This window comes from Schistocerca serialis, chromosome 9 (assembly GCF_023864345.2).
Source record: "Schistocerca serialis cubense isolate TAMUIC-IGC-003099 chromosome 9, iqSchSeri2.2, whole genome shotgun sequence".
NCBI classification, from domain to species: Eukaryota; Metazoa; Arthropoda; class Insecta; order Orthoptera; family Acrididae; genus Schistocerca; species Schistocerca serialis.
The window spans coordinates 486,802,249-486,874,337 of record NC_064646.1 but is presented as its reverse complement, the minus strand read 5'-3'; positions in this window follow the sequence as shown (position 1 = coordinate 486,874,337).

Genomic DNA, 72,089 nt, shown 5'->3' with positions numbered 1-72,089 from the left:
TCGCATGGAATCCCTGATGCGCTGATGCAGCCCTGGAGAATGGCGTATTGTATCACAGCCGTCCACAATACGAGCACGAAGAATCTCTACATTTGGTACCGGGGTTGCGTAGACAAGAGCTTTCAAATGCCGCCATAAATGAAAGTCAAGAGGTTCGAGGTCAGGAGAGCGTGGAGGCCATGGAATAGGTCCGCCTCTATCAATCCATCGGTCACCGAATCTGTTGTTGAGAAGCGTACGAACACTTCGACTGAAATGTGTAGGAGCTCCATCGTGCATGAACCACATGTTGTGTCGTACTTGTAAAGGCACATGTTCTAGCAGCACAGGTAGAGTATCCCGTATGAAATCATGATAACGTGCTCCATTGAGCGTAGGTGGAAGAACATGGGGCCCAATCAAGACATCACCAACAATGCCTGCCCAAACGTTCACAGAAAATATGTGTTGATGACGTGATTGCACAACTGCGTGCGGATTCTCGTCAGCCCACACATGCTGATTGTGAAAATTTACAATTTGATCACGTTGGAATGAAGTCTCATCCGTAAAGAGAACATTTACACTGAAATGAGGATTGACACATTGTCGGATGAACCATTCGCAGAAGTGTACCCGTGGAGGCCAATCAGCTGCTGATAGTGCCTGCACACGCTGTACATGGTACGGAAACAACTGGTTCTCCCGTAGCACTCTCCACACAGTGACGTGGTCAACGTTACCTTGTACAGCAGCAACTTCTCTGACGCTGACATTAGGGTTATCGTGAACTGCACGAAGAATTGCCTCGTGCATTGCAGGTGTCCTCGTCGTTCTAGGTCTTCCCCAGTCGCGAGTCATAGGCTGGAATGTTCCGTGCTCCCTAAGACGCCGATCAATTGCTTCGAACGTCTTCCTGTCGGGACACCTTCGTTCTGGAAATCTGTCTCGATACAAACGTACCACGCCACGGCTATTGCCCCGTGCTAATCCATACATCAAATGGGTATCTGCCAACTCCGCATTTGTAAACATTGCACCGACTGAAAAGCCACGTTCGTGATAAACACTAACCAGTTGATGCTACGTACTGACGTGCTTGATGCTAGTACTGCAGAGCAATGAGTCGCATGTCACCACAAGCACCGAAATCAACATTACCTTCCTACAATTGGGCCAACTGGCGGTGAATCGAGGAAGTACAGTACATACTGACGAAACTAAAATGCGCTCTAACATGGAAATTAAGCGTTTCCGGACACATGTCCACATAACATCTTTTATTTATTTGTGTGTGAGGAATGTCTCCTGAAAGTTTGGCCGTACCTTTTTGTAACACTCTGTATAATAACAGGCAGCAGGTCTTTACTAGAGAAATAAATAAATAAGAAAATAAAAAATCTCATTGTGGGTTGGATGAAACGCGCGGCGGATGTGGGTAGGGAACTGGGGGGGATTACGCGGGTTGTCGGGTAGTCTCTGGTATACGGACGGGATGAACGCTCCTACCACGTTTGTCCGGACGACACTTTTGTGTATAACAGGCGGGGCGGCGGCGGCGCCAGCAGATGGTCGCTTGCGCTCGCCCGGCGTCCCACGGGAGGCGCTGCGTCCCGGCGCCCCGGCGTCCCCTGGGCGGCAGCCCGGTTAGCGCACGTGATGCATGGCCGCATCAATTGTGGCTGAGCGGCGGCTCCGCGGGGAGTTGCTGCGCGCTGCGGGCTGCTGCGGGGGGCCCGTCTAGCGCCTGGTCCTCAGGGCCGCTCAGCGGGCCTGGCCTGTCAGCGGCGGCGGCACGCGACACGACGCGCAGCGCCGCTCAGCCGCGCTGCACGCTGGCGCCGCCCGCAGCCGGCGGGGTGCGCGGCAGGTAGCCCGCGTGACGTCACCAAGCTACTTCCGTCACGGGCCGCGTCCCGACTGTAATCCCTTTCTAACCTCGCATATTACGTGCGTTGCGACCGAGCTGCACAGCGTCCGGCAAAGTATGTCGCTGTGCCCCGAGCAGGTACGGAATACAGCAATACGTAGAAGAGCTGCGAGTTGCCTAGTATTCAGGCGCAACTGCCCTCGAAGTGAGGGCCGCACGCAGCAAGAGCTGCCTCATACTTGCGCCTTACGTCACCCAAACGGTTCGCAAGTGGACTCCATCCAGTAAATGCGGTACAAGCCGACACGCAGATCCATTCAGAAAGTATCAACATAGAATCAACAGTACCTCAATATAGCACAGGACACAACTACAGATGACGCCAACGAGAGTCAAACTGGACCATCTGCAAGTCATCGTCGTCTTCGTTCACTGGATTCAGTCCTCTACCGGAGCTATAGACAGATAGGTGCAAATGAACAGTGAACTAATGCCTTGTCTTCATATTACGCTTAACTATTACAAAATTTTCTAATAGTAAATTCTTGTACAGGGTGATTCAAAAATAATACCACAACTTTAAAAATGTGTATTTAATGAAAGAAACATAATATAACCCTCTGTTATACATCATTACAAAGAGTATTTAAAAAGGTTTTTTTCACTCAAAAACAAGTTCAGAGGTGTTCAATATGGCCCCCTCCAGACACTCGAGCAATATCAACCCGATACTCCAACTCGTTCCACACTCTCTGTAGCATATCAGGCGTAACAGTTTGGATAGCTGCTGTTATTTCTCGTTTCAACTCATCAATGGTGGCTGGGAGAGGTGGCCGAAACACCATATCCTCAACATACCCCCATAAGAAAAAATCGCAGGGGGTAAGATCAGGGCTTCTTGGAGGCCAGTGATGAAGTGCTCTGTCACGGGCTGCCTGGCAGCCGATCCATCGCCTCGGGTAGTTGACGTTCAGGTTTCATAACTAACCTTTTTCGTAGGACTCTCCATACAGTTGATTGTGGAATTTGCAGCTCTCTGCTAGCTCTGCGAGTCGATTTTCCTGGGCTGCGAACAAATGCTTGCTGGATGCGTGCTACATTTTCATCACTCGTTCTCGGCCGTCCAGAACTTTTCCCTTTGCACAAACACCCATTCTCTGTAAACTGTTTATACCAACGTTTAATACACCACCTATCAGGAGGTTTAACACCATACTTCGTTCGAAATGCACGCTGAACAACTGTCGTCGATTCACTTCTGCCGTACTCAATAACACAAAAAGCTTTCTGTTGAGCGGTCGCCATCTTAGCATCAACTGACGCTGACGCTGACGCCTAGTCAACAGCGCCTCAAGCGAACAAATGTACAACTAAATGAAACTTTATAGCTCCCTTAATTCGCCGACAGATAGTGCTTAGCTCTGCCTTTTGTCTTTGCAGAGTTTTAAATTCCTAAAGTTGTGGTATTCTTTTTGAATCACCCTGTATATTGTTGCTGTGGTGTGCGTACTGTAAGACCTTCGGTACACACACCATCAGATTATTTGACTTGTCGCTCTGACGAAGTAGGCGATTGTCAGCAATATGTCTCGTGGTCTTATTGTGGCGTGTTTATCTGCTGCTGTTAGGTCAGACGATAGAAATGCCACTTGCACGCTTAGAGTAGCAGATTGACGGTGACCAACTTTAAACAGAACTTGATTAATTTTCACACACATTTATTAAAATAATAAAAAGCATAGACATTATGTAACTTGATTCTGGATACTGTTTACAATTGACAATTGAAGTTCCTTTGGTCTTGGTACGTTAATCTTATTCTCACATATCTCTGATACTTGACAAAGTGTCTATTCATTTATCTTCATGGTTATGTACAGGAATATGGTAATCTTATTAGGCGCAGACTGAAACTTGACTATAGACTGGTACAGACTAATGCAGACTGGTACAGACTGGTGCAAACAAATGCAGACTAATGCAGACTGATGCAGACTAATGCAGACTGACTATTCATAGGTCTGTACACTCGTTATAACACCTTGTGCATTTAGGTATCACTGCACGAGTGTGATCCGTGAGGAGAAAAGGTTCTACGTTGGCAGCAATCTCATTGGCTGCGTTACATATTAATATGCGGTTCGGCGGAAGCAGAATTTGGTCCGTCTCGAAGGCAGCGCCATCTCGTAATGGAGAGACGGACGAGCGCTGCGCCTGCGCTGTTGTGCTTAGTGGGAAAGTTGTGTACGCGCTGACTACGCGGAACTATGTACACAACAGTTGCTAATTTGTGTTGTCATCAGTTTGCTAATCCTCTGCAGCCACGTTGCCAAGGTTGTTTCAATTACACTACAGTTGCTCTTACATATTCTCCATACAGTCTCGATTTCTCCCCATGTGATTTCCATGTTTTTGGGGCCCTGAAGAATGACATTTGTGACTGTTCATTTAATTCGCCTGAAGAGGTGCATGTGTGGTACAACCAAAGGCAACAGCAAACATTTTTTCATGAAGGTATTGACCGTCTTGTGTTATATTAATAGTTTTGGGCATTATTTATAAAATAATAAACACTGTTTTTCCCGTCTGTCTCGTTGTATCCATGTCGGAAGGGACATGGCATCATTCTTGTTAACAACACAAGAATTGCAACGTCGCATTAATCAGCCGATGCGGGGCAGCGATTTTCAGTTAAAATGTCCTCTCTGTACGGAAATTATAGTACGTGTATACGAATACAGCTTGTGAGACACAAATGGGCACAAATTTTCAGTGTCGTCATTCCTTTATACAGTTGATGGTGGTTGTCTGTATTCGCAGCTGCGAATACATTTCATGTATAAATAATATGTCTGTAAATTTGTAAACTCTCTCTCTCTCTCTCTCTCTCTCTCTCTCTCTCTCTCTCTCTCTCTCTCTATATATATATATATATATATATATATATATATATAATTTGTATTTCGTAAGTGATGTACACTCCTGGAAATTGAAATAAGAACACCGTGAATTCATTGTCCCAGGAAGGGGAAACTTTATTGACACATTCCTGGGGTCAGATACATCACATGATCACACTGACAGAACCACAGGCACATAGACACAGGCAACAGAGCATGCACAATGTCGGCACTAGTATAGTGTATATCCACCTTTCGCAGCAATGCAGGCTGCTATTCTCCCATGGAGACGATCATAGAGATGCTGGATGTAGTCCTGTGGAACGGCTTGCCATGCCATTTCCACCTGGCGCCTCAGTTGGACCAGCGTTCGTGCTGGACGTGCAGACCGCGTGAGACGACGCTTCATCCAGTCCCAAACATGCTCAATGGGGGACAGATCCGGAGATCTTGCTGGCCAGGGTAGTTGACTTACACCTTCTAGAGCACGTTGGGTGGCACGGGATACATGCGGACGTGCATTGTCCTGTTGGAACAGCAAGTTCCCTTGCCGGTCTAGGAATGGTAGAACGATGGGTTCGATGACGGTTTGGATGTACCGTGCACTATTCAGTGTCCCCTCGACGATCACCAGTGGTGTACGGCCAGTGTAGGAGATCGCTCCCCACACCATGATGCCGGGTGTTGGCCCTGTGTGCCTCGGTCGTATGCAGTCCTGATTGTGGCGCTCACCTGCACGGCGCCAAACACGCATACGACCATCATTGGCACCAAGGCAGAAGCGACTCTCATCGCTGAAGACGACACGTCTCCATTCGTCCCTCCATTCACGCCTGTCGCGACACCACTGGAGGCGGGCTGCACGATGTTGGGGCGTGAGCAGAAGACGGCCTAACTTTGTGCGGGACCGTAGCCCAGCTTCATGGAGACGGTTGCGAATGGTCCTCGCCGATACCCCAGGAGCAACAGTGTCCCTAATTTGCTGGAAAGTGGCGGTGCGGTCCCCTACGGCACTGCGTAGGATCCTACGGTCTTGGCGTGCATCTGTGCGTCGCTGCGGTCCGGTCCCAGGTCGACGGGCACGTGCACCTTCCGCCGACCACTGGCGACAACATCGATGTACTGTGGAGACCTCACGCCCCACGTGTTGAGCAATTCGGCGGTACGTCCACCCGGCCTCCCGCATGCCCACTATACGCCCTCGCTCAAAGTCCGTCAACTGCACATACGGTTCACGTCCACGCTGTCGCGGCATGCTACCAGTGTTAAAGACTGCGATGGAGCTCCGTATGCCACGGCAAACTGGCTGACACTGACGGCGGCGGTGCACAAATGCTGCGCAGCTAGCGCCATTCGACGGCCAACACCGCGGTTCCTGGTGTGTCCGCTGTGCCGTGAGTGTGATCATTGCTTGTACAGCCCTCTCGCAGTGTCCGGAGCAAGTATGGTGGGTCTGACACACCGGTGTCAATGTGTTCTTTTTTCCATTTCCAGGAGTGTATAACTGTCATGTGATTGATAATAATAAAAGAATTAGAGTACTTAGTTTAGAGTTGACAATCATGTTTCACTCACTAACTTGACGAAAGTCTATGGAAAACAACACTGTCATACTTGACATAGACAGAGTACTTGTTTGCTATGCAGATGTGTTTTCGCAGACATTTTAGACTTGAAAATAACATTCTGGTATTTTGACAAGTATCAAACTCTGAGGAATAATTAATTTAATGTGTCTTAAACCAAGAGTGATACTCAGATCAAACTATGTCTCTGGTGGTGATGATAAGCAACAAGGGATTTAACAAGTGAATGATTTTATTTCGTATTTTTGAAGTTATACAGAATAATATTTGAAGTTAAACTCGTCTTCAACAACTACGTATTACTAGTCCGTTAACTACATTACACAATCTAATATTGTTTTTTTTTTTTAACTCTTTATGGAGGATATGTTTATACTCGTCCTTATTTTATGTTACTTAAGCAAACACTGCTTGTTAATTATTTATACTGCCTATGTTAGCCTATATACTATTCCAAGAGATGTTTACCGGTTTGTTTAGCAGGCCACATTTGTTTAGGAGCGAAAATAGCATCCCAGTACCTAGTTTACAGTTCACAACCATACTTTTGACAGCAATTTGACGTAAATATTGCACTATTTTACGCTGTAGATACGTTTTTGCAGACATGGAAACAATATTGTGACATTGGACAAGTATCGGAGATGTGGTGAACAGGTATTTTGAGACTATGTTGTGTCTGAAACCAAGTGTGGCACTTAGACTGAGCGCTGCGTGTTTCACCAGTGCAGCCATCTGTTGGTGGAGACAAGCAACGGGAGCATGGAAGCAGAAGTCGATTTTATTTCACATTTTTTAAAGTTTTTCAGAATAGTATTCGAAGTAAAACAAATATATAACTAATTTGTTAATTACATAGGGTAAACAAATGTTTGTAACTATTTATAGAGAGTTTGTTATATACCTGTTCCAACATTCCATGCGTATGATATACAGCTTCCAACGACATTTGCTGAGATGACTGGTAAGCCAGTACATACGAATTTTTGAAGTTAGTAATGAAAGTATAGTTGACATCATTTGCGTCATTTTACGCTATTCAGTTACTTTTTGAAGTGCATTACATTATTTTTGATAAATAATGCAGCTAAAAAGAAGCACAGCACAGATGCGTCTACATTGTAATTGGCTCTTCCGTTTTAGTGGCGAGTAAAATACTAGCGTTTAATCGGACGCAAGGGGAGGCGCTGGTACGTTATGCAACGCGCTCGTGTTTGTGTTTTGTGTGTGTGTGTGTGTGTGTGTGTGTGTGTGTGTGTGTGTGTGTGTGTATGTGTCTTTTGTGATTGTTTGAAAAAATTTACAACATTTTAGAGAGACTGAGCAGGTGTACAAAGGACAACTGGGAAATTAAGGATTTTTAAAAATGTTTTTAATTTTTGTACTATGTTGCGTGTTTGAATTTCGCATCAGCACCATGTTGAATTTATTGATTTTTCCCGCCATCTTACCATTGTCCCTGCATGTAGGAAAACCCGTGTTCTTACGTATAGGCAGCCCATAGGGCAAAGATCAAAATGCGCGAGGGCCATCATAGTCATGCCACTTATCTCAATGTTTATGATTTCATGTTTTCTGAACTATGTGCTCTACAATGATATAGTTTTGGAGGCGTATTCAGTGATATCTGAGGACGCTGTCTGCAAAAATCTTGCGATTAGCGTTGCAGCAAAGAAGTAAGAAATTAGTATATCATGCGTGATGCAGTAGTTTTTCTGTACACACAGCGAGAATGCAGCAAAGACGTACTGTCACGAGACGTGAAAGCGTTTATGGACGAGGAGCTGGTCGAGTTTCGTAACGTCACGGCGTAGAATTTCACACTTCACGTTCCAGTATATTGAGAAATGTGGGAGGATGGCGTGGAAGGGTGCAGTCAGATTTTAGCTTCAAGGAGAGGAACGTGGCTATGGAGATGCAATATCGGTTTTACGTCACAAGCAGAACTTGGGATATGCTATACTGGGTTATGTCATACGGAGTCGAACTCTGTATTTGATAGTTTTTATGCTATAGCGCATTTGCTGTGAATATAAGGTGCTTTAAGGCGCCGGCACATTCAGGGTCTCTCTAAAACGCTTCGTTTGTGGTGCGATTCGTTATAATAAAACAGCAGGGAACTACAAAAATGCTTCAAATGGCTCTGAGCACTAAGGGACTTAACAGTTGAGGTCATCAGTCCCCTAGAACTTACAACTACTTAAACCTAACTAACCTAAGGACATCACACACATCCATGCCCGAGGCAGGATTCGAACCTGCGACCGTAGCTATCGTGCGGTTCCAAACTGAAGTGCCTAGAACCGATCGGCCACCCCAGCACGGCAAGGAACTACACGTCGCTAGTTTACTGCTTATAGTAGTTCATTCTTTGCTTATTATAACTTGTGTGCTATTAAAGTATAAGTCTCAGTGCTTCCGTGCGTTGCTTATCACTGACCAAAAGTAAGTCTTTTTGGTACAGTTTCTTACCGTTACATATCAAATAGCGGAGTCTGTGGTTAGAGCCTTAGACATTTTTAGAAATTATATTCTATAATTTAGCCCTTGCAACGATGTTGGAGCTGTAGCGTTATTGATAGAGTCGTTAGCTATAAACGCGAGTTTGCGTACAGCAATGTGCATACTTTCGATGTTTTCGAAAAGATTCTGAGAGTTTTTTTATTAACTTAATACAAGTATGATCTGCAGTACCCGATGGCACGTGTCATGATTAAGAGTCCTCTCCATCCTAGACAGAGTTTGTTTGATTTTGTGGATGTATCAGGGAACGTGGAGCAGTGAAGTGCAAGACCACAGTGTACGTCAGTGGCTGGTTCCCTCGCTGTTCAGTACAGTTTATCGTACAAAGAGAACAGCACGGACTGGCGTGTGGTCGCGGTACTAGATGGGTGCCTTACAAGGGGGAGGCCACGACGTGGGCACCGCGAGTTTACTGCGGACTTTATACACCTTCAGTAGGCCCTTAAAACAACACAATGTGCAAATAGTAAGGTGCACTTCTTTGGCAATTTCGAGAAAATTGCAAGAGACGTTTTACGCGGCTATTATGTCACTGATTTATCTGTGGGAAGGGACTGGCTGTAAGAAGTCACTGTGATGGAGTGCTTGGCGTTTGCGCTTATCGAGAGGGTCGTGGACGAGGCGACGGCTCGAATTCTGCTAGCTCTTATTTTTTAATCTTTATTTGTAGAAGCCGACCTCGGGGAAGATCAGTTTGGATTCCGTAGAAATATTGGAACACGTGAGGCAACACTGACCCTACGACTTATCTTAGATAATAGATTAAGCAAAGGCAAACCTACGTTTTTAGCATTTGTAGACTTAGAGAAAGCTTTTGACAATATTGACTGGAATACCCTCTTTCAAATCCAGAAGGTGGCAGGGGTAAAATACAGGGAGCGAAAGGCTATTTACAATTTGTACAGAAACCAGATGGCAGTTATAAGAGTCGAGGGACATGAAAAGGAAGCAGCGGTTGGGAAGGGAGTGAGACAGGGTTGTAGCCTGTCCCCGATGTTATTCAACCTTTATATGAGTAAGCAGTAAAAGAAACAAAAGAAAAATTCGGAGTAGCTATTAAAATCCATGGAGAAGAAATAAAAACTTTGAGGTTCGCCGATGACATTGTAATTCTGTCAGAGACAGCAAAGGACTTGGAAGAGCAGTTGAACGGAATGGACAGTGTCTTGAAAGGAGGATATAAGATGAACATCAACAAAAGCAAAACTAGGATAGTGGAATGTAGTCGAATTCAGTCGGGCGATACTGAGGGAATTAGATTAGGAATAGAGAAACTTACAGTAGTAAAGCAGTTTTGCTATTTGGGGGGCCAAATAACTGATGATGGTCGAAGTAGAGAGGATATAAAATGTAAATTGGCAACGGAAAGAGAGGCGTTTCTGAAGAAGAGAACTTTGTTAACATCGAGTATAGATTTAAGTGTCAGGATGTCGTTTCTGAAAGTATATGTATGGAGTGTAGCCATGTATGGGAGTGAAACATGGACAATAAATAGTTTGGACAAGAAGAGAATAGAAGCTTTCAAAAAGTGGCGCTACAGAAGAATTCTGAAAATTAGATGGGTAGATCACATAACTAATGAGGAGGTATTGAATAGAATTGGAGGGAAGAGGAGTTTGTGGCACAACTTGACTAGAAGAAGGGATAGGTTGCTTGGACACGTTCTGAAGCTTCAAGGGATCGCTAATTTAGTATTGGAAGCCAGCGTGGAGGGTAAAAATCATAGAGGGAGACCAAGAGATGAGTACACTAATGAGATTCAGAGGGATGTAGGTTGCAGTAGGTACTGGGAGATGAAGAAGATTGCACAGGATAGAGTAGCGTGGAGAGCTGTATCAAACCAGTCTCAGGAGTGAAGACCACAACAACAACAACATTTGTTTTATCACTGATCACATTATTTAATTTATATGACATTTGGGAGGTATATAATGAAAAAACCGCTCGTGAATTTGTAGTAAATTTCATATGCTATTTGACTATTTACTACTTTTAATTACATTTTCAACGACGAGGGAGAAGCTTGAAAAACCCCAAGTCAAACCTCGATAAATAATGACGTTATTCAGTAATATAGTAAGTCACAATGTTCGCGACCACAAGAGTACTGTACAGTTATTCGTCGGACGTGCTGTCGACATCACACGTTGCAGGACGGTATTTTTCATACAAGCATGAGAAACGTAAGTTGAAACGACATCTAGTACACCGAATGAATACAGATTTCTCGCATTTACGGGGAATGTTCAGTTTATGAGGGAAAACACACCTCCTTGACATTTTTGGAAAATTTCACTTTCTTCCAAGAGTATAGATCACAAAATAAGTTTGAGTGGGAGCCGAACCGTTGCCTGATAAACTTTTGTCTTACGAAGCTCGAATGACAATCAGCTAACCAACACGAACTCTGACCTCCGCCACCTACTCACAGATATGTCACTAACATAATAGATGCGTAAAACTTCTCTCGCGATTTTTTCGGAATTGCGAGAGTAGTGCGCTTTACTACCTGCACATTATGTTGTTTTAATGGCCTACTAAAGGTGCACAAAATTAGAAGTAAATCTGTGATTCCAACGTCGCGGCGTCCCCTTGTTAGTAGACTCAATCAAGCAGGAAGAGTACTTATACAACTTTGAATATAAGGGTTGTCACAAAAAAATGTTGTCGAAAAAAATGGCTCTGAGCACTATGGGACTTAACTTCTGAGGTCATCAGTCCTCTAGAACTTAGAACTACTTAAACCTAACTAACCTAAGGACATCACACACATCCATGCCCGAGGCAGGATTCGAACCTGCGACCGTAGCGGTTGCGCGGTTCCAGACTGTAGCGCCTAGAAACGCTCGGCCACTCCGGCCGGCCAAAATGTTGTCGAGCTGAAGCACTATATCGCGTGTTTGACAAAGCGAAATGAGTCCGGTCGGACCCACTGACTTGAAAGGAATTCCAGACATAATTTTTAAATGTGTAGAACATGTACAGCGTGAAATGTAGAAAAATGAGAGAGATCAATAGAGATCGAACTTTTGTAGTTCACGTGTTTAGTTTTTGGTTTCCTTTATTGAATTTCGATTCCCCCCGAAGTGGGTTGGCTGGCAGCAGCTTAGCACGCTGCTCTTCAGTCTACAGAATTTTGAAAACATAAGAAGATAAGAAACAATAAAATCAGGCGATAAAATGGTGACTTACATTGTAAAACGGCGGAAAATTGTGAAAGTTAAAACATGAAACAAAGGGTTGGCGATGCTAATAAAATACACAGGAAGCAGACAGGTAAAATAGTAGACAGACAACTAAAAAACACGGCGACAGTCTGTTTTCTGTTTTCAAGAGATATAAAAATCACACCCACCTGCAGTTTGATGTCTATTTGCAACATTTTAGAAAAGACGCACAACACTCAACAAACACTGGAAACACTGCACTAAAAAGTTGGGATGAAGATGACACACTACAGCCAAGGACAGATGGGTTGGGGGGACCTGCGCGGATGAGGGGAAAAAAAGGGGGAGGAGAGGAAAAACGAAAGGGGCAGGGGACCGACGGAGAGAGAAGACTCATAAGGGGGAGGGGGCAGGGCAGATGCGAGAGGGAATGGGGAAAGGCGGAGGAGGGAAGTGCAAAAGGACTTGGGAGAGAGAAGGGTAGCAGAGAGAGGGGAGGCAGGGAAATATCAGGATGGAAGGGGGAAGAGGGAGCTCAGGAAAAGGACAGAGGAAGGGAGGAGGAGGTGAGGATCAGAGTTGATAGGAGGGATAAATGGAGGGAGAGACGGCAAATTCCACGAGGGGGAGTTGACGGAAGCCACCTTGGGAAAGGAGATGAAGGGTGTAGAGATGGAGGGTAGGGTGGACACAACACTGAAGGTGCGGTTGAGGGCGGGGGTTGGTGACGACAGGAGCAACCAGGGGGTGAGGGGTATCAAGGCGGCGGGAGGTGTAGAGTATGTGGATATGTTCAAGGAATAGGAGCAGATGGGGGAAAGGAATCAGGTAATAGAGAATCCGCTTGGGGGACGTGAGGCATATACAGAAGACGAGGCGGAGTGCACAGCACTCAAGGATCTGGACGGACTTATAGAGTTTGGGGAGGGGGGGGCGGATATCCAGGCGGGACTGGCATAACAGAGGATGGGATGGATTAAGGATCTGTAGGTGTGGAGGATGGTAGAGGGGTTCAGCCCTCACTGTCTGGCCAGAGAGGAGTTTGAGGAGTCGGAGGTGGTTGTGGGCTTTGGATTGGATAGAGCAGAGATGAGGGATCCAGGTGAGGTGACGGTCAATGGTGAAGCCGAGGTAGGTGAGGGTGGGTGAGAGGTGGACAGGACGGGAGCAGATGGTAAGGGAGAAATCAAGGCGCCAGAAGGAGCTAGTGGTACGATCTACGATGACTGCCTGGGTCTTGGAAGGATTGATTTTCAGGAGCCACTGGTACACCATGTGGCAAAATGGTCAAGGTGATTCTAGAGAAGGCGTTGGGGCCGTTGGAGGGTAGGAGCGAGAGTAAGGAATACGGTGTCATCGGCATACTGCAGGAAGTGTACTGGAGTGGCGTTGGGCCACATGTGCCGTGTACAGGAGGTAGAGGAGAGAGGAGAGGACAGAGCCCTGGGGCACACCTGCAGAGGGGTAGAAGATGCAGAAAACGGCGTTATGAATGGTAACATAGGAGGGGTGGCGGGAGAGGAAGGAGGCAATCAGACGGACGTAGTTGACAGGAAGGGCGTAGGTCTGGAGTTTTAAACAGAAGACCGGGAACGTATTTAAGCATTAGATGGGTATTTTATAATTTTTGCCGAAAGTGATTTGTAGTACATTTTGTACGCTATTGTCAAGTGCAGCAGATGTAGTCATCTACTAACATTTGGGTGATCAAGCTGTACACAAATCCAGAATCTCATTGCTCTTCTGCCACCATCATTAACAGAGTTAACAGGAATATTTTACGCGCATCCTTTATCGTGAACATGCTGCGTGATTTGCGTCCGCATGCAGCCAACAACTGCCGCCGGAGAGCGCTGGAAGTCGCTGAGCGCTGTGGGGAGCACGTGACGTCCCGTGAGGTGTAGCAGAGTGCGCAGCAGCCACGACGGTCGCCACGTCTGGCGTGCTCCGCGGTGAGAAACACGTCTCATGTGAGGCAGGTGAACTATTTTGCTTTCATTATTTTGTGGAGGTCGTCATTCAAGAAAAGTTTCGAAAAGACTTGCAATTATTTTTAAAGTTTGTTGAACGTCGCTATGTTCTCTCAGTCTCAAATATTCTATGAATATAATTTGGGAAATGTGGGAGCAGTCAATCCCGCTGCCTCAACGCATAAACACAGTTTCTAATATTAATACTTGACTTATTGTGTTAAGCCTTTAACGTAAGCTTGTGCATCCTAGTGAGCAGATTGTGACAGCATTTAAAACTTTTAAACTCGACCAATAACTGTACGAAATGTTGTTATTGTTTTGGTCTTCAGTCCTGAGACTGGTTTGATGCAGCTCTCCATGCTACTCTATTCTGTGCAAGCTTCTTCATCTCCCAGTACCTACTGCAGCCTACATCCTTCTGAATCTGCTTAGTGTATTCATCTCTTGGTTTGCCTCTACGATTTTTACCCTCCACGCTGCCCTCCAATACTAAATTGGTGATCCCTTGATGCCTCAGAACATGTCCTACCAACCGATTCCTGCTTCTAGTCTTCTGAGAAGCTTCTCAGTTTTGGTTATTGATAACTTGATACCAGTGTCTGAGTTTAATTTGTACAGCACTGAAGATGATCACTATGTGATCGAAAATCGATTCTGCTATCAATAAAACATCAATATTACGGCCAACGCTGACCTTCCTTTTAACTTCTATTCTCTTCTTGTCCAAACTATTTCTGGTCTATGTTTCACTTCCATACATGGTTACACTCCATACAAATACTTTCAGAAAAGACTTCCTGACACTTAAATCTATACTCGATGTTAACAAATTTCTCTTCTTCAGAAACGCTTTCCGTGCCATTGTCAATCTACATTTTATTTCCTCTCTACTTCGACCATCATCAGTTCTTTTGCTCCACAAACAGCAAAACTCCTTTAGAACTTTAAGTGTCTCATTTCCTAATCTAATTCCCTCAGAATCACCCGACTTAATTCGACTACATTCCATTATCCTAGTTTTGCTTTTGTTGATCTTCATCTTATACCCTCCTTTCAAGACACTGTCCATTCCGTTCAACTGCTCTTCCAGGTCCTTTGCTGTCTCTAACAGAATTACAATGTCATCGACGAACCTCAAAGTTTTTATTTCTTCTCCATGGATTTTAATACCTACTTCGAATTTTTCTTTCGTTTCCTTTACTGCTTGCTCAATATACAGATTGAATAACATTGGGGAGAGGCTACAACCCTGTCTCACTCCCTTCCCAACCACTGCTTCCCTTTCATGTCCTTCGACTCTTATAACTGCCATCTGGTTTCTGTACAGATTGTCAGGCGAACGGTCTACCCGACTGGAGGCCCTAACCACACGACATTTCATAGCCTTTCGCTCCCTGTGTTTTACCTCTGCCACCTTCAGACTGTACGAAATAGTAAATATCAAATATTTGTTCCCCTGGAAACTGGTAACTGGGCAGCCCGCTACCAGGACTGGGTGAGCGTGTTAGCCGTTTGCCGATGTTCAACAGAGAACACCGTCACTCGTCCAGCAGTGCAGTTTCCTCACGCTGGTTTTCCTGGACTGTGAATGTTTAAAACGTGGAAGGGTCGGGACTTGACTTCTGGACGCGCTTTTGCTGAGTTATAATAATATTTGCCACGCGGAATAGACGCGTGGTTTCAGGCGCCTTGTCACGGTTAGCGCGGTGCCTCCCCCCCCCCCCCCCCCCCCTCCGTCGGAGTTTCTAGTCCTCCCTCGGGTATGGGTGTGCGTGTTGTCCTTAGCATAAGTTAGATTATGTAGTGTGTAAGCCTAGCGACCGATGACGTCAGCAATTTGGTCCCATAGGAACTTACCATAAATTTCCATAAAAAGTAACATTTTACATCCTCCAGTCACGTTATTGTGACCACCTGTCAAAAGCCTGAATAACCACCTCTTGCCGCGCGGACGGCTGCGAGACGTGCAGGAGAGGCGTCTTCCGGAGACCCCCGACTGGAGTCTGGAACCACGCTGTCTCCAGTGCGCCGACACCCGAGAAATCCAGCTGCGCTGGATTTATCGGGTGAAGATCTGTCGAGCCAACAGCCCGATTGAAGTGCTCCCGTAGAGTCCCGGCTGGCCATAGATCTAGAGAGTTTGGTGGCCAGGGGAATACAGTAAACTGATCCTTGTGCTCTTCGAACCACGCACATACACTGCGACCTGTGTGAAACGTTGCATTGTCTTGCTGGCAGATACCATAGCGCCGAGTAAAAATAAAATGTAGGGGTGGACATCGTCCCCAACGATAGATGCACACTCGCGTTGATTCCTGAATGTCGAGGTCACCAAGGGAATGGCATAAAAACTTTTCCCACATCATAACGCTCCCTCCTGCAGCCTGAACCCTTTGCTTTCGGATGTTTCATGCCATACAGGCCAACGGCCATGTGTCCAATAGCGCATAAAACGTTAATTATCTGAAATAGCCAACTGTAACCAGTCAATGGATATCCAGTCGCGGAACTGCCAAGAAAAATCCTGTCTTCGCCGCCGAGGAACGGCAGATAGCATGGGTGAATGAACCAGGCACTTGCTGTGGAGACCGTTCGCTGAACGGTCGTTGAGGAGACGGTGGCCCCTTGCTTCATCTGGGAAGATCGATTCCTCAACATTTGCACGTCTATTCACTCATACACATTTCCACAGCCCTCGTTCACACCTGCCATGTGTGGCCCGTAGTGCGCCACAGTTACCTCAGCTGTGGTTTCGGATACCGCCTTTGCACCATGCTCGATACACTTTAACCATGGCGCCAAGCGAAAAGTTTACATACTTAGCTGTTTCGGAAATGTTTTCACCCTTGGCCCTGAAAGCCAATGATCATGTCCTTCTTAGTGTCAGATAAACTGCTCCAGTTCTGCATTACGGCAGGTATTCTACTGTTTGCAGCGTCGCTCCCTCCCCCCCCCCCCCCCGAACATAGTGTGACTGTACCATGAAAAGTATCCTCTTTTATCAGTCCAATAGTTACACTATGTGATCAAAAGTATCCAGACACCTGGCTGAAAATGACTTACAAGTTCGTGGCGACCTCCACCGGTAATGCTGGAATTCAGTATTGTGCCGGCTCACCCTTAGCCTTGTTGACAGCATCCATTCTCGCAGGCATACGTACAGTTAGGTGCTGGAAGGTTTCTTGGGGTATGGTAGCACATTCTTCACGGAGTGCTGCACTGAGGAGAGGTATCGATGTCGGTCGGTGAGGCCTGACACGAAGTCGGCGTTCTATAGGATTCAGGCCAGAAGTGATATGGAGTACCTGGCAGCAGGTGGCGGCAAAATACAGCTAATATGAAAGACGTATGTTTTTGGGGGTGTCCGGATACTTTCGATCAAATGGTGTATCTCCACTCAAACTGAGCATCAGGTGTTTCAGAGTGCTGATGCATGACGGGTCTACAGCAAGCAGCTGTGCTACAAGAGTGGACGATAAGGACACGAAGATCACGACAGTCTGACCGACATTTTCAGCTGACAGAACAAGATATACACTCCTGGAAATTGAAATAAGAACACCGTGAATTCATTGTCCTAGGAAGGGGAAACGTTATTGACACATTCCTGGGGTCAGATACATCACATGATCACACTGACAGAACCACAGGCACATAGACACAGGCAACAGAGCATGCACAATGTCGGCACTAGTATAGTGTATATCCACCTTTCGCAGCAATGCAGGCTGCTATTCTCCCATGGAGACGATCGTAGAGATGCTGGATGTAGTCCTGTGGAACGGCTTGCCATGCCATTTCCACCTGGCGCCTCAGTTGGACCAGCGTTCGTGCTGGACGTGCAGACCGCGTGAGACGACGCTTCATCCAGTCCCAAACATGCTCAATGGGGGACAGATCCGGAGATCTTGCTGGCCAGGGTAGTTGACTTACACCTTCTAGAGCACGTTGGGTGGCACGGGATACATGCGGACGTGCATTGTCCTGTTGGAACAGCAAGTTCCCTTGCCGGTCTAGGAATGGTAGAACGATGGGTTCGATGACGGTTTGGATGTACCGTGCACTATTCAGTGTCCCCTCGACGATCACCAGTGGTGTACGGCCAGTTTAGGAGATCGCTCCCCACACCATGATGCCGGGTGTTGGCCCTGTGTGCCTCGGTCGTATGCAGTCCTGATTGTGGCGCTCACCTGCACGGCGCCAAACACGCATACGACCATCATTGGCATCAAGGCAGAAGCGACTCTCATCGCTGAAGACGACACGTCTCCATTCGTCCCTCCATTCACGCCTGTCGCGACACCACTGGAGGCGGGCTGCACGATGTTGGGGCGTGAGCAGAAGACGGCCTAACTTTGTGCGGGACCGTAGCCCAGCTTCATGGAGACGGTTGCGAATGGTCCTCGCCGATACCCCAGGAGCAACAGTGTCCCTAATTTGCTGGAAAGTGGCGGTGCGGTCCCCTACGCCACTGCGTAGGATCCTACGGTCTTGGCGTGCATCCGTGCGTCGCTGCGGTCCGGTCCCAGGTCGACGGGCACGTGCACCTTCCGCCGACCACTGGCGACAACATCGATGTACTGTGGAGACCTCACGCCCCACGTGTTGAGCAATTCGGCGGTACGTCCACCCGGCCTCCCGCATGCCCACTATACGCCCTCGCTCAAAGTCCGTCAACTGCACATACGGTTCACGTCCACGCTGTCGCGGCATGCTACCAGTTTTGAAGACTGGGATGGAGCTCCGTATGCCACGGCAAACTGGCTGACACTGACGGCGGCGGTGCACAAATGCTGCGCAGCTAGCGCCATTCGACGGCCAACACCGCGGTTCCTGGTGTGTCCGCTTTGCCGTGCGTGTGATCATTGCTTGTACAGCCCTCTCACAGTGTCCGGAGCAAGTATGGTGGGTCTGACACACCGGTGTCAATGTGTTCTTTTTTCCATTTCCAGGAGTGTATAATGAGTAGTGTAACAATGACAAGTGAGTAATGAGAAGAAGCAGAAATGAGAATAGCGACAAACTTAACATCAGAATTGATGATCACGAAGTAGATGAAGTTAAGGAATAAGCAATGACGAACAGAGCGAGAAGGATATAAAAAGTTGATTAACACTGGACAACACAAGTCTACTAGTATAAACATAGGTCTTAATTTGAGGAAGGAATTTCTGAGAATGTTGGATCACAGCATTGTATGGCAGTGAGACATGGACTGTGGCTAAATCGAGACAGAAGAACTGGAAGCATTTGAGATGTTGTGCTACAGAAGAATGTTAAAAATTAGTTTTGTTGGTTGGTTGGTTTAAAAGGTGGGGGGGAGGGACCAAACTGCTAACTCATCGGTCCCTCGTTCCGATTACAATAATTCCAGAACGGTGGGAGTAAAACAAGCGAGACACACAAAACAAAGCTGGAAGAAAGGAAAAACCACAAGAACGACAGAAGGGCAACAAACACTAAAATGGACAACACTGGACAAGAAAACCACAGAGGGTCGCAAGAAACAGATAGAAGGGATAAAAACAAAAGAGTAGATGTCCTTAGCTGGCCGACCACGAGAATAATAGGGATAAGCCAGCCACTCTGTGACACATTAAAACATCCACCCTAAAAGCACTAGGGTGGAGAACACAAAATGACAAAGGACATGCGCTAAAGCTTAGATGGAATGATAAAACCCATCCTCACTTATAAAACGTAAAAGTAAATTACAAGATGAGGCGTTGTCATTTAAAATTAATGGTAACGAGTTCGGTAACTGAAGATTCCATCTTAGGGCAGCCAAAGAAGGACAGCTGACCAAGATATGGGCCACTGTCAGCCGGTCGGCGCACCGACACTGAGGTGGGTCATCACTGCGCAGTAGAGAGCCGTGGGTCCCCCAAGCGCGGCCAATGCAGAGCCGATAGAGAACCACACAGTCCCTGCGAGCGGCCCGCATCGAGGTCTTCCACACATTCGTAGTCTCCTTAATGGCACACAGTTTGTTGCGCACACTGACGTTATGCCATTCCGTCTCCCAAAGCCGAAAAATTTTGCGGCGTAATGCTGAACGCAGGTCGGTTTCACAGATGCCGATCTCCATAAGCAGTTTCCGTGTAGCCTGTTTGGCCAGCCTGTCGGCTAGTTCGTTGCCTGGGATTCCGACGTGACCTGGGGTCCAGACAAACATCACTGAATGACTGGACCGTTCCAGGTAATAGGTGGACTTATGGATGGTCGCTATCAAAGGATGACGAGGGTAGCACTAGCCTATAGCTTGTAGGCTGCTGAAGGAGTCAGTACACTGAAGAAACTTCTCCCCAGGGCATGAACGGATGTCCTCAAGAGCGCGAGATACAGCCACCAGCTCTGCAATGAAAACACTTCAGCCATCGAGCAAGCAGTGCTGTTCACTATGTCCCCCTTGCACATACGCGAAGCCAACGTGAACATCAGCCATCGAGCTGTCGGTGTAAACCATTTCAAGGCCTCGGTACATGTCAAGAACCGAGAGGAAGTGACAGCGGAGAGCCGCGGGGTTAACCGAGTCCTTAGGGCCACGTGAAAGGTCGAGGCAAAGCCGCGACCTAGGTTTACACCATGGAGGTGTTTATTTATTTATTTATTGTTCCGTGGGACCACATTTAGGAGAAGTCTCCATGGTCATGGAACGAGTCAATACATGAAATTATAACACGATTGTAGAAACAGATAAAATGAAATATAAGAAACATATTCAGGCGACAAGTCGTTAGTTTAAATAAAGAAAATCAACAATGTAACACTGGAATTTGCTTAATTTTTTAGCTCTTCCAGGAGCTCCTCGACAGAATAGAAGGAGTGAGCCATGAGGAAACTCTTCAGTTTAAACTTAAAAGTGTTTGGTCTACTGCTAAGATTTTTGAGTTCTTGTGGTAGCTTATTGAAAATGGATGCAGCAGAATACTGCACTCCTTTCTGCACAAGAGTCAAGGAAGTGCATTCCACATGCAGATTTGATTTCTGCCTAGTATTAACTGAGTGAAAGCTGCTAACTCTTGGGAATAAGCTAATATTGCTAACAACAAACGACATTAAAGAAAATACATACTGTGAGGGCAATGTCAAAATTCCCAGACTATTGAACATGGGTCGACAAGAGGTTTTCGAACTTACACCATACATAGCTCGAACAGCCCGTTTTTGAGCCAAAAATACCCTTTTTGAATCAGAAGAATTACCCCAAAAAATAATACCATATGACATAAGCGTATGAAAATATGCGAAGTATACTACTTTTCGTGTTGAAATGTCACTTATTTCAGATACTGTTCTAATGGTAAATAAAGCGGCATTTAGTTTCTGAACAAGATCCTGAACATGGGCTTTCCACAACAGCTTACTACCTATCTGTACGCCTAGGAACGAACTGTTCCGTCTGGCTTATAACATGCCCATTCTGTCTGATTAAAATGTCAGTTCTTGTTGAATTATGGGTTAGAAACTGTAAAAACTGAGTCTTACTGTGATTTAGCATCAAATTATTTTCCACAAGCCACGAACTTATATCATGAACTACATTATTTGATAATGTTTCAATATTACACACAAGATCCTTCACTACCAAGGTGGTGTCATCAGCAAACAGAAATATTTTTGAGTCACCTGTAATATTAGGAGGCATATCATTTACATAAATAAGAAACAGCAGTGGCCCCAGCACCGACCCTTGGGGAACACCCCATTTAACAGTGCCCCATTGGGACTGAACATCATTACCACTCTCAATATTGCGGAGGATTACCTTCTGCTTTCTGTTCTTAAAGTAGGAGGCGAACCAATTGTAAGCTACTCCCCTTACTCCATAATGTTCCAACTTCTGCAGTAATATTTTGTGGTCAACACAGTCAAAAGCCTTCGTTAAATCAAAGAAAACACCTAACGTTCGCAACCTTTTATTTAATCCGTCCAAAAACTCACAGAGAAAAGAGACTATAGCATTTTCAGTTGTTAAGCCATTTCTAAAACCAATCTGTTCATTTGACAGCAAATTATGTGAATTTAAATGCTGCAGTAACCTTGTATATACAACCCTCTCGATAACTTTAGCAAACACCGATGGCATAGAAATAGGTCTATAATTGTCAACATTATCCCTGTCTCCCTTTTTATAAAGTGGCTTCACTACCGAGTACTTTAATCGGTCAGGAAACCGACCACTCCTAAAGGAAAAGTTACAGATATGGCTAAGTACTGAGCTAACATACGTGGAACAATACTTCAGTATTCTGCTAGATACTCCGTCATATCCATGAGAGTTCTTGGTCTTTAGTGATTTAATTATTAACTCAATCTCCCTCTTGTCAGTATCATGGAGGAGCATTTCAGGTAACAGTCTCGGAACACTTTTTTCTAAGAGCGCTATATGGATCTCGAGTATAGGTAATAAAGACAAGGACCCCAATTCGGATAGAATGGATCGGATGCGAACGGCAATTGTAAGCCCTGACCTGGGCTGCTGATGTGGGAGATGAACTGCCGTGGGTGGGAAAAGGAGAAAGTAATGCGGATTAAGGAGTCAGTACACTGAGGAAACTACTCCCCAGGGCATGAACGGATGTCCTCAAGAGCGCGAGATACAGCCACCAGCTCTGCAGTGAAAACACTTCAGCCATCGAGCAAGCAATGCTGTTCACTATGTCCCCCTTGGACATACGCGAAGCCAACGTGACCATCAGCCATCTAGCTGTCGGAGGAGAACAACGAACATGTGTAACATAACTGGCAAGCAGTTGTGCACGCCTAACCTTCAATGGAGGGACTCCAGCCTCCACCAGGACGCTGGTCACTGGACTCATCCTAAAAGCTCCCGTCGCTAGTCGAACGCCACAGTGGTGCAATGGGCCGAGTAAATGCAACGCTGAGGGCGCCGCCGAACCATAAACCAGACTCCCATAGTCAAGGCGGCATTGAACAAGGGCAGCAGCAGCGTAGAGCGATCTGCACCCCAGTTGGTGTTGCTCAGGCATCAGAGGGCATCGAGGTGCTGCCAGCACTTCCGCTTAATCTGACGAAGGTGAGGAAGCTAAGTCAATCGGGCGTCGAAAACCAGTCCTAAGAATCGATATGTCTCCGCTACAGTGAGTGGATCGTCATTAAGGTAAAGTTCTGGTTTCGGATGAGTGGTACGACACCGACGGAAGTGGATAACACGCGACTTTCCAGCTGAAAACTGGAAGCCGTGGGTTAGAGCCCACGACTGCGCATGGTGGGCGACGCTCAGCAACACCAGTACTGGAGCAGCAGTACGAAATGCAGAAGCCATCTGCATACAGAGAAGGTGAGATGGACAGCCCTACAGCTGCTGCTAGGCCGTTAATGGCCACTAAAAATAGAGATGCACACAATACAGAGCCCTGAGGACTCCATTCTTCTGGATATGGGGGGAACTATGGGCGGCACCAACCTGGACACGGAAAGTACGAAGCGACAGTAAATTTTGGATAAAAATCGGGAGCGGGTCTCGGAGACCCCACTGAGCCGTGTTGCGGCTCACGTTGGTGCTGTTGGTAGGTTGCCATCGTGTAGTAGGGATAGTGACGTCTCGTTTTCTTCTTGTGTTTACTGGCGCTACTACGTCTGCTAGCATTGACTGTCCACGAGTGGCAGCAGCAACGGATATCGATATTTAGTATGGTGGTACTATCTTTGGAGGGACGTCAAGTGTTTTCCGGGTCGGAGTGTGTTGGCGAGTTTGGTTGGGACGGAGCAGCAGTGAGGTCCGGCAGAGCAGGAACATGCCGGGACCACTGGCGACACACAGGCACTGCCGGATAGAGGGGCTGCAGTGGCGAGGGCCACAGACTCGTTGTCCACGTTTGAGTTGAGCGAACGTTATCCCAGTAGTGAAGCCTCCACTATTTTGAGATCACGCCATTTGTTCGCTCACTGCTGCTCGCAGGGTCGCTGAGACGAAGAGCAACGAGTGGAGTGTTTGGAATTGGTGACATTAATTATCTGTCCTCCACTTCTTATTATTAGTCATTCACTTCCTTGTGTTATTATTGGTGAAGTTCAACAAACGGTATTTTTCTGCCTAGTGGCCGCTGACGCCCCAGTTACCTGCCCTGGAGGTTAGCGTATTTTCGCGCCACTGTTCCTCTCCTCACCTTGCCGCTGCTGTCCGGTAAGGCGTGCAGTTCGACAGCCTCCTTGATTGTGGTTCGGATATTTTGTTTCTTTTGGACTACTTTGGTCGTTGTGGTTAATTCTGCTTCTAGATATTCTAAACACTGGATTCTGAAGACACATTGTTGTTCGAGGGTTCCGCCTTGCCTGGGTTATTCCATCGTTATATTGGTTATCAGGCGTTAGGTAGATTTTGCGAGAGTGTTGGTCTGCGTTTAAACTGTCACTAGTTTGTGTTGCCATCCGGTTAAGCGAATACAACTCTTGGCTGCCTGTCTCATCGTTTACGAAGTTGAGCGACTTTACCCAGGACGATCCTTGGAGCACTGCCTGAGGCCCACTTCCATTTTGAGTTGGTCAGATTGTGATGATTCTTTGTTTTTTTAAAAATTGCTTTTGAATTATTATTGTTTGGGGTTTCAGCCGACAAAGGGTTTGAATTTCTTGTTAATAAGGCTTTCAGCCGTGAGTGTAATTTGTCTTCAGAAGTTTTAATTAGACAAAATATCTTAACATTGAAATGTTGATGATTGTTCTTTAAATATCTCTGAAAGATGTTTAATTGCTTCTCAAAAATTTGCTATCAAGGTCTTCAGCCATCCGATTGTTTTTGAGTTATTACTATTAGGACCTTCAGCCGACAAATAATTTGAATTTCTGCACAATAAGGCCTTCAGCCGTGGGTGCAACTTGCTTAAGGGTTTTTTAAATTAGAAATTGTGTCCTAACAGTCAAATTTGATAATTGTTCCTAATTGTCAACTGTTTTTGCAATTGTTTCCAAATAAAGTGTACGTGATTAAAAAATAAAAAACTGAGCAACCAACGGTCCAACCGAATCCTGCCTGTCCCTAAGTACCAGGTTTCAGTGGTAGCAGAGCGTGGTTACGGTTGTAATTTTGCCATTACAGATACCGTTAGTTCCAATTGTAACTCTGTCAATGTTACACGATATTTGTCTTTCAGGTGACCAGTTCTAAGGCGGTCAGGCAATGCCCCGGGATCGGCCTGTTGAGGAAGGACCGGCTCATTTATGAGCTGACGATAAGGCGCCAGCCTGTTGAGGGTAGTGTCCCGGACTTAGCCGCCCGTTTGCGTGCTACCGTTCTTGAGCCGGTTGAAGTCACGCCGGATGTTGCGGGTGAGACAGAAGCAGCTATTGAGTTTTTGTTTTGGGCTGTTAGGCGTCTTGAGGATACCATCGGCGTTTTGGATCACATTCAACCTAGTGGCAGTTAATACATTTATCCAACCGGATAGCGGATTTTAGGACATTAAAGTTAGAGGATCGTTATAAGGAATCAACCACTGAATTGGGGTTCTTGATTAATGAATTGCAGTTTAAGATTACATTTTTAGAGCTTGATTGGAAGAGGACTGGGGAACAGGACTTGCTGTCTTCAGGGTGGCGCACGAGCCAACCCGGGAATAATGCACTTATGTCTCCTGAGAGGTCAGGTGCAGCGTTTGCTAAATTGCCTAATCCTCTGGTGCATCTCTTTCGGGACATCACAGAATTAGTTATAGACCGACTCGAGGAAATTGAAAGCTTATACGGTTGTTGGTTCGCCTCGAGCAACACGCTGATGCCTTTGGCGTTACGAATCAAGTAGTTTTATCGCTATTGTATCCGTTAGCTAGAGGCGAATTGAGGACCCACGTATCCAGGGTCATGGAAGAGGGGTTTTCCTTTCAGCGGTTGAGGGAGCTTATAACTAACGAAATATTGACCATGGGAGTTCGCGAACAGCTCGAGTGTCGTTATATTTGGCAGATGCAGCAAGATAAAGAGGAGTTACATCAATAGGTGGACAGAGTTAAGACGGCTTGCTTGGCCTTGTTAGTCGACTTGCCAGAACGGGAGTTAGTTTCTATTGTCCTGAGGGGAATGCGGGCGGCGGATAAGTCGCACTTTGTTTTTCGTGGTCGTCCCCTCCACCTGGGAAGAACTTCGGGCCGCCGTTGTAGCGACGATCCATTCCATGAAGTTAAGGTTCAGCCTGTGGGCGTTATCACGGAGAACTGCGGATTATCTACATCGGCTGAGTCTGCTAAAACGGAACCGCGGCGTTGCCTCAGGTGCGGTCGGACAGGTCATTCAGTTCCTTCTTGTGTTCAACCGTGTGCACTCAGAGCCAGTAAATAACGCCAGGCTGGGCAGCAACCTCGGGATCAAGCCTTTAAACCTTGGTGTGGCAGTGTCGCTGCTCGCTCATCACCTCCCCTGCCTTATGTTTGTTCTTGCGTAGGTGGCGAACCTATTTGTGCCTTTTGGATTCTGGTAGCTCCTTTTCGTTGTTCAGCTTGGAATGGTTTCTCGAATTTGGTCATCTTACGAGACTTAGGTCGGTCCCTTCTTCGGTGCAGAGATATCGGGTTGCCAATGGGCAGGTGTTGCCTCTGCATGGTTGGGTCCAAGGGAGTATCTCTGTTGGGGATTTCTCGTGGGCCTTGTCTTTGGCCTTGTTTAAGGAGCTGCCGGTCGATTTGATTTTGGGACGTGATTTTATCAGCAAAACTGGTCTTGTCTTGGATTATTCCGTGTACATCTTCTTATTTAAGTTCGCTTCTGCTCAGAAGTTTGGGTTCTGTGAATGTGCTAAGTGTAAGGTGCATCTAAATGACGGCATGCTGTCTGTTGATGCTAAGGTTAATGAGTTTGATCTCACCCATCTGTCTTCAAAGCAGGCCTCTGAACTAGGGGATTTGTTGCAGAGGTTTCCCGAGATTCTCTGTGATAGAGTGGGGGTTACTAATGTTCTTGACTACCATATGATGTGTCGACAGAAGTGCCGACACAGTGTGGTTTGAGGGGACCGCAATGCACGCTATAAACACACGAAGGATGGCGTGAGGTCTGAAACAGGATACGTAATGAATGCTATAAAGAAAAGTACGTAGCTGCTGGAATACTTAACTTTAATCCATCCTTGTTGTACATCGCTATTGACGTTACAAGTGAGACTCTGTAGATTCAGGCAATAAACTACTAATGGGGTCTTGCTAGGTCGTAGCCATTGACTTAGCTGAAGGCTATTCTAACTATCTGCTCAGCAAATGAGCGAGGCTTCGTCAGTGTGCATCGCTAGCTACGTCGTCCGTACAACTGGGACGAGTGCTAGTCCGTCTCTCGAGACCCGCCGTGTGGTGGCGCTCGGTCTGCGATCACTGACAGTGGCGACACGCGGGTCCGACATGTACTAATGGACCGCGGCCGATTTAAAGCTACCACCTAGCAAGTGTGGTGTCTGGCGGTGACACCACATTCCTCCCCCGCAAATCGGCGAACGGTCGTGTTATAAGGCTTCCGCCCGCCGTGGGGAGGACCCCATGTTGACGTATGCGATGAGGTGGGGAGCCTAACAACAGGCGAGGCTGTGCCACCCGCACCCTGCCATTCGGTCCGAGGGGAGCTAGGAAACGCCTGAAAACCTAGTCCAGGGTGCACGTCAACAGGCGGTGTATGCGCCTTTAGAGAGACAGGTGGGGCCGAAGGGTCGACCTCCATTGCGTCGGGGTACCCGACGCGCGAAGACGCCATGTGGTCCGGAGCGGGCAAAAGTTCCATGCCGGAGGACATCTGGTCACGGGAAGCGATCGGCGGCGCGGGACCCAGGGAGGCGCCAGGCGATTGCAGCGACTCGTCTACTGCGGGCGTCGCCGGCGGGAGAACATGCGGCTGCGGCGGCGGCGCCGGCGGCGGCGGCGGCGGCGCGTCGCCATGGGGCAAAATGGAAGGCAGCGTCGGTAACACCTGGGGATGAGGCGAGCCAGTAGATGGGTCCCCAGGGCTCTGACCGGACGGCACCGTCGCTGAAAACAGACGGGGAGCGGCAGAACCCGGGCGACGACAGAGGCGCAGCTGATTCAGATGCCGACGCACCTCACCAGAGGCCCCCAAAACCAAATACATCGCGCGGCCGTGGCAGCGAAGAATGCGCCCTGCGAGCCAACGCCGTGAACCGCGATAGTTGCGATAGAATACCACGTCGCCTGGAGCAAAAGCAGGAGTCTGCCGCTGCACAGGAACCTGATGCGGCGGTTGCAGCAAAGACATCAAGGTTCGATGAGGACGACTGTGGAGCAACTCAGCCGGCGAGCGACCATCTCGGGGCTGAGAGCGATACGAAGACAAAAAGAGCAACAACGCGTCCTCCCGAGAATGCGACTCTTTCAACTTCAACATCTGTGACTTGAAAGTCCGGACCAATCGTTCAGCGGCACCGTTTGACTGAGGCGAAAACTGCGCGGATGTCAGATGTTGAATACCATTGGCCTTGCAGAAAGACTGAAATTCTGCAGACATGAATTGTGGGCCATTGTCGGAAACAATAGTCTGCGGAAGACCTTCAATGCAAAAGATAGTAGACAATGCTTGGATGGTGGCAGATGACATCGTGGAAGACATCCGGACAACAAAAGGAAAATTACTGAAGGCATATACCACAACCAACCATCTAGCATTCCAGAATGGACCAGCAAAATTGATGTGCAAGCGTTGCCAAGGGGAAGTGGCTTTTGGCCATGCAAAGAATTTCCGCGGTGGTGCGGATTGTTGTTCGGCACACGCCATGCAAGAAGAGCACATATTCGTAATCGCAGCATCGATTCCGAACCAAGTACAGTGCTGACGAGCAAGTTGTATCGTCCGCACGATACCCCAATGTCCTTGGTGAAGAAGCTGTAAAACAGAGGACTGTAACGAACGTGGGACCACGACTCTGGACTGATCATTATCAGAACGCAACAACAAAACACCACGTCGTATAAAAAGTCTCTCCTTGTGAGCAAAAAATCGGCGAACCAGCGGATCCTCAATCCGTGACGTCGACAAGGGCCATTGAGTAGCAACAAAACGCAAAACGGTGACAAGGACAGGGTCAGCAGCTGTGGCTGTAGCTACACGACGAAAATCAATCGGAAACGATTCGACCACGTCATCGGTTTCTGAATCAATGAACCTGCAAGCAAGTTCGGAAGAATCGAATGATCTATCCTCAGCAACAGGCAAACGGGACAACGCATCGGCGTTTCCGTGCGTAGCAGTGGACCGATACAAGATATCGTAGCGGTACTGTGAGAGGAAAATAGACCAGCGAATGAATTTCTGCGCTGTACGTGGAGGTACAGGCTTGTTCGGATGAAAAAGCGATGTCAAAGGTTTGTGGTCTGTGATGATGGTAAAATGACGACCATAGAAGAAATCATGGAACTGAGTAACACCAAACACGAGAGCCAAAGCTTCTTTCTCGAATTGTGAATAATTTCTTTGCACAGACGAGGGCAATTTTGACGCAAAGGCAATAGGGCGATCATGCGATCCATCTTTGTGCGCAAGCACAGCACCGATCCCGAAATCCGATGCATCTACCATCAACAAAAGGGGTTTCTGGGGATCGAATGGCGTAAGGCAAGTATTTGAAAGCAACGCCGATTTCAACTGGCGAAAAGCGCGTTCGCAATCCGTCGTCCAGACGAACGGAACACCTTTACGGCGTAATTGATGAAGCGGAGCTGAAATGGAAGAGGCATGCGGGACAAAGTTATGATAATAGTTAATTTTTCCCAGCACACTCTGTAGCTGCTTCAAATTCTGCAGCGAAGGCAAGTCTTGTATGGCACGGACATGCTCTGGACTAGGACGTATGCCTTGGGCATTAATTACATGTCCCAAATATGGTAAGTCACGAGCAAAAAACACACATTTGTCCTTCCGCAAGCGAAGACCATGTTATCGCAATACCTGAAATAATGTTCGAAGATTTGCTAAATGTTCATCTGCTGTCTTTCTGGAGATCACTATATCGTCCAGATAGTTCGCAGCAGTAGGGACCGACGCACAAACAGTTTGTAAATATTGCTGAAACAATGCAGGAGCGGACGAACACCCGAATGGCAGTCTTTTGAATCGGTACAAACCAAGATGCGTGTTAACCACCAAGACGCGCTGGGATTCGGCGTCCACCGGTATTTGCAAGTACGCATCTGCTAGGTCCAACTTCGAAAAGTATTTACCCGGGCACAGTTTATCAAAAAGATATTCCGGGCGGGGTAAAGAAAAAGTTGCAATCACTAGTGGTGGATTCACTGTTGCCTTGAAGTCCACACAAAGTCTCAGTTTTCCGGAAGGTTTTGGCAAAATTACTAATGGTGAGGCCCTGAGAGAAGCCTGCTCACGTTCAATTACACCTTGTGATTCTAAATCGTGTAATGTTCTTGCGACCTCATCACGCAATGCGTGGGGAACATTGCGCGCTCTGAAAAATTTCGGTTGCGCGTTTACTTTCTGTTCCAAATGTGCTTCATAGTTCTTAGCGCAACCAAGGCCCGGTGCAAAAATGTCTGCAAATTCTTCACATAGACAAGAAACACTGGCGGAAGGCACAGTCTGGTTCACTGATAGGACCTGATTGACTATTGACAAGTTAAACAACAGAAATAAATCTAAACCAAACAAGTTCACTGCAGTAGAAGAACGAAGAACGTAAAATGACACAAGTGTTGTGTGTCCCTTGTATGCTGCAAGAAGAGTGCACTGTCCTAACACAGGGATATGCTGTCCTGAATAACTAGTGAGCTGAACAGTTGCGGCATGCAACGGAGGTTTGCCCAGTTGTTTGTACGTGTCGTGATTGATTAATGAAACCGCAGCCCCGGTATCGAGCTGGAATGGTATGACCTTGCCATTAAAGTCCAAATCTACAAAAAGTTTATTGTCCTGCTGACGACAAGAGCGACTGTTTCGTGCAATTTGAACCGATACAGATACAGCATCACTTGCTAATTGACGTGATTTCTGGCGACGTCGACGCATACTTTTTGTGAGACGCACACAGTCACTGTTAGAGAAAGTGGCACTGGACGGAGTGGAATTAACTACATGAATGTCCATGGGTGAAGGTTCACGAGCCTGAGTATTCGTGGTTCGATTCCAGCGTGAAGCAAAGGGCCTGGAATCGTTGAGAGTGTCCGATCTGAGCTTTTTCTGGCAAACACTCTGAACATGTCCTTTTTTATTACAGAAAAAGCAAATAGCTTGGCGTGACGGGCAATTCTCACGCGAATGTCTAGTAGCACACTGCGGGCATGATTTCACTGTATTTGCGTGCTTGTGCGGGACACGTAGCTGCGCGGACGTGCGCGAGGGCTGTTTACAGTTCCGTGCAGCTCGCCCGGCGGGCCGGTTAATGTGACACACAGCTGGCGAAGTTTCAAATGATTCCCGAACAAAGTCAAGTGTGTCTTGCCTATCCAATATGTCTATCACTTGTAGAAGGGACGGATTGACTAGTTTCAAAATTTGCTCCCGTATACGAACATCAGAAACGTTCTGTGCAATTGCATCACGCACCATAGTATCTGAATAAGGGAGTCCACAGTCACACTCAAAAGCACAATCCCTGGTAAGGCCTTGCAAAGTTGCAACCCACTCCCTATTAGTTTGACCGGCCGTACGTTTTGTATGAAAGAACGTATACCTATTTGCAACTACATTAACTGATTCCTTGAAATAGGCATCTAAAGCAGACAAAATTTCTTCGTATGACAGAGTTGCTACGTCGCGTCGGGGAAATAATCTCACTATCACACGGTACGTTTGCACCCCTACACACGCCAATAAATGAGGCTGCCGCTCGTTACCTTGAATTCTGTAGGCGGCGATATAAAATCCAAACTGGCGTGACCACTCCGTCCATGTCTCCAGAGCCGCATCATAGGGACGAAATGGGGGTGCAACTGCATGTTGTCGCTGCGGTAGCGGTGAAGCGGCGGCCGCCGCATCGTTTTGCATCGCACGTTGACCCTGGACGAGCTGTCCAAGGGAATCCAATAACGCCTGCGTCTGCTGATTCTGCAAGCGATAAAATTCGGACAGTACAGCTGGAGATTGTGGCGAAGCCATGACACAAGCAAAGTAGAGCAATACGAACGCTAATTCCTCTTTTAAGCCTCGTCGCCAACTGTTGTGTCGACAGAAGTGCCGACACAGTGTGATTTGAGGGGACCCCAACGCACGCTATAAACACACGAAGGATGGCGTGACGTAATGAATGCTATAAAGAAAAGTACGTAGCTGCTGGAATACTTAACTTTAATCCATCCTTGTTGTACATAGCTATTGACGTTACAAGTGAGACTCTGTACATTCAGGCAATAAACTACTAATGGCGTCTTGCTAGGTCGTAGCCATTGACTTAGCTGAAGGCTATTCTAACCATCTGCTCAGCAAATGAGCGAGGCTTCGTCAGTGTGCATCGCTAGCTACGTCGTCCGTACAACTGGGGCGAGTGCTAGTCCGTCTCTCGAGACCCGCCGTGTGGTGGCGCTCGGTCTGCGATCACTGACAGTGGCGACATGCGGGTCCGACATGTACTAATGTACCGCGGCCGATTTAAAGCTACCACCTAGCAAGTGTGGTGTCTGGCGGTGACACCACACCATATATCTGACCATATTCCCGTCAGACAGTCCCCATATCGTCTCTCACCGCCTAAGATGAAGATACTAAGAGGAAAGATCTCTAAAATGTTCGAGCAAGGAGTTATTAGGCCTTCTACATCTGCTAGTGCTTCCCCCATATTGCTCGCTCCTAGGGATCAGCTGCGGGGCTTTCGGCCTGTTGTTGACTACAGGCATCTAAGCACCAAGGTTGCCCTCGAATCAGTTCCTTTACCTGATCTTCATAGCTCTTTTACTTGGTTTGCCGGCGCTAGTTGGTTCACTGTGCTCGATCTGAATCAAACCTATTATCAGATTCCCTGAGCCGAAGAATGTAAACACATTACAGCATTTTGTACTGATTCTAATCTGTTTGAGTTTAATAGGATTCTCTTTGGTTTGGCTACTGGAGCACTCGTTCTTACTCGTTTGCTGGGTAATATTCTTGGAGACCTGAAATTAGTCTGTGTTTATAATTACTTGGACGTCTTGGTGATTTATAGCCGTTCGCTTCAGGAGCATTTGGAGCATATCCAGCAAGTTTTTGCTAGGTTTCAGGGGGCCGGTTTGACTGTTGAACCCAGTAAAGTGACATTAGCCAGGCAGCAGGTATACTTCTTAGGTCACCTGGTATCAGGTGCGGACTAAGGCATTGAGAGCTCTCCCACCACCTGCTGATAAACGCGGGATTGCCAGGTTCATAGGCACGGCGAATTATTTTAGGCGTTTTGTCCCTAATCTTACTCAGTTGGCGGCTCCTTTAAATGAACTGCGTCGAAAAGGGGTGCATTTTGAATGGGGATCTGCCCAAGAGGCAGCGTTTTAGCACATTATGGTGATACTATCTTTTGAGGGACGTAAAGTATTTTCTGGGTCAGAGTGTGTCGGCGAGTTCAGTGGGGACGGAGCAGCAGTGAGGCCCGGCAGAGCGTGGGAATGCCGGGACCACTGGCGACACACTGGCGCTGCTGGATCGAGGGGCTGCAGTGGCGAGGTGAGGGCCACACACTCGTTGTCCACGTTTGAGTTGAGTGAACATTAATCCAGCAGTGAAACCTTCACTATTTTGAGATCACACCATTTGTTCGAACATTGCTGCTCGCAGTGTTGCTGAGACAAAGAGCAACGAGTGGAAATTAATTAGTTCGCGAAATTAATTAGCCATCCTCCACTTCTTATTATTAATCATTTAATTCCTTGTGTTATTATTGGTGAAGTTCAACAACCGGTATTTTTCTGCCTAGTGGCCGCTAACGCCCCAGTTACCTGCCCTGGAGGTTAGCGTATCTTCGCGGCAGTGTACCTCTCCTCGCCTTGCCGCTGCTGTCCGGTAAGGCGTGTAGTTCGACAGCCTCCTTGATTGTGGTTCGGATATTTTGTTTCTTTTGGACTACTTTGGTCATAGTGGTTCCTTCTGCTTTTGGATGTTCTAAACACCGGGTTCTGAAGACTCACTGCTATCTGCTGGTTCCGCCTTGCCTGAGTTATTCCATCGTTGTATTGGTTATCAGACGTTAGGTAGATTTTGCAAGTGTGTTGGTCTGCGTTTGAAGTGTCACTAGTTTGTGTTGCCATCCGGTTAACTGAATACAACTCTTGGCTGCCTGTCACATCGTTTATGATGTTGAGCGACTTTACCCACGCTGATCCTTGGAGCACTGTCCGAGGCCCATTTCTCTCTTGATTTGGTCAGATTATGATGATTTTTTTAAAAATTGTGTATGAATTTTTACTGTTTTGGCCTTCAGCCGACAAAGAGTTTGAATTTCTTCTTAATAAGGCCTTCAGCCGTGAGTGTAACTTGTGTTAAGAAATTTTAATTAGACAAAATATCTTAACCCTGAAATGTTGATGATTGTTCTTTAAATATCTCTCGCAGAAGTTTAACTTCTTCTCAAAAATTTGCTATCCAGGCCTTCACCCGTCCAACTGTTTTTGAGATATTACTATTGGGGCCTTCAGCCGACAAATAATTTGAATTTCTTTTCAAAAAGGCCTCAGCTGTGAACGCAATTGTTCTTAAGAATTTTTAATTAGATATTGTCCCTTAATAGTGAATTATTGATAAATGTCCTTTATTAAAAGTATTTTAGTATCTTTTGGAGAAATGTAACTGGTTCTTAAGAATTTGCTATCCAGTCCTTCAGCTGTCACATTGTTTTTTGAGTTAATATTAGTGGGTCCTTCAGCCAACAAATAATTTGAATTTCTGGTCAATTAGGCCTTCAGCCGTGAGTGCCACTTGCTTAAGAATTTTTTAAATTGGACATTGTGTCTTAACAGTCAAATTTGATAATTGTTCCTTATTGTCAACTTTATTTTCAATTGTTTCCAAATAAAGTGTACGTGATTTTTTTTTTAAAAAAAAACAGCATCTGAGCAACCAACATTAATTGATTCTGGCCCTGTCCACACCGAATCCTGCCTTTCCCTAAGTACCAGGGTTCACCCACTTATACAATGTGGCAAGGATATGATGGCGCAAGGTGGTGTCGAAAGCTTTTTGTAAATCAAAAAAGACGGCAACAAGCTGTTGGCGTCATGGTAGGGTGTTTGGATGACAGACTCGAGGGACACAAGATTATCAGTGGTAGAGGGACCGTAGCGGGAACCGCCCTGGCACAGAGCCAGTAGACCATGTGGCTCCAGGACCCAACCCAACCCTCTGCGGCTGATGGGCCTACAGCTATCCACATCAAGTCGGTTTTTACTGGGTTTGAGCACCGGTATGGTGGTGCTCTCCCGCCACTGCTATGGAAAGGCGCCATCGTACCAGATCCGTTGAAGATGATGAGGAGATGTGATTGTAGTCAGACGAGAGATGTTTAATCATCTGACTGTGGGTCAGATCTGGCCCAGGAGCTGTGTCAGGGCAATGTGGAAGGACACTGAGAAGCTCCCATTACGTAAATGGTGCATTATAGGGTTCACTGTGGCGTGTAATGAACGAGAGGACATTCCCTTTCATCCGCCGTTTGAGAGTGTGAAAGGCTGGGGGATTATTCTCTGACGCAGAGCATAGCACTCAGCAAAGTGCTGGGCAATCGCGTTTGCGTCGGTAGATGACACGCAATCGATGGTAACACCAGTGACACCTGTTGGGGTCTGGTACCCAAAAACACGTCTGATCTTCATCCAGACTTGGGAAGGTGACGTATGGCACCCAGAGGTCGAGACATACCTCTCCCAACACTCCTGTTTCCGTCTTTTTATATGGCGAACGCGGACACAGAGCTGTTTAAAAGCAATTAGGTGCTCTAGGGAAAGGTGCCGCTTATGTCGCTGCAGAGCTCGCCGCCGCTTTTTAATTGCCTCAGCGACTTCTAGCGACCTCCAAGGTACTGACTTTCGCCGGGGGCACCCTGAAGAATGAGGGATCGCCTTTTCCGCCGCAGAAACGATCGTTTTAGTCGCCTGCTCAACGACAACATCGATGACGGCATGCGGAGGAGATGCAGTGGTGACAACAGAGGTGAAGGCGTCGCATTCTGCCTTGTTGAGAGCCCATATGGGTAGGCTTTCGTGGGCATGACGCTGGGGGAGTGACTGGAAGATTGGGAAGTGGTCACTACCACACAGATCGTCATGTGCTCTCCAGTGGATAGACGGGAGAAAGTCTGGACTGCAGACCGAGAGATCAATGGCCGAATATGTGACATGCACCACACTGAAATGTCTGGGGGCACCTTCATTTAAGAGGCAGAGGTCGAATTGTGACAGTAAATTTTCAACACCCCTACCTCGGCCAGTAAGCATGGTGCCATCCCACAAGGGGTTATGGGCGTTAAAATCTCCCAAAGGTAGGAAAGGTTTAGGGAGTTGAACAATCAGTGCTGCCAATATGTTCAGGGGTACTGCACCATCTGGAGTGAGATATATGTTGCAGACAGTTATTTCCTGCGTCGTCCGTACCCTGACAGCCACTGCTTCAAGAGGAGTTTGAAGGGGGGCACAGGTTCACTTCATACCGAGTTCAGGATGTAGACGCAAACTCCACCTGATATTCTATTATATTCGCTACGGTTCTTGCAGTGTCCCCTGTAGCTGTAAAGGGCAGGGGTCCTCATTGCTGGGAACCAGGTTTCCTGAAGAGCAATGCAAAAAGCAGGTGTGAAGCTTAACTACTGCCGTAGCTCAGCCAGGTGGTGGAAAAAACCGTTGCAATTCCACTGGAGGATGACTTGATCGTGAGGCTGGGAAGGCATGGAACATTCAATGAGGCAGTTTACGCCTTAGGGCCACCTGCTGCCACCGACTTAGTTCCTGAGCAGTCTGAGGGTCTGGCGAGATCTGGGTGCTCATTGGACGCCAGGATCTCCACCTCATCCTCAGAGCTAGTAGGTAGCAGTGATGTGGGTGCTACCACAATTCCCTTGGTCTTGGGGGTTTTGTTTTTGGATTTCTCTCACTGCTCCTTGGGTTTTACTGGCTGGAAGAGCTTTACTGATTCAGTCTCCAGACTGAGGATGATGGTAAAGCCCTATGACCAGCGGTCTTTGGACACTTCAGCCCCTGGTGGGTGTCATCTTGCCCACTAGTAGAAACCTGGAAGGGAGGCACCCAAGGGACCCCTTCCTAGCGAGAGGAGCTGAAGAAGACTTACTTACGCTTTTTCGGCTGAGACGTGAGGACTGGTGTCCTTGATGGTTGGGGGGCAGTACTCCTGAGGCAGGAGTAATCTTATGGCTCTGAGAGCCGACTGGAATTCGTGGAACTGATAGGGCTACAAATGTTGTTGTAGCGGCGGCAAAGGAGGAGGTCATAGCCACAGGATGTAGGTGCTCAAATTTCCTCTTAGTCTCAGTGTAGGTCAGTCAGTCCAGGGTCTTGTATTCCATGATTTTCCTTTCTTGCTGTAAAATCCTGCAGTCTGGCGAGTCAGGGGAATGATGCTCTCCACAGTTCACACTGATGGGAGACGGGGCACATAGAGTATTGGGACGCGAAGGACGTCCACAATCTCGACATGTGATGCTGGAAGTGCAGCAGGAAGATATATGGCTGAACTTCCAGCACTTAAAGCACCACATCGGGGGAGGGAATATGGCTTGACATCACAGCGGCAGGACATCACCTTGAACTTTTGGGGCAATGTGTCACCCTTAAAGGCCAAGATGAAGGCACTGGTGGCAACCTGATCATCCCTCAGACCCCAATGTACGCGCTGGATGACATGAACACCTCATCGCTCTGAGTTGACGCGCAGCTCGTCGTCAGACTAAAAAAATGCTCCTGTGGAATACAATGCCCTAGACCATATTTAACGTCTTATGGGGCGTGATGGTAACAGAGAGTAATGCCTGTGACTCGGCAGGTTTGCGTTTTTTATCAAGACTGCATTTTGGACAAGCCCCTCCACCTCCCTAAACTTGTCCTCTAATTGCTCTATAAAAAGTGAGGCTTCATCAAAACAAAGGAGTCACCATCAGCTTTCACACATACGAGGTACTGGGGTGAATAAGGTTTGCCGCTATCCTTAGTCTGGAGTTACTCCCTTGGTGTGGCCAGGGAGACTCAAATGGCTCTGAGCACTATGGGACATAACTTCTGAGGTCATCAGTCCCCTTGAACTTACAACTACTTAAACCTAACTGACCTAAGGACATCACACACATCCATGCCCGAGGCAGGATTCGAACCTGCGACCGTAGCGGTCATGTGGTTCCAGACTGTAGCGCCTAGAACCGCTCGGCCATCCCGGCCGGCTGGCCAGGGAGGGGAATGATTTAGGGTCATACTGCTTTGCATTGAACTGAGACTTGGAACGCTTAGAGACTGCTGGTGTTTGAGCACCAGCAAGTGATGGCGCGGTGCGCTTCATCGCCAGCCAGTCTGACCAGGGGCCCTCCCCACGGATGCTACCCAGCTGCAGCAAAGGCCAAATGGCAGGATGGCCATTGCCGAGAGTCCTGGTACCCCAGCGTGATAGGTATGTACTCCTTGGCATACTTGGGGAGTCAACGGCGCAGGCATCAGCAGAGCGATCACTGTGTAGTCAGGGGGATACAACCAACAGGGTACATGTCAGCTCCACCACAACGGACTGGCTACCGTGCTGGATATGAGGTGCAAAGATGTCCATGCTCATCATCGGCTCAGAAAACGACGCTGCACAGTGGATGGAAGGAAACGCACCCAGGAAGGTGTCCTCGCCCAAGAGATGGAGAATGAGAGGAACCGCAAAGCCACGATGACATATGGTGCTGAAGGTCTCAGTGCATGATGGACACGATGCACCATGTAAGACATCCTTCCCCAATTGGCTCGCTCTTCGGAATAATTTGGAAGAATGGAGGTCAAAACCTACATGGAACTATCACATAAAGGCCAAAACATGTAAGACTCCTTTTAGTGGCCTTATACTACAGGCAGGAATACCTCGGGCCCATTCTAACCCCCGGACCTGCAGGGAAGAAAAATTAGGTGGACTAATAAGGCAAGGAATGAGAAGGTTTTTCCCGCAGAATCGTCGAGGAAAGGAACGTCTGGAAAGCACTGACAAGAAGAAGGGATAAGATGAAAGGACATGTGTTAAGACATCACAGAATTACTTCTGTGGTACTAGAGGGAGCTGTTGACGGTAAAACTATAGAGGAAGACAGAAATTGGGATGCATCCAGCAAATAATTGAGGACATAGGTTGCAAGTGCTACTATGAGATAAAAAGATTGGCACAGGAGCGGAATTCGTGGCGGGTCACATCAAACCAGTCAGAAGACTGATTACTAGAAAAAAGCGTTACAAAGATTGGTTCAAATGGCTCTGAGCACTATGCGACTTAACTTCTGACGTCATCAGTCGCCTAGAACTTAGAACTAATTAAACCTAACTAACCTAAGGACATCACACAAATCCATGCCCGAGACAGGATTCGAACCTGCGACCGTAGCGGTCGCTCGGCTCCAGACTGTAGCGCCTATTACAGCACGGCCACACCGGCCGGCTACAAAGATTGGTATCCATACCCACTCTGTAAGGAAATTGATGTTAGCATAAATTGCTCCTAGTCACAAATGAAAAGTCCGTATTCTAGTACGGTGTGTATCAGATGAAGTTAAGATGTTGATTTTAATGCTTGCCGACCGTTGTCGCTAAGCGGTTCTAGGCCCTTCAGTCTGGAACCGCTCAACCGCTACGGTCGCAGGTTCAAATCCTGCCTCGGGCATGGATGTGGGTGATGTCCTAAGGTTAGTTAGGTTTAAGTAGTTGTAAGTTCTAGGGGGACAGATGACCTCAGATGTTAAGTCCCATAGTGTTCAGAGCCATTTGAACCATTTTTTAATGCTGCAGATGTTCTACATAGTCTCACCCATTTCCATACAACGCACAGAACTATTTAAAAATGTCAGAAAAGAATTTCATTGGGGTATGAGATATTGTTCAACTCGCGCGTCACATTCACATCTTCTTCGGTCTTGGCGAACCGTCAAAGATCCATTCTGCACTTTGTCGTTACGTGTTAGGTTCGTGTTGGTAGCAACTAGTCTCGTTACCCAAGAAGAGTTTTTACGGACGAGAACTGTCCACGTTTTTCATTTCAGTCAAGACTCGGCAGGTGTGCTGATGTCGTTGTTCATGTTCCGCGCTTAAGGTATGCGGAACAAACTTTGCACACACTTCTCTCTCCTTCAAAATATTCTGGATAATGCCTTGAACACTGGATTTGGAGGTATATAGTTCGTTGCTCTATTGCGACTAGTGACGCAACAACATTGACATACTCGTCCACACATTCACTACTCAACACTGTCGGCTCACATCAGACGGGGCAAACGAGTACTTATCGTTTACAGCTGTTAGCTCAAGCTGCTACTGTAGTTACTGCACTGACGTCGCTTATTCGCCAGGATAGGTTCTTGACGGACGATGTACATAACTTTTCCAAGTCTCTAAGAGGCCGGATGAGAGTGACTTACAAAGTCACAAGTCGGATGACGATGACTTACAAAAATACTCGAAGTGACGCGTGCTCCATCGAAACAGAATTATCTGTCCTTTTGTTATACGCTACTGGCAAGTACCGCGTGGGAGCATCCCCTTATTTTTCCTCATTTGTTTTTCTTTATATTTATAATATTGTGAGAGAGGTATTTCAAATATTATTCAGTAAAACGTGGGTGCAGCTTGTAAAATTCCAGTGCTGCATTTCGGTGCTAATATTTAATGCGCGTGCGCTGATTGCAAACACGTATTCGCTCTCATGCGCCATCGGATAGGAACCGCCTCGAGTCTGTTTATCCCTCTCGCTCGATACACGCGTTTACTCCGATGTTTCAAAATGTCCTATTAATGGTTCGAAATTAAATGTAAACAAATTCATTTCATAACATTAAAGTAATAGAGAGCTGCTTCTGCAGCGGAAAGTATGTCGTTGACAGCGCCCCCTTTACAAAACTATTGTTACAGGGAGAAGGAGATATAAATTTTAAATAGCACTGAAATACAGTATTTTAGGAATTGGCTTTATCTGGTAGTTGGTGAGTTTATTGTATACGACATTACGTATGAATAAAGAGTTACGGCACGACGTACAAGAAACATAACAAGAAAGACGACCTTGCCGGTTACTTAGCAAAGAAAACAACTCGGAAAGAAAGTCTTCAGACGCTGATAAAGAAACAGTATGAAACTCAGAAAGAAAGAAAATAGACTAATTCCTCTAAGCGTTTCCACACCATCTTCTGTTATTCCCCTAATTTAGTATTATTTTAGCTGCTAACTATTTGTCTGAATCAAGCAAGGCTTCCATTACATATGTGTGATCTGAACTAAATGGTTGTGACTTCTGAGATACGAAACAGTCTGCTTATTTAATACACAGCAGAATGTTCTGTCCTTGTTGCTATCGGTGGCGACAGAGATGCCAGACAAGAGTGTGATCAAAAAGTTTATTACATTTCCCCCACAAATCGCTTTCCGAAGTATGAGCTGTAGATAAAGTTCTCGGAACGGCTTTTTAACTATTTCTCTAATCTTCGACATTCATGCTTACTGTTCTGTAGCTATAGAACACATCGTGAGACAGTACCTACAATTAAATCTCCAAGCAAACGCTTACAAAATTTATAAACTTCATTCTGCTACGTGATCTGTGTGTATGAGGATGAGAATTCGTGAAGTAACAGTAACAGCGAATCATTTTAAGGAAAATTCCATCGCTAGATCCGGTTTTTCCACTTTACATAGGGTAGTAATAGATTCTTAATCATCACTAATTATCCATTTTACTGGATTATACATTTTTAGGAAATGCAACGGCCAGCCACTTTCTTACGTATTTTTATTTAAGCTAAGCTGCGTTTTGTCCTTTCACCCATCTTCTGTTAGCATAATACATTTCTGGGTCTTCAGTCAGTACATAGTTACAACATAGACAGCAGACTGGATGCTGCAGCTGTTCCGTGTAAAATAACGATTTTGTTAGCTACTATATTTCGCTAGTTGTGTATTTACGTATATTGCTTTTTCGCTATACTTTCTTTCCACTCTGTTTGTTTTAGAGTGTACTGACTTTCTTCTCCTCTTGTTGCAGAATAAAAAGTAAGTACACCTACAAGACAATATATCGTAAATACACAACTTGCGAAGTGTGTTAGCTAACAAAATCGTTATTTTGCACACGCCAGCTGCAGCATCCAGTCTGCTGCCGATGTTCTAACCAAGAGTCAAATATGTACCACGCTAATTGAAGATGGGTGGCAGGCCGAAACGGTTCTTAGCTTAAATAAAAACATATAACAAATTGGCTGCTCGCTGTATTTGCTAAAATAACTTAATTATCACTGTGAAAATATAATCTCACCTAAATAATTTTGAATTCTTTTTGCAGGTATATGTTTCCAGTATTGCCACACTTTCAAATCATCACGTCACTGTACAGAAGCAAGGTGACAGAGGAGGATGAACAAAGTGGTGGCGGTCATTGGTAAAGTGAAATATTGTACGGGAATTTGTTTTCTGTTGTTGGAAGGGAGCAGCGCTAGAGCAATCAGTCGTGAGTTGGTGGAACTGTATGACAACAGCGCAGCATCAGACGACACGCCGATCAGGTGGTGCAGACGCTTCTAGGATGTTAAGCCACTTCTGAACAACGGAGAACGAAGTGGCAGACCACGGCTGTGTGAACAACAGTGAATCGCCATAGGAATGGTGGCTTCGGTGTTCGAAGACCGGCGTATCAGAATCAACGCGTTAGTGCAAATGTCGGTCCTGGATAAGTTTTGGACATTCTGAGGTGTGGGGTTGATCTGTTATTCTGTTATTCTGCGCAATAGATTAATCTGAGATGTGCCCTTTACCCTGTGGCTCCTTCAAGATGCAATTTCCACCCCCACACTATTACAGAAGTCAGACAGACGCTCCTAACGTTCTAAAGAGAAATGCCTGAAAAACTTTCAGCAATAAATATCTTCTGGAGTTGTCCGCTGTAAGGAAATGACACAAAAATTGACAAATTTTCTTACGTAACTAGTAGGATACTTGGGTACTGGAGTAGTGCTAGTTAGTGTAAGAAAAAACATAAAACTAACGAAGGTTATTATTTATTTGGCAAAATTCTGAGAAATCACAATGGCACTTTTAGTTATGAATTGAATAAGTTATATCCTGGTTCTTTTCGGAATGTGAAGTTACCTCTCACGGATAGGATTCGCTAATGAAATTTCTATACAAAGTTTAAGATGGTTGTTCACTTGGCAGAATGGCTGAGAGGCGCGCCTACTCAACTTGAATAATTATCCTTTAGAATGTTGCTAGGTACGGTCGAGGCTGTCGCGTGTGAAATGCCGTGAAGTGTACTGTTATGGAGGAAATATGGCCGGCCCGTGTGGCCGAGCGGTTCTAGGCGCTTCAGTCTGGAACCGCGCGACCGCTACGGTCGCAGGTTAGAATCCTGCCTTGGGCATGGATGTGTGTGATGTCCTTAGGTTAGTTAGGTTTAATTAGTTAGTTCTAGGCGACTGATGACCTCACAAGTTAAGTCGCATAGAGCCATTTGAACCATTTTTGAGGAAATATAGGGCTCGCAATAGCTGTAGCCCACAATACCGTAAGCTGAACACGGGGTTGTTCCGCCCTTTCACTCGGGCCCACACTGTCCGCTACATGGGCGGTCACCGGCCGACATAGGCTGGGGTTGTCCTCTGAAGGGACCGGGGTTCCGGTGTGCGGTTTCTCTCCCGAACTAAAAGCTTCTGCGACCGTCGTGTCTGGAATGTATGTGTGTAAGCCAGCCTCGAGTATTTCAACCACGGTGCGCTTACTTGTTAATTGCATATCATTTACATGAATTCACACAACATTGACTTTATCTTATCTAGTTTGGGTTCGAATGAAGCGTCTTGATGTGCGGAATACGATTGTGAGGGCGGAATATGTAAGCAATGAAGGTCAGGAGACCACGACGCCTGACAACATGTGCACGTCATTCTGAACCTGAGAGACGTCGCCAGCCGCTGGGTCCCGCGGCTGCTCACAGCCATTCAAAAAGCCCATGTAACTGAGCCAGCAGCCGAAACGTTGCAACTGTCTCAGGCTAATCCAACTGACTTCTTTAGCCGCCTAATCGCCATGGACGAGAGCTGCTGTATTGCTGTAACTCCGAGACAAAGGAGAAGAGCAGACAGTGGTTCAAATGGTTCAAATAGCTCTGAGCACTATGGGACTTAACAGCTGTGGTCATCAGTCCCCAAGAACTTAGAACTACTTAAACCTAACTAACCTAAGGACATCACACACACCCATGCCCGAGGCAGGATTTGAACCTGCGACCGTAGCAGTCGCACGGTTCCGGACTGCGCGCCTAGAACCGCGAGACCACCGCGGCCGGCTAGCAGACAGTGGTAACACGTGAACACACCACTACCGAAAAAGGCGAAAATCTAGCCATCATCGGGCAAGATGATGATTTTCCTGTTTTCCTGCCAGTAGACCATTCTCGTACGGGGCAACCTGTTAGAGGAGCACATTACCAAAGTCTGCTGTTGAGGTTACAGGAGTCTGTCAAGACGAAGCATCGCTGAATTCTGACCAAGTGGGAGTTTTTGTTCCGTTACATCATCCCAGCTCATTCTGCGCAGAACATACTCAGCCGTGCGTCTTATTTCGGCTATCAAATTTACCCTCGCTTCCGTTTTCTCCTGACTTGGATCCCAGTGCACCGGCCGCGGTGGCCGTGCGGTTCTAGGCGCTACAGTCCGGAACCGCAGGACTGCTACGGTCGCAGGTTCGAATCCTGCCTCGGGCATTGATGTTTGTGTTGTTCTTAGGTTAGTTAGGTTTAAGTAGTTCTAAATTATAGGGGACTGATGACCTAAGATGTTAAGTCCCATAGTGCTCAGAGCCATTTGAACCATTTTGATCCCAGTGCTTCCTTATTTTCCTCGACTGGAGAAATCATTGGGTGGTAATCCTTCCCACAATTATGACGAGGAGATTTCCGAGACTGAATGTGTCTTGAACATCCAAGGTATAGAGTTTTAAAGGCGGAAACTTCTTTGGGCTCGCGTTTCTTTCACTTTAGTTATTCATATTGTACTATATGAACATGTACAATTAGGACACTTACAACCCAGTTGGAAAGTGTGCTTATGAAAGAAGGTTGGAAGCGGCCAAATACTGAGTTCATTTGTATCTAATTGCACGGAGTAATTTTAGGAGAAGGGATTGGGTTTGTGTGTGGTAGAACGTTTTGTTTACACTACTGGCCATTAAAATTGCTACACCAAGAAGAAATGCAGATGATAAACGGGTATTCATTGGACAAATACTAGAACTGACATGTGATTACATTTTCACGCAATTTGGGTACATAGATCCTGAGAAATCAGTACCCAGAACAACCACCTCTGCCCGTAATAACGGCCTTGATACGCCTGGGCATTGAGTCAAACAGAGCTTGGATGGCGTGTAGAGGTACAGCTACCCATGCAGCTTCAACACGATACCACAGTTCATCAAGAGTAGTGACTGGCGTATTGTGACGAGCCAGTTGCTCGGCCACCATTGACCAGACGTTTCGAATTGGTGAGAGATCTCGTGAATGTGCCGGCCAGGGCAGCAGCCGAACATTTTCTTTAACCAGAAAGGCCCGTACAGAACCTGCAACATTCTGTCGTGCATTATCCCTCTGAAATGTAGGGTTTCGCAGGGATCGGATGAAGGGTAGAGCCACGGATCGTAAGACATATGAAATGTAACATTCACTGTTCAAAGTTCCGTCAACCAACGTGTAACCAAGGGCACCCCATACCATCACGCCGAGTGATACGCCAGTATGGCGATGACGAATACACGCTTCCAATGTGCGTTCATCGTGATGTCGCCAAACACGGCTGCGACCATCATGATGCTGTAAACAGAACCTGGATTGATCCGAAAAAATGACGTTTTGCCATTCGTGCACCCAGGTTCGTCAGTGAGTATACCATCGCAGGCGCTCGTGTCGGCGATGCAGCGCCAAGGGTAACCGCAGCCACGGTCTCCGAGCTGATACTCCGTGCTGCCGCAAACGTCGTCGAACTGTTCGTGCAGATGGTTGTTGTCTTGCAAACGGGATAAGATGCCTGTCATCTCGACTGCTAGTGATACGAGGCCGTTGGGATCCAGAACGGCGTTCCGTATTACCCTCCTGAACCCACCGATTCCATATCCTGCTAACAGTCATTGAATCTCGACCAACGCGAGCAGCAATGTCGCCATACGATAAACCGCAATCGCGATAGGCTACAATCCGACCATTATCAAAGTCGGAAACGTGATGGTACGCATTTCACCCCCTTACACGAGGCATCACAACAACGTTTCACCGGGCAATGTCGGTCAACTGCTGCTTGTGTATGAGAAATCGGTTGGAAACTTTCCTCATGGCAGCACGTTGTAGGTGTCGCCACCGGCGCCATCCTTGTGTGAATGCTCTGAAAAGCTAATCATTTGCATATCACATCATCTTCTTCCTGTCGGTTAAATTTCGTGTATGTAGCACGTCATCTTCGTGGTGTAGCAATTTTAATGGCCAGTAGTGTAATAGCTACGTCTGCAGCTAAGCGGAGGGAAGCTCGCCGGCTGGAATTAGCGAAAACGGCACTAAATGGTGTGAGGACAGAGAACACGGGCTCTGGCACAGGTATATCAAGCGGGCCCGTGGCAGTCGGTCGCTTCTTATACCCAGAGGTTGGCAAACGGGTGCACATGGCACAACGGCAGCCACGTGCAGAGAAGTGCTCTTAGCCGGCCACAATACACATTGTCCCACAGGATTACAGCAGACTTTTTTACAACTTCTCTAGCTGAGTCACTCTGGTAGTTGATCCCTGTATAGCAGAGTCCATTCTTCAGATTCTGCAGGTATCCACCCGATGTTTTTCTGTGGATCATTCTATCTGCAAGGGTCGTGAAAACATTTCGCCTCGATGGCTGAAATGAGCTCTGGTGGCAGGACACCCACACACTTTTTCTGGGATAGCCGTTGCGTTCATTGAACTCTCGTAGGCACCGATGCCAAGCGGTTTCCCACACGACTAGAGAAACAGTGTCTCGATTGGGAGTCTGATGCTGACTCCAGAAGAAGTACCACGGGGCGTCTGTTGTCTGTCACGATAAGCGACACCACCAGAGCGCAGGAATTTGCTTGGCTTGTGGAGGGAGGCTGTACTGAGAGAGGAGATGGTGGTGGTAAGGTTCTATGGGACCAAACTGCTGAGGTCGTCGGTCCCTATGTTTACATACGACTTAATCTAACTTTAATTTGCGCTAAGGACAACACACACACCCGTACACTAAGGAGCACTCGACGGGCGCAGCCGCGTGAACCGTGGGAAGGCGCCTCTGATCGCGCGGCTACCCCGCGCGGCGAGGCGAATTATATGCGATTGGCGTAAAAGAAGTGCTGCTGCATTTCGATTGGTAGTTTTAGTTTTTAGAAAGTACTCCACGTGAAGTACTTTTTGTAAGTGATAATGAGGAGAACCGAGAAAAGGAAATTCGCGCTTTAACCATCAGTATAGTCGGATCGAATATTCGGGCGACAACTTGGATCCACATTGCATTGTGGGTTCGGGAGACGCGCTCGCAGATCATGCGGTAAGAGAAGGAGACTGAGGTTCGCCGTTCGAGTCGATAAAGAGGGGCGTTGCAGACTCCCGCAGGTATACGGTGAGCATTTTGCAGCTCCGGTGCGTTCGGAACCTTTAGGGCGAATTCTCACTGTCCATGCCTTGCTCTTTCAAAAAGCAGCCGTCGCTGTTCAGTGTTTGGATGTAGTACTAGCTTGCAGGTTTGTAGTTCACAATTACAGACAACCGAAATACTCGAAGATTCAGTCAGGTCGCGGTATAACTTTGTCAACCGCACTTTACATTACAAGGATGTTACAACAGAATTAATGTTTGCTTATTTCTGTTTATGTATGGAGCCACTAATGATTTCTGTGCAGCAAATCTATCGTTATCCTGAATGACCTATCTTATTCCAGAAAATACCATTCCATTATCATTTATTAATTTTGTTTATCTTTTGGGAGACAGTACGAGTTGTTTTGTAGTGTAATACATTGCGTCAACTTCAGTTGCACGGCTATGGTCCAAATCAGTCGTTTGCATATAAATCTTTCGTTGCGATCAGTTTCACAGTATGGGTTTCGAAAAAGACGATCGCGCTATTCGTCCACAAGACTCAGAGGGCCATAGACACGGGTTCCCAGGTAGATGCCGTGTTTCTTGACTTCCGCAAGTTATTCGATACAGTTCCCCACAGTCGTTTAATGAACAAAGTAAGAGCATGTGGACTATCAGACCAACTGTTGCGATTGGATTGAAGAGTTCCGAGATAACAGAACGCAGCATGTCATTCTCAATGGAGAGAAGTCCCCGCAGGGGAGTGTCGTAGGACCTTTCCTATTCACAATATATATAAATGACCTTTTCGATAACATCGGAAGTTCACTGAGGCTTTTTGCGGATGATGCTGTGGCATATCGAGAGGTTGTAACAATGGAAAATTGTAGTGAAATGCAGGAGGATCTGCAACGAATTGGCGCATGGTACAGGGAATGGCAATTGAATCTCAATGTAGACAAGTGTAATGTGCTGCGAATACATAGAAAGAAAGATCCCTTATCATTTAACTACAATATAACAGGTCAGCAACCGGAAGCAGTTAATTCCATAAATTATCTGGGAGTAGGCATTAGGAGTGATTTAAAATGAAATGATCATATAAAGTTGATCGTCGGCAAAGCAGATGCCAGACTGAGATTCATTGGAAGAATCCTAAGGAAATGCAATACGAAAACATGGGAAGTAGGTTACAGTACGCTTATTCGCCCACTGCTTGAATACTGCTCAGCAGTGTGGGATCCGTACCAGATAGGGTTGATAGAAGAGATAGAGAAGATCCAACGGAGAGCAGCGCGCTTCGTTACAGGATCATTTAGTAATCGCGAAAGCGTTACGGAGATGATAGATAAACTACAGTGGAAGACTCTGCAGGAGAGACGCTCAGTAGCTCGGTACGGGCTTTTGTTGAAGTTTCGAGAACATACCTTCCCCGAGGAGTCAAGCTATATATTGCTCCCTCCTACGTATATCTCGCGATGAGACCATGAGGATAAAATCAGAGAGATTAGATCCCACACAGAGGCATACCGACAATCCTTCATTCCACGAACAATACGAGACTAGAATAGAAGGGAGAACCGATAGAGATACTCAAGGTACCCTCCGCCACACACCGTCAGGTGGCTTGCGGAGTATGGATGTAGATGTAGATGTAGACAGTGTTGGAGCTGAAGGATATTATTTTCCCACTGAAGTCAATGTAAGTTCTGTATCCTAGGTCTCCGGCAAGTCTTCCCTGCAGATTCAAACTGTGTGCGGGACCTTTGCCTTTTGCGGGAATGTGCTCTACCGACTCTGCTACCCATGCGCGACCCACGACCCGTCCTCACAGCTTTACTTGCGCCATTACCTCATCTCCTACCTTCTACTTGCAAGCGAAAGGCAAAGGTCTTGAGTTCGATTTTCGCTCCGGCACACAGTTTCAATCTGTCAGGAAGTCTCATACCAGCACACACTCCACTGCAGAGTGACAAATTCGTTCTGAAGTCTTCCATTGTTAGGAGAAATGCGCCTCACTAAAAGGTGAATGCGAAGAGAAAGGCTAAAACAAAGTTTCATGGGCGCACATTTTTTTTGTGCTGATAATTAGCGCTTTTATGTTTACCCCTGGTACTCTTGCAGACTGAAGCCAATTTAGACAGCGCTGAGCCAAAGCAAGCTTTATCGAGGGAGCAAACGGAAAGTGTTTCGTCAGCCTCGGCAAACACGTACAAGGCTTCCCCGCTCTATTTTATGGCCGCAGGGCGTGAACGCGAATGGACTGTCCTCGTTTCCCGGACAGCAGTAACGCCCTCCCGTCGCACAGTCCGTGGCGCTTTCCTAGCGCCCGTCTGTATCCGTTACCAGCGATCCCGTTAGCACGGAATGGAGAGACTGGCGCGTTCTTCTGAGAAAGAGAGAACGCAATCGCGGCCTCTAATTGAAGAGAGACCTGGCCCGGCAACCGACAGTGCTGGGATTGCATTTGATACGTGCCTGCGACCGTGCGTGCGGCGCAGCGGTGGACCGCCTCGCGCCCTCAGCAGCTCGTGGGAAGGAGCGGTGAGTGCGGCTTCCGACGGTTTGACCCAGAAAAGCGACCAGCGTTTCTCTCTGCGTACTAAGTCCTGAAACTTCCAGGCGCCTTAAAACTGTGCACCACACCTGGGACCTTCATCGTGCGCCTTGAAGTGCTTTACTGGCTGAGTTATCCCCTGACAGCCTTACTTCCGCCAGAAGCTCATCTTCTGCCTTCCTTTCTTCCAGTAGGGCTAGACCCGCAAGGTATGCATGAGAACTGTGATGTTTGGAAGGCAGGGGATGAGGTACTGGCGGAAGTGAGCTTGTGAACATAGCTCGTCAATCGTGCTTATAATCGTATCTGGGCACAAAACAGTTAATCTGTTAATCGTTGATTAACAAAGTTAACTTTTCGAGTAACGGCCGCTGTGGGTAGCCGCGCGGTCTGAGGCGTCTTGCCATGGTTCGCGCGGCTCCCCCCGTCGGAGGTTCGAGTCCTCCTTCGGACATGGGCGTGTGTGTTGTCCTTAGCGTAAGTTAGTTTAAGTTAGGTTAAGTAGTGCGTAAGTCTAGGGACCGATGACCTCAGCAGTTTGGTCCCATAGGAACTTACCACAAATTTCGAAATTTTTTTCGAGTAACGGATTAACTTTTAAGTTAAGTTTAAGAAACGTTTAAGGACACGTTAACTTCCGTTGCTTTCTTCGAGTCTGTTAATCATTAATTAGGGTACCTATGACAAAATGACGCCTTGCTACCCGCGGAAATCATGTCGTGACGAGTTCATGCTGGGATGTGCACGATTAGTTTCTTGACTTCCGCAAGGCGTTTGGTACAGTTACCCACAGTCTTTTAATGAACAAGGTAAGAGTATATATACTATCAAACCAATTGTGTGTTTGGATTGAAGAGTTCCTAGATAACAGAACGCAGCATGTCACTCTCAATGGAGAGAAGTCTTCCGAAGTAAGAGTGATTTCAGGTGTGCCGCAGGGGAGTGTCGTAGGACCGTTGCTATTCACAATATATATAATGACCCCGTGGATAACATCGGAAGTTCACTGAGGATTTTTGCGGATGATGATGTAGTATATCGAGAGGTTGTAACAATGGAAAATTGTACTGAAATGCAAGAGGATCTGCAACGAATTGACGCATGGTGCAGGGAATGGCAATTGAATCTCAATGTAGACAGTGTAATGTACTGCGAATACATAGAAAGATCCTTTATCATTTAGCTACAATATAGCTGGTCAGTAACTGGAAGCAGTTAATTCCGTGAATTATCTGGGAGTAGGCATTAGGAGTGATTTAAAATGGAATGACCATATAAAATTAATCGTCGGTATAGCAGATGCCAGACTGAGATTCATTGGAAGAATCCTAAGGAAATGTAAACCGAAAACAAAGGAAGTAGGTTACAGTACACTCGTTCGCCCACTGCTTGAATATTGCTCACCGGTGTGGTATCCGTACCAGATAGGGTTGATATAAGAGATAGAGAAGATCCAACGGAGAGCAACACGCTTCGTTACAGGATCATTTACTAATCGCGGAAACGTTACGGAGATGATAGATAAACTCCAGTGGAAGACTCTGCAGAGAGACGTTCAGTAGCTCAGTACGGGCTTTTGTTGAAGTTTCGAGAACATACTTTCACTGAGGAGTCAAGCAGTATATTGCTCCCTCCTACGTGTATCTCGCGAAGAGACCATGAAGATAAAATCAGAGAGACTAGAGCCCACACAGAGGAATACCGACAATCTTTCTTTCCACGAAAAATACGAGACTAGAATAGAAGGGAGAACCGATAGAGGCACTCAAAGTACCCTCCGCCACACACCGTCAGGTGTGGATGTAGATGTAGATTAGTGTAAACAATCGAGTGCCAGCAAGAATAACTAGGTATTGCCTGTTTCTTGCTGTTTGTTTACTGAGTTCCCTGTAAGGACTACTCATTGTCAGCCGGCTGACTGTGGTAACTAAATCGTGGAATCACCTGATGAAAATTCGTAGTCACATTTAAGTGATTACGTTAATTTTGTACCTAGATCGGGAGAGCAAATACTTTTCGTCGGTATGCTGTACTTGCTTATAATACCAACAACTAGGGCTCGCACTTCGAGCCTTAACAGTTTAAAGCAACACGTAAGCAGAGCACATTATCGGGGTATGTACAGTTTGAAGACACAGTGAAGGCAGGGTCCGATCGAGGAAAGCCAAAAGGAAAACTCAATCTTGGGTATTCAGGTATGGACAGCGGAGGCTGTAGCAGTAATCCAGTTGAAACAGTACGTCAGAGAAGCACTGGAGCGTCTTTTGGCACTGCAGCAATTGGCAGCCGTGCGTCTCAAGCTCGTCTGCACTAATGCGTGGTAAACATTTCTGTTACGAACGTGATTCCTTTACATGTCGTCGAATCGATGTCGTTTGGGAAGCTGATTAACACTTCAAACCACAGAAAAAGTTCAATTTCGAGGAGAACATTGGACAGACGCGTCGTCGAGGAGGATATTCGATCAAAGGAACGTTTTATTAAGGAAATAGATACCTTTCCACTGAAATTCAAACTAACAACTTTCTTCTGCGATCAAAGATATTTTGTCTTCTAAACGAGCCTCGATCTTGGATGAAGACTTTAACATTATAAAACTCAGAGATTAAACGATTAAACTTTTTTTTTTAAATTTCCATGTACTGCCTAATCATTTCCAACATAAACATTTTTATTTCAGCAACGGTAATACGTTTGATTCACTTCTTCATTTCACTACAGTCACAACACACAACATAAAGTTTGCTGTTACGCGTTAACGATTATTTTAACATCCAATAAATCTCCTGTAAAGCAATGTTTTAACGATTAACGAACTAAACTTTTTGATTACCGTTGACCATCTATGCTTATTACCCACACGCACTTTTCAGTATATTAATGACTCGTATAACCCAATGTTCTCCACTTTACAGAAGAGCCTTCGATTCCGAAGAATAAACTTCGATCAAAAGAATGACAAGAATATTATCATTTATCGCTCTCGGACAATTAACTACACCATACAGCAATGATCAGAAAGAGATTCTGAATCAACTTAATTAATTTATGGTAGATAGCCAAAATTTTAATTAAACATGTAGAATCGGTACAGTTTACCAGTATTTTTAGATTATTCTTTATATGCATTAAACCTCTTTTTCTTCAACAAGTAAAAGCTTTAACGGCAAGCGCACGTAAGTTCTTTTGTCATATAATATGTCTTTCAGTAATGTTTCAGTCAGTGACAACGATGACAGGAAAGGATCGTAGTAATGATTGACGTCTTGGGAAGATCGTTAACACATAATGCTGTTTACAATTTACTAAAGAAAGCACTATAATGTTCGCAAATACTGACTCTACGACACTAGCAAGTCTTCTACAAAGCTAAACTGCCTAATGACACAGCCTAACTTTCTAGTGAATTGCAGATAGTGCGGCGTAATGCATTCCGTGGCAACAATAATTATCAACCTGTTCTTCTTTCAGTGACGAGCAGTCTGTATTAACTTTGGCCACGCAGTGCTGTTTTTTCAGTAATCCATTTTTCCAACTGTTTCTAATAACGCCTCGACTGTTACTCAGATATATCCTCGCTCTTTAAACATTTACAGCGTCATGCTGCACTTTCGATAAGACACCGACGACGCACTAAATTACGCACGCTAGCACGGCAGTTTTCTGTCCATTCTCGAACATTGTACACTTGAAACTCTCTCCCTCTACCCGTGCGCTCGCTTCTGAATGATGTTAGTGTCATGCTGTCCATATCCGTAGTTAAGCTCCTCTTGGAACGCCGAACAGGTCGGATGCGTTTAGCATTCCGCTACGTCGCAGCGTTTCGAGTAGTAGCAGTTCGTCGTGTTGTGACTTTTGTGAGTGGTTATTCGTCGCTGTATCGTCTTTTGTATTCATTTAAATGTGTATATGGTAGCGGTTCCGATCGCTTCTCTTTTCACCATGTCGTCCATGTTGATCCCACCTAAAGCTACAGGTCGTTTTGCTTTTGTCATGCCTATCCGTAAATGCACCTAAGTGTCGCTGAAATTGGTGATTGATTAGTGCAAACGTTTGCTGTTATTGCAGATCAGTTTTAGAGTGTATATTTTGACACTGAGCTCTATGTCTTCTTCGTGAAATTCGCAAACCCCCTCCAAGTAGATAGGTTGTTACCTAAGTACGACAATCATGTTTCTTTCCGTCACCGAGAATGGTCAGTTAGTCTTGCACTCGTTGCAAATACTGATGCAGAATATACCAATGGGCGGGTTTTCAACTTCCCGCCAGATGTTGATGATAAATATATTAAATATGCGCCGGCCGCTGTGGCACACTTCTGATAATAAATGTAACTGGACTTTCTCTTTTGATGCTAGTCAGTTGTCAGGATGAGCATTACTGCAATGGGCATTTAATTCTAAAGCATTATGTCAGGGTGAAAATCCTAAATAAATTAATTTTTCTCTCTTAACAACATGTGGGCAGGGTGGGCTCTCCCTTGGCTCGGGTATGGGGTAGAATGAAACAGGATTTTTACATAAGGTAACTTTTATTGAAGATTTGTAACACTGTTTCCTTACTCGATGTTCTGGCTCGGAGAACGGCAGCTGTGTCGTTTGCGAAGCCTTCTGCTGCGGCAGCGGCGGCACCTCATTACGCGTAGCAGTGTGTATCTCGTGTCGCCGTCTCGCCCAGTTGACTGGAGGCGCGCATCGTGCTGTGGTCCGTTTAATTATTGATAGCGAAGTCGTGCATCGGACGGTGATACCTTGGATGTGGCTTCCCAGTGTTTCTCTTCTCTAAGCGGTCGCGTGTGTCAGTGTTGTGCGTCAGCCAGCGGAGCAGCGCGGCGGGGGAAGGCCAGTGTCCCGGGCTCGAACAACGGACTCCCGCTTGCCAGTCTTCGTCTGCCAGATCTTCATCCTAGCTCACAGGTGACTGCTGATGTGAGGCCGTCTCCTTCCCGTTCTCACGAATCACCCGAATACGTAAAAATCAGTCTTCAAATACCTTTTAACTTCTGTCTTCTGGCGCCGAGGCTGCTGCTTGCTATTCCATTACAGCGGCGGACTTGTTGCGTCTGTGTACGATGTAGTCTCTTCTTGCATGACGGTCTTCAGCACCGAAACTGACTGAAAACTACTGCTACTCTTCTCCTCTTCTTTCTCTGTCGGGCCCACTGCGTCTCGCGTATTTATTCACTTCAGTTCACTGGAGGTGAACGACTTCACGGTCATTGCCTCGTCTGTCACGTTGAAAAGCTTCTCTAAGAATCTTCTTAACGTCGGTCATTGGCTCTTGGAATGTAGGCGAGGGCCTTTGCTCACATGTGACAACTGAGAAACACGTGAGCCGGTCGGGCGATGCCCTGACGGCTGAATCGACAGCATCCGCTTATGTGGGGAGGACTATGGCTTCTTCTGAACTTGCTGACTTCACGGTCATTGTCTCTTCTGCTCTGCTGCTCTGCCCGCTGTTTCCCAGTGTGTAATTCTTCTAAACTAAACTAAGTTTTTCATTTATATTCTAATTTCTACTTCACTTTGATTTCACTAATTTATTTACTTAAGTACCACTCAACAGTAGATTACCATTATCTGCATGTCGATTCTGATGGTGTAATCAGATTTTCAATATCTTTATTAGTTTAAAGTTTAGTATCTGACTGTAAATTATACAAGTAACACCCAGCAACGAATTTCCAAAATCGAAACAGTTCATCTGATTTCGTCGATCGACCTGCCTTTAGAAATCTATTAGTGTAAACCTAAATTGGTATGAATTACAGACATGTAATTTGAATAGTACATGAGTTATTGGAGGTCAAACTGGCCATTTACCATCGATCACTTCAGGCCATACACGAAAAAACGGTAGCATCATGCTTATAAATGTACTTATTCATCTATGTCTTTGTTTATGCCTGACATATAGTATTCATGAAGAAATTGGTCAATTATTGACTGTGTTTTAGAAAGCAAAGAGACATTAGGCTTCTGGCTTACTTCTGTTCTATTCCTTTGAAATATGTTTATTTAATTTGTTTATGTATTTAATAGTATGTATTACAGCGTGTTTGTGGTCCAGCCGTAGGAATATTTATTTAATTTCAAGTTATTTAAATGTAAATCCAGTATTTCGAATGTGTTTCATTATGTTTGTGAGTGTGCGTTCGCTTGGAGACATGGCGGGAGCGCTCTAGCCAATCACAGCGATCATTCCGAGGAGGACACATGGAGAGACTGTATGGAAGTGGGGAAGGAGGATCGTTTCGAGAGAGGACAGGGAGTTCTGGACAGCACGGTAGAGGACACGAGAGAGTCCTGGACAGGGCGGAGTTACGGACGCACAGTGGCGGGAAAGACTTGGAGAGTGAAGCAGTTTGCACGTGGTCACGACAGATAGAAATATTTCGTAGTGCCGACTTGTCCACTTGTGAGATTTCCATGACTTCTGCAATGAAGACATAGTATGCGTTTAGAGGTGAATACCTCATGAGCTATGTTGTTGCTCATAGCTAATTACGTGAAGCAGAAATTTATTGTTTTCCTCTTATTCAACTTACATTTTATTTAATTGCTGGACCATCGACACCAATATGTGTTTTACAGTGATAAAGGAGATTGTTAAAGATACTTCTGCTATCGCATTCATCGTTTAAAGTCGTTAAAATAGTACCTGCCAAATTTATTTAATTGCAATGTTTCATGTACGAGGTGCATTCAAGTTCTAAGACCTCAGATTTTTTTCTCCGGACTGGAAAGAGATAGAAACATGTGCATTGTTTTGAAATGAGGTCGTGTTCATTGTAAATAAGTCCCAGAGATGGCAGCACCGTACGGCAGATGGAATTTTACCGCCAGCGGCGAGAATGAGAACTGTTTTAAATACTTAAAATGGCGACGTTTTCCTTACTTGAACAGCGTGCAATCATTCGTTTTCTGAATTTGCGTGGTGTGAAACCAATTGAAATTCATCGACAGTTGAAGGAGACATGTGGTGATGGAGTAATGGATGTGTCGAAAGTGCGTTTGTGGGTGCGACAGATTAATGAAGGCAGAACATCGTGTGACAACAATCCGAAACAACCTCGGGCTCGCACAAGCTGGTCTAACAACGTGATCGAGAAAGCGGAGAGAATTGTTTTGGGGGATCGCCGAATGACTGTTGAACAGATCGCCTCCAGAGTTGGCATTTCTGTGGGTTCTGTGCACACAATCCTGCATGACGACCTGAAAATGCGAAAAGTGTCATCCAGGTGGGTGCCACGAATGCTGATGGACGACCACATGGCTGCCCGTGTGGCATGTTGCCAAGCAATGTTGACGCGCAACGACAGCATGAATGGGACTTTCTTTTCGTCGGTTGTGACAATGGATGAGACGTGGATGACATTTTTCAATCCAGTAACAAAGCGCCAGTTAGCTCAATGGAAGCACACAGATTCACCGCCACCAAAAAAATTTCGGGTAACTGCCAGTGCTGAAAAAATGATGGTGTCCATGTTATGGGACAGCGAGGGCGTAATCCTTACCCATTGCGTTCCAAAGGGCACTACAGTAGCAGGTGCATCCTACGAAAATGTTTTGAAGAACAAATTCGTTCCTGCACTGCAACAAAAACGTCCGGGAAGGGCTGCGCGTGTGCTGTTTCATCAAGACAACGCACCCGCACATCGAGCTAACGTTACGCAACAGTTTCTTCGTGATAACAACTTTGAAGTGATTCCTCATACTCCCTACTCACCTGACCTGGCTCCTAGTGCATTTTGGCTTTTTCCAACAATGAAAGACACTCTCCGTGGCCGCACATTCACCAGCCGTGCTGCTATTGCCTCAGCAATTTTCCAGTGGTCAAAACAGACTCCTAAAGAAGCCTTCACCGTTGCCATGGAATCATGGCGTCAGCGTTGTGAAAAATGTGTACGTCTGCAGGGCGATTACGTCGAGAAGTAACGCCAGTTTCATCGATTTCGGGTGAGTAGTTAATTAGAAAAAAAAAAAAAAATCGGAGGCCTTAGAACTTGAATGCACCTCGTATAAATATTTATGTTACTTTCAAAATTCTCAGTTGCCGACTGATAGGAACCTTCGACCATTCGAGTCTTCTGTATATTCGTATTGTAGAGGGTTTGTAATGTGGCAACTACGTTTCCCAGCCCCTAGACAGCGAAGCCAGCCAAAACTTTCAATATTTCAACTCTGAGTCGGAGGGTACGTAGTTGAGGGCCACTACATCATTTTATTTGAAAGCTCGCATAGTGAGGCCCAGGTGCTGCAACATAAACGACATCGTACCCACGGTGCAGATGTTTCCAATGTGGACTCACCCGTGTTATCCCCTCCTGCGAAAAGTGCCTTTCTTGGTAATACAAACTACGTAGTAACCTCCCGTTCTCCTGTGGAGGCTGTTGGGCTCACGGATTCGGACGTTCACTCGGTCTGTGGAGTCGCGTCAGGAATCCGGTGTATGTGATCTGTCCTCGTCATCGACGGTGCTTCGGTTACGCAACCTTCGGAGCTTCCGCCGTTGACTCTTGTACTGCAGGAATCGCCTCAGGTTGTTTAAGTCTCGTCGCCTGCTGCGCCCGTTGTTCCGTCCCTGTGTTTCATGCCCAATGATCCTCGTGCTCAGCGGGTTAGTTTTCCTGGTCCAGCGCGGGTCGGTTCGGATCTTGCGTTTGATCCCGCTACACCGACAGACGATTTAGCCTCACGGCCGGAGTACACAGAGTGTCCAACTGCATCGTGCCCCCTCTCGCGAGAAATCACAGCTGAAGTGCCCTGCAGGGCGTGGGATTAATCTCCCTCCCTCGGAAACGTCTACGTTCGGTGGCGCGGTTCCTTCCGTCCCTTTACGACGAACCTGCACCTGCCTGTGAACATTGTCTCAGCAGATCATCAGTAGGGAAACCGAGCGAAACCTACTGTACTTCGACATGAACAAGGCCGCAATTAAAGTCACTAATCTACGTTTCGGGAGAAAGTTTTCACACGAGATTAAAGGTTGGAAATTTTGTCCTTAATTAATATATTCTGAAACTTAGATGAAAAAGTATCACTGCCAAGCCCGTGCTAGTCTTAACACAGTCACTCACAATCCCTTTCTCTCACGTTAGCAAGTTTATGGTGTTGCATTTCCCGAAAACTTAATAGCTACAAAAATACGGATTGTTTTTGATTGAGAATGCTCGCCAAATATTAAGTCTGTCGGCACTTAATGCAGTCACAGTTTTTAGCAACCGACCTGCTCAATACGCCACGCGGAATTTATGTCTTTTCTCGTCACAAAATTCACTAAAAAATTCCGAAATTTCTACACACCCACCGGAATAATTATGCCGTCACTTTACAACACTTTTGATGTATGAAACATTGCTAGACCCGGCAACTTATAATTTCCATCGGAACTACTACTACACACGTCCGAACTGTTTCATGGCTAGCCTCCTACTCCTCTCTAGAATACTCTAAGTCTCCTTTACCAGCAGAAAAACGCGCGAATAATATTGCTTTACCGTTGGTCAGTTTACTCAACAGCCAATAGCAAAAACAGCCTAACGACTGCCCTTTGACTTCTGTAAACTTTGTGTGGAGCCGCCATATTTCATCCTTCGTGGTTTCTCTAGACGGAGTCCTATCCCAAATACTACGATTCATCCGAGTATCGTATTTTACTGAACTGTAAAGCAATTATCTTCCTTAAAAAAATTAATACATTTTGTGTAGTTGTAAAGTACATAATTATTTACCGAGCATATGTTTGAAATGCTCCTCGTAGTTTTCATAAATGGATGGTTAAAGTATTCAGTTCAAAGATTTTTCTTATTAAAATTCATCCACAAACTGAATCTACCCATAAATTAGTTTCTCGGTCTCCATGTTAATTGCTGAGCCATAATTAAATGTCATGTTACAATAACAATAATCAAGAGTGAGCAACTGCCTACAAATATTCGAACTCTACTAGAGCCGGATGCCAGATGTTCCATTTGAGCTAAATGATATAAGGAAGCGAATATTCTTTGAGAAGGCAAATAATAATCAGTACGAAAGGCACTATTACTTCATAAGCATTTCAATAGTAGTAACTTCCTATAATTAAACTGACAAAAGATCCTCTTGTCGAAGTCTGTAGTGCTCCAACATTAGTAATCATTTATCAATAATTATCGTTATCTTCCTACTGTAATATACAGATAGCAGGTGTTATTGACAACCAGTTGTTGCCTAAACGGATTAATACTCCTCCTGTGTAGTTCAAGTCAAATGACTAGGACATTCCTTGCTAAACATTTTGCTGCTGTCTTGTATTTGGGGAGAAAAATAACTGATGATGGTCGAAGTAGAGAGGATGTAAAATGTAGACTGGCCATGGCAAGGAAAGCGTTTCTGAAGAAGAGAAATTTGTTAACATCGAGTATAGATTTAAGTGTCAGGAAGTCGTTTCTGAAAGTATTTGTATGTAGTGTAGCCATGTATGGAAGTGAAACATGGACGATAAATAGTTTAGACAAAAAGAGAATAGAAGCTTTCGAAATGTGGTGCTACAGAAGAATGCTGAAGATTAGATGGGTAGATCACATAACTAATGAGGAGGTATTGAATAGAATTGGTGAGAAGAGGATTTTGTGGCACAACTTGACAAGAAGAAGGGACCGGTTGGTAGGACATGTTCTGAGGCATCAAGGGATCACAAATTTAGCATTGGAGGGCAGCGTGGAGGGTAAAAACCGTAGAGGGAGACCGAGAGATGAATACACTAAGCAGATTCAGAAGGATGTAGGTTGCAGTAAGTACTGGGAGATGAAGAAGCTTGCACAGGATAGAGTAGCATGGAGAGATGCATCAAACCAGTCTCAGGACTGAAGGCAACAACAACAACAACTTGTATCTTATCAGCAAAACAGAAGTTTAGTATAACATAAAGTCAATTTTCTTTATGAATCATGCTAGTACTGCGTACAGTTTTGCGTAATTAGGCTGCCAACTGTTTCTTTTCACGTAATTATAGTTTACTAGATTACTAATAGAACCTTGGTTCGATTACTGTTTACCTTGCTATTGCTTTCTTTCAATACAAACCTTTAGGGAAGCAAAATTAGTCCTTTACCTTATAACCACACACAGTTACAATATCCTTTCACAGGGGTAACATTACAGACGTATTAGTATTGTAATAGTAGCCGATGGTGCTGTACCTGGCTTTTCCCCGTGACAGGACTAGTTGTGCTGTTGGAGGAAGGGGGGGATAGTGTTGAAAGTTCCACGACGATACACTAATGTCAATATTTTGTTGTAAAAATAACTACAGTTACGAGTGACGTTATCTAAAATTATCAATTGTCTAACACACTTTGGGAAATAATTCGAATTTTCAAGTGCTTTATTCGTTGTGTTACGTGAACATACATCAAGTTTCGCTAATCGCTCGTCATCCTGAGAACCTCGTCAGGTGTAAGATGTGGGACGTTCGTGATGTCAGTTTTAGCTATATGTCGGAGCTTTCACTGCTCTAACGATACAAACAAAACACATGAGAAACAGGAAAGGCGAATTCGGAGACATATTGAAGCCAGCCCTTCAAACCGGATGATTTTATTGTAGCAGATGGAGAGCACGGGGAATGTGAATGAGAATATGGTTACATGTCAGGACAGTGCACCCACCGTTACAAATTGCCTGCCATTTCCACCTAACAGTGCGTGTAGCAAACCGACTACGCTCTGCTATTGGTAATAAGCCATCGTAAACATCTATAAATTTATTTGTCTGGACCGATACAATACTTAAATTACGTCTAGATACCAATATGAGGCTTTGTAAGGTGTTCTACGATGAAAGCAATGTCAAGGATATGGAAAAATCTAGTAAAAGTCGTTGTGTCCACGATAGCAAAGCTGAGAACGCAAAAAGCAGCTATAAATCTCTACTATTAAAGGAGAGGTCTGTGTTGCTGGCAAGAGAACCTCTGATGCTAAATGTACGAGTACTCAAAATGAAGCTGGGAGACACGTTTCCGGCATCCAACTGTCTGTAACGAAAGAGTTTCACATTGGTTCGTCCACCATGACCGGCGTAGGACATGGTAAGTGGAGACAAAAGAAGATACACGCAGGGAGTCACTGTATCATTAGGAGACTTCGAAAGTACGTGGAAAGTTTCGTTTCTTGAATTATTCTCCGGAATGACAGAGACATGTAATAAAAAGTTTCAGATAGCATCTGTTCTGACAAGATGCAGCTCGCTAGAGTTATCAAGTCTGGTTCCTGTCAGCAGCTCCTACCTACCATAGGAGGGCGTTCTAGGAATGCATCTGTATCGTTTAGTGGGCAGGGACATGGAGGGAAGAGTTGGGCCGTCAGGTACAGTGACGCTGGTCAGTGATTCCCCGTCTCTCAAGGTGTGAAGGACGCTCACGTGCCATCACTGACGTCTTATGAACATTACCGGTTGAGTCCCCATGGCTTATCAAGAGACGCTGCACGAAATCTGCAGCTCTCCATGGACAGCCGTTGTCTCAAATCATTGCAGAGCGGTAGCCTCAGCAGAGTGTCGATGACTGGGTATGTCACGGGTGTCCCGGAAGTAAGAACGAATTTGAATTTTGTGTTATTGTATCATATAACGGTTGGCAGCCGAGGTTTCTTTATGTTCCTTATCTTCGATCCTTCCCATCAGTGCCCTAAGTTTTGTGTGGTGAGCATTGTTGTTTGGTATTTATTTTCGTCGTGGAGCAGATGACAACTGAGCAAAGTATTCAAGAGGCAAAAAGTTGTTTAAAAAACAGTAGAAGTTCCATGCCAACCGTTCGTGAATTGTGTGTGACACTCGGACGTAATGTTGCTCCAACCGAATCGTCAGTTCGGAAGTTGAAATCACCGGTTCTATTTCAAAAGTTAAGAAAACACGACGACCGCATTCTGTTCGAACACAAGAAAATATTGCTGTCGTGCGTGACAATGTGACCGTAAACCCCAGAAAATCAGTTCGCCGACGAACTCAACAACTGTACTTATCATCAAGTTCACTGCTTGAAATCCTTTCAAAAGTTCTGAAAATGTATGCGTACAAGATTCAACCTACACAAAAGTTGAAGCCGGCGGATCACGGAAAGAGACATCGATTTGCTCAATGGGTCTTGGCTCGCCAAGTGGAGAACAACAACTTCATAAAAAAGAATAATTTTCTCAGATGAGGCGGACTTCCACCTGCAGAATTTCGGGTAACGAAAATCCGCGAGTAACTGTGGAAGATGAGATGCGTCCACACGTCCGTGGGGTGTGGGTTCAGGGCAGTAGGAGTGATCGGCAGTAGGGGTGATTTTTTTGAAGATGATGAGGGAGCTGCCGTCACTGCGAGTGGCGACCGTTAATGAAACATGATTTCTGATTGGTTTTTCCCTCTTATTGATGAAAATGACAATTTTTGGTTCCAAGAAGATCGTGCGACATGTCACACATTCCGTGATACGATTGCTCTGCTGAAAGACAAGTTTCCTTAAAAATTATGTCTTTGTGTGTCAACCAGGAACAGCCTGCCAGATCATGAGACCTTACGCCTTGTGACTCTTTTTGTGGGGATTTGTGAAATCTGCAGTGTACGCGAACAATACACAATCAATACACCAATGGAAGGGTGAAATTAAAAGGGTTATTAACGACGTCCCACCAGTGTTTATGAACGTGTCATCGAGAACTTCAGTGAACAAATTGCTTTGCCCTGCTGCCTTGGGTGGTCATATAGAGGATATCATTTTTCATACATAAATAGGAGAAGTTACTTAATGTGTTTATGAACAACATCACATTTTCAATAAATTTTGTATGTTCTATAACAATTTAATATTCGTCCCTACTTCCCAGACACCCTCTCTAATTAATTTGTTACGCTGTGTGGGTGCTCACTTTCATTTGGGTGGTAGGAACGTTTACATCCTTCGGATTTTCTGTTGTTATTTACAGCTCTGCTATGATCAGTCTGAAAGTGGCGGTATTGTTTTAAGATATTATGACGTCATTTTTTTAAATACCTCTGTGGTGATACATTTAGAGATGTGTCTTGATTGCTCATCCTCAGATTTTTTCATAGTTATCTACGAGTCTTAAGGACGTCACACACACTACTAAAGTAGATTTGCTACTTAACGATGCCAAGCCAGATTTGAGTGTAATTGTTCTTACAATGTAAAATTACCGATTTCGTATGTGTTGATTGTTCATTGTTGCTTATAAGCCTCCTATTGAGTCTCTTATAGTGGTTTCACGCACTTATAATGCAAATAGAATGTAGACCATACTCCGCTTGCGTGTATTTGATGTTAAGCAATGCACTGCATATTCGTTTCGTATTTACATATGCGTTGCGAAACACTAGTTGAGGATTGTGCTTTGAAATACTTACAGAAAATACTATTACATCATTAAATTATGGTAGTTCTGCCGGTAAGACAGAGTGCCCATTTTTAACACACTCTATGACGTCATACACACACATTAATAACGTACGGGTGACGTTGATTTGGTATGTGGCAAGAGTTTATTTCTTGACATATAACGTTGTGGTAGGTTAATTGTACTTACATACCTTCTCACTCTTTTTATTAGGCCTGACGGTCTGATCCCTGCTACTACTGGTGTTTCGTGGTTATCCTCTCCCTATGGTGAACAAGCTTTGATCAATGAAACTCACGCAAGTAGCGGGTGGTGGATCTTGACACTTGTTGGTCCAGAGAGAAATGGAAGGGGAGGAGGGAAGGATTCACATGAGTGACAGGGAACTGGCAGTGTGTTTCAGATCACGGAAGTCTCTCTTCAGCCACCCAAGGTATCTGTAAATAGTAATAGAAGGATGTGATCGTTTGTCGGTGTTGTTGCAGAATGTACGAGAAGGTGTTCCACAACTCTACAGCGTGACACCACAGTCATCCGTGATAGTAGACAAGTAATGCTTGCTTGAGATGAAGGTACAGTGCAAACTGCTGCTCGTCCTAGACCTGTCGTAGAGAAGGTCACGTGCACTGGACACATTGCAACACTGCTGCCCAAGTTTGCAGGATGGGTGTTTCTTCCGGGCTAACCTTACCAAGATGAAAAGATATAATTTCTGCCAGAGTGCCCAAAAGGAGGCTACAAAACTAAACAACATGTTTAAGACACATCCTTATGCACAACAAAACACTCCAGTGCTGTTGCGTAGTTCTAAGCTACATGCTGTTGCCTCACCAAAGAGCTTCAACACACTCTGCCTCAAAGATAAGGCAATTCTCCAAGAGAGAGAGCGACAGAGGCAGTGTCACTGATAAGAGCTTGCGAGCAGAGCACAGCAAAATCAAGTTACTTCCTGTCCTCACCCATAAGAATAACATGAGAGGAAGTGAGATAAGATTTGATTTTAGTGCTCCGGGGCTCTAGTTAAATTATATGTAAGTTTTAGTAACGACTGTTGAAGTCTCCAAAATCACAAAATGAGATAATACCACCATCTCTCTCTTGGAGAAGTGCCTTATCTTTGAGGCAGAGTGTGTTTAAGCTCTTTGGTGAGGCAACAGCATGTAGCTTAGAACTACGCAACAGCATTGGAGTGTTTTGCTGTGCATAAGGAAGTGTCTTAAACATGTTGTTTAGTTTTGTAGCCACCTTTTGGGCACTCTGGGATGCTCTCTGGGTAATTTCTCTCTCACATGACAGCAAAAAAGAAACCTGTTGGGTCACGGGCAGTGACCCATCCCAAGTCATCCAGCAACTGATTCAACAGCAAAACAATGACATCTGAAAGGGGGGGCACACATCCATGTGGGGGGTACGCCCCTCTGTCCTTTTATATATATACATGTGTGCACTCAAACAATGTATCCTTAATATATATCTTTGATATGTTCTATACATAATTAGTATACTAACGTATACTAACCTGTCGTTAGAGGGGGGGCGCCCTGCAGCGCGGGGCTCCTAGTTTTAACTAGAGCCCTTCCGCAGTAAAATCAAGTAGGGCCTTTAGTTATATGTTTTGTTTATGAGTTTAAGTACTTTATTTTTAATTTGTTTATGACTGTAAGTAATTTATTTTTAATATAAACTATATCTTTATAGGTATAGGAAATAGTAAAATCAAATCTTATCTCACTTCCTCCCATGTTATTCTTATGGGTGAGGACAGGAAGTAACTTGATTTCGCTGTGCTCTGCTCGCAAACTCTTATCAGTGACACTTCCTCTGTCACTCTCTCTCACAAAAGGAGGAAAAGAGACCTGTGTGAAAGAACCACAAAGAATTTACAGGACATATTTCCTCTCAGCAGTAATTCATTTGTTGTACTACTGTGGTAATACTCAGTCAGGTACTTAGGGCGAGTGTTTCCAGAAAAATCTGTTAAAACTGAAAATAGCAATGGGAGGTGCAGTCCTTAGACAAGATAACCAATAATTGACTGCTACGTGTATTGATTAATATATGAAACTTCAAGACAGCCATTTTGGACAATTAGTTACGGTAATATTGGCTACCATTCTGTAGTAAGGTAACACTATGTCATACAATTCACGAAGATGAGTGAACTGACTGTCAATTCCCTCTGTTTTGCAGAATGTACCATGATGCCATTAATTTATACACACACTGTAATGTTTAATATTTCTTATCTTTATTAAAAATTGGCGAAATACGACCTAGAAGTTGTTAAAAAGCCTCAACAAAACAAAAAAAGTTTAACAGTTGAAAGAAGGATTCAAAAACTGCAAGAAATAAAATCAGAAAAATGAGAAAGAAGATGAACCTGTTATTAAAGCAGTCTAACAAGTTAAGCAACTGCATCAATAACAAGAAGGTTTAGGTGATAATGTTCTGAAAGCTACAAAGAAAACAGAGAAGTTGAAAAACAAATGATTCCTGTCGCACAACGTCACACCTTTCCTCATCCAGAAGGATAGGGAGATATATCACAAATTAAAAAATACTGAAGTCCAGCATTTGATTGCTCATTAATTGAACTAGGAATAAAAGCTGCACTCAATAAATGCAAAGAGGGAGAGAAGTTAAAAGAAATCCCAACAACATCAGATGATAGAATGGAGTAACAAGAGCCCTTCATGGTCATAAAGAACAGAAGATTAAAAACAGCTATATGTGAAAGAATGTTGGAGTATATCCACTATAGAAAAGATAAAGTTTTTAGATTGAAACCTGTCAGTTACTTTAAATTTGGTGGTTCTTTGTGAGTCGAATTCAATGGAGATAAATTACAAAAAATTGGTGGAAAACAATATTTAGGTACAGATGGACTGATGAATCTTCTAACAGAAAACAGATTAAGATTACCATGAACCATATGAATATAAAACCTGATACTGTTGATTTATAAAATTTTGTAGGTGTATCGTACAAGTTAGGAGCAGTATATTCTGATGATAAACCAAAGAAAGTAATACCAAGTAGAGGCAGAAAATATAAAAATTTGATAAAAAGAATGGTTGATGTCCTTTTTTCAAAATTAAGACAATAATATTCAAACACAGATATTCTTCAGATTATTCAAATTCAAAAACACATGAACACTTAATAAAAAGAAGTGCACATAAATGGCAGTTGAATATATTTTGCTGAATGATGTACATACATTAGTTAATAGATTAGCAGTAATTTATGGTGACAAATTAGCTGGAAATAAAAATAATTACAATAAAAAAGTGAGAATAACACAAATGTTAACAGATAAGTTTAGTGAATTCATCAACAGTAATCACAGAGGAATTCCATATTTGATTAGATTTGTGAACAATTTGCCACACACATTTTGAAAAAGTGAAAAGGATAGTGAAGGATCAGTAAAAACTTTGATTAACAAATCTCCATTTGAAATCCATCTTCTAAGCTATAGCTTTTATGGTCCTAGGACCAAACTTTATGAAAGACTAGCTAGAGGAGATTAGGATATAAATCCATTAGATGAAGCATGCAAACAAAATGATATTGGCAGTAAAGATCATAAATATTTGGATGAAGCCTAAGAGCTATATAATTAATAAGCAAATTGAGCAAATAAAATCTGGATAATTACAAAAACAAAATATGAATTAGAGTAAAAAACAGAACATTTAATTAAATAATTTGATAAAGAATTATGTAACAAAGGCTCTATCGATTTCAAAAATAAAAGACAAGTATTTTTAAAAGACCCAGAAAGTGATTAAGATGCTGTTACCAAACAATGCTTAGAAAATAACATAATAATCTTGCTACAAAAGCTGAATATTCAAGCATTCTGACACAATTTAACAACTACACTGCTACAAAACATTTCAATGAAAAAATTTTATAGATTCATAATGATAACTATACCATTACAAACACATCTTAATGGAAAGATGAAAAGTGTGCATACAGCTTTTAAATTTGCTGGCGACAGGTGTAATACTCTACAAAGCAAAGTTTTTGCTAAACAAGTAATTGAATTTACATTTACAACCAGAAATGAGCAACACTTTTCATTTTTAGGGATTCTTGTTGTCAGTAAAAACATGAACAAAAATTTGATGTTTCATGATTTTGATATCACGGTAAATTTAGATGATCAGTTACATTTAATAAACAATAATAACTCAATAATAGTGGCACACAAATGAAATTTCATAATTGCCACATTAAAAGATCAAGTTACAGCTGTACCACAGGATATAAATTAATTATATTTAGTAAAATAATTACATCACCAGAAATTGAAAATGATTATTATAATTTCATCTACATAACTGGTCATCAGTTCTAGTGTTTATAGTGCAAAAATTTATTGAAACACATGAAATTCAAAGGGTAATAATTAAATATAGAAGACAGAGGACTGAAGGTGTTTGTGTAGTATGTAAAACTGAAGAGAGTAAATTTGTTAGAAATATTTGTCAGTGGTGATAGGATGCAGCCTAATGAGGCACAGGGTTAAGGCCTTTGAGACACATTTGGTGGAGAGAACCCCCAAGAATTCAACAAATAGATAATGGCAAAGAATTCTATAACAAGGAATTTCAAGAGGTGATAAAGTAATACAAGATTAACATTTGCAAAGTTGAAGGCATCTGTTGTTGAAATACTTAAAAGAACATTGAAGGAACAAATGTGGAGAGAACCTGCTCATCAAGACAACTTCAAATTAATAGGATACAGTCCAAAGTCTCTTCAGTTGGCGCTGATATTGTTTCAAAATTAGTTGATGATACAACACAAAACATTCAACAATAAAGATGAAGCCAAAAGATGAGACAAAAAAAGGAAGAGAAAGATCTACTGAAGACGATTTGTGTAAAAAATTTTGCAGGAACTGGTGATAAAGTGAGAATCAGTAAACATAGAGGAATATTTGAAGAAGGATGCACAGCGAACAGAAATGTTTGAAGTTGAAAGTGTTATTCTCTGTAATGCAGTTACATACAAGTTGTAAGCTCTAGATGGAGAAGAAGGGAAAGGAAATTTTTATGACCTTGAGTTACATAGAACTAATCATCCACACAGATATCCTGTTAGAAAGTTCTGAGAAAAAAAGTAGATTCAGAGTATGTTGATTGGTTAGACTTTGATAAATCACTTAAATAGATGAGTAGATAAAGATAACATTATTTTATGAAAGATTTCTTACATGTTGAAAACATAGTCCTCAGTGTATATAGTATCTAATGGAAAGCACATGTGTAAAACTTGTCAATTTTATTCAATTCTCCTTTCATTTTATTCTCTAAGTTGATATCTGTCTTCAAGTGCACATAATTATTGTTTTTGAAGCATTCTTCTTTGGCATATTATCACATAGTAATCATACTCAAATTCTTCATTATATAATCATAGAACAACGAATATATTTCTCAAATTAATATCTTAAATTGGTATAGGACAGCACATCATAAAGCTGCCACATCATGTGGATGCATTTCTCTTCTTATTTCATCTTCCTCATTGAGTTGCTCTACAAATACTTCTGCTTGTATGTTTAAATTTTCACTATCTTTTCTTCAGCAAACGTGTCTCTATCAACTGCTAAAGCTTCAAGTTTTTCTTCTAAATTTTCAGTTGTTTTTTGTGACTAACACCCACTCACCATGTCCAGTCTTCAGTCGTAACTAATGCTCACGAACCGTTACAGCGTGTATGTAAGCCCAACCTTTTTTGCATCCTACATCTACATCTACATCTACATACATACTCCGCAATCCACCATACGGTGCGTGGCAGAGGATACCTCATGCCACAACTAGCATCTTCTCTCCCTGTTACACTGCCAGACAGAACGAGGGAAAAATGACTGCCTGTATGCCCCAATCTCTCTTATCTTATCTTTGTGGTCTTTCCGCGAAGTATAAGTTGGCGGCAATAAAATTGTACTGCAGTCAGCCTCAAATGCTGGTTCTCTAAATTTCCTCAGTAGCGATTCACGAAAAGAATGCCTCCTCTTCTCCAGAGACTCCCACCCGAGTTCCTGAAACATTTCCGTAACACTCGCATGATGATCAGACCTACCAGTAACAAATCTAGCAGCCCACCTCTGAATTGCTTCTGTGTCCTCTCTCAATCCGACCTGACAGGGATCCCAAACGCTCGAGCAGTACTCAAGAATAGGTCGTATTAGTGTTTTATAAGCGGTCTCCTTTACAGATGAACCACATTTTCCGAAAATTCTACCAATGAACCGAAGACGACTATCCGCCTTCCCCACAATTGGCATTACATGATTGTCCCACTTCATATCGCTCTGCAGTGTTACGCCCAAATATTTAATCGACGTGACTGTGTCAAGCGCTACACTACTAATGGAGTATTCAAACATTACGGAACTCTTTTTGCTATTCATCTGCATTAATTAACATTTATCTATATTCAGAGTTATCTGCCATTCTTTACACCAATCACAAGTCCTGTCCAAGTCATCTTGTATCCTCCTATAGTCACTCAACGACGACACCTTCCCGTACAGCCGGCCGCGATGGTCTCACGGTTCTAGGCGCTCAGTCCGGAACCGCGCGACTGCTACGGTCTCAGGTTCGAATCCTGCCTCGGGCATGGATGTGTGTGATGTCCTTAGGTTAGTTAGATTTAAGTAGTTCTAAGTTCTAGGGGACTGATGACCACAGATGTTAAGTCCCATAGTGCTCAAAGCTAGTTGAACCATTTGAACCTTGCCGTACACCACAGCATCATCAGCAAACAGCCACACATTGCTATCCATCCTATCCAAAAGATCATTTGTTGTTGTGGTCTTCAGTCCTGAGACTGGTTTGATGCAGCTCTCCATGTTACTCTATCCTGTGCAAGCTTCTTCATCTCCCAGTACCTACTGCAACGTACATCCCTCTGAACCTGCTTTGTGAAGTCATCTCTTGGTCTCCCTCTTCGATATTTACCCTCCACGCTGCCTTCCAATACTGAATTGGTGATCCTTTGATACCTCAGAATATGTGCTACCAACCGATCCCTTCTTCTAGTCAAGTTGTGCCACAAACTCCTCTTCTCCCAAATTCTATTCAATACCTCCTCATTAGTTATGTTATCTACCCATCTAATCTTCAGCATTCATCTGTAGCACCAAATTTCGAAAGATTCTATTCTCTTCTTTTCCAAACTATTAATCGTCCATGTTTCACTCCCATACGAATACTTTCAGAAACGACTTCCTGACGCTTAAATCTATACTCAATGTTAACAAATTTCTCTTCTTCAGAAACGCTTTCCTTGCCATTGCCAGTCTACATTTTACATCCTCTCTACTTCGACCATCATCAGTTATTTTGCTCCCCAAATAGCAAAACTCCTTTACTACTTTAAGTGTCTCATTTCCTAATCTAATTCCCTCAGCATCACCCGACTGAATTCGACTA